This window comes from Silene latifolia, chromosome 9, assembly GCF_048544455.1.
Source record: "Silene latifolia isolate original U9 population chromosome 9, ASM4854445v1, whole genome shotgun sequence".
Taxonomy (NCBI): Eukaryota; Viridiplantae; Streptophyta; class Magnoliopsida; order Caryophyllales; family Caryophyllaceae; genus Silene; species Silene latifolia.
The window spans coordinates 17,238,239-17,309,668 of record NC_133534.1 but is presented as its reverse complement, the minus strand read 5'-3'; the positions used below and the strand labels follow the sequence as shown (position 1 = coordinate 17,309,668).

The 71,430-nt window shown below is 40.5% G+C and overlaps 4 protein-coding genes and 1 pseudogene across 5 annotated transcripts; 1 reads left to right on the top strand and 4 right to left on the bottom strand.

Moving 5' to 3' along the window:
- Window positions 1-45,251: 45,251 nt before the first annotated feature.
- On the top strand, window positions 45,252-51,024 carry LOC141599256 (uncharacterized protein At4g15970-like). The gene is made up of 4 exons (XM_074419225.1): window positions 45,252-45,626; window positions 47,037-47,402; window positions 49,639-50,120; window positions 50,228-51,024. Exons 1-4 carry the CDS (start codon window positions 45,342-45,344, stop codon window positions 50,289-50,291), a joined length of 1,197 nt encoding a protein of 398 aa, XP_074275326.1. The 5' UTR covers window positions 45,252-45,341; the 3' UTR covers window positions 50,292-51,024.
- Window positions 51,025-51,118: 94 nt separating this feature from the next.
- LOC141599254 (protein NRT1/ PTR FAMILY 8.3-like) lies at window positions 51,119-54,106 on the bottom strand. The gene is made up of 5 exons (XM_074419224.1): window positions 53,991-54,106; window positions 53,414-53,519; window positions 53,122-53,339; window positions 52,141-52,664; window positions 51,119-51,975 (listed from the first exon to the last, which is right to left on the bottom strand). Exons 1-5 carry the CDS (start codon window positions 54,039-54,041, stop codon window positions 51,162-51,164), a joined length of 1,713 nt encoding a protein of 570 aa, XP_074275325.1. The 5' UTR covers window positions 54,042-54,106; the 3' UTR covers window positions 51,119-51,161.
- A 516-nt stretch (window positions 54,107-54,622) lies between these two features.
- On the bottom strand, window positions 54,623-58,508 carry LOC141599255 (protein NRT1/ PTR FAMILY 8.3-like; annotated as a pseudogene).
- Window positions 58,509-58,604: 96 nt separating this feature from the next.
- Window positions 58,605-62,258, bottom strand: LOC141599253 (protein NRT1/ PTR FAMILY 8.3-like). Of its 2 annotated transcripts, XM_074419222.1 has the most exons (5): window positions 62,084-62,258; window positions 61,103-61,208; window positions 60,637-60,854; window positions 59,914-60,470; window positions 58,605-59,835 (listed from the first exon to the last, which is right to left on the bottom strand). In XM_074419222.1, the coding sequence occupies exons 1-5, from the start codon at window positions 62,132-62,134 to the stop codon at window positions 59,037-59,039; spliced, it is 1,731 nt and encodes a 576-aa protein (XP_074275323.1). In that variant the 5' UTR covers window positions 62,135-62,258; the 3' UTR covers window positions 58,605-59,036. The 2 variants fall into 2 exon arrangements, with proteins under 2 accessions (XP_074275323.1, XP_074275324.1); XM_074419223.1 differs by lacking the exon at window positions 62,084-62,258 and having other exon boundaries at window positions 58,791-59,835; window positions 60,637-60,868; window positions 61,103-61,185.
- Window positions 62,259-63,284: 1,026 nt separating this feature from the next.
- Window positions 63,285-69,543, bottom strand: LOC141599252 (protein NRT1/ PTR FAMILY 8.3-like). Its single transcript, XM_074419220.1, has 5 exons — window positions 69,279-69,543; window positions 67,642-67,747; window positions 67,336-67,553; window positions 66,275-66,831; window positions 63,285-64,477 (listed from the first exon to the last, which is right to left on the bottom strand). The coding sequence occupies exons 1-5, from the start codon at window positions 69,333-69,335 to the stop codon at window positions 63,649-63,651; spliced, it is 1,767 nt and encodes a 588-aa protein (XP_074275321.1). The 5' UTR covers window positions 69,336-69,543; the 3' UTR covers window positions 63,285-63,648.
- Window positions 69,544-71,430: the final 1,887 nt, after the last annotated feature.

Sequence of the window (71,430 nt, the reverse complement as noted above, 5' to 3'; positions counted from 1 at the left end):
CTCGTATATAGTCGAAGATAGTGGTTAGTTGGCAGATTAGGGTTGGGTATTCAAGGTGCTAATTGCTCATTTTCTAGCTTAAGGTAACTATTTCGAGTTACTCGACGATAAATGTCACATTCCTTGTTTTCTTGTATGATTATGTGATTTTTATTTGAGTAGTTTGTTTCACATGATAATATGGGTTAAATGCATGTCTAATTCATGTCTTTTGTTAGTTTAAGTTAACATATTAGTATAGGAATGATAAATTGATGCTTCAGACGATGTTAAACTGAACAAAAATGGAGAAATGGAGGGTTGGGGGTAGCGGCCGGCAGGCCCAGGCAGGCCCACGGCTGCCTTGGGGTTGGCCCGTTGCTTGTTTCGCGGATTTTCATGCATTACTTGTAGTTTCGGGTTTATTAATGATATGTTAGTAAAAGTAACATGTGGGTAGTCTTAGGAAATGAATTATATTAGTAGTAAAAAAATTATGTTGATGGTAAAAATTATGTTTATATTGGTAGTTGCACATGTTAGGATAGATTATAAAATGAAATTGTAATGAATAGGCTCAAAATGAATTTTATAGCAATAATTGCAATGTTTTGATGATTGTGCCGAAAACTGAGCCTTAGTCCCTTTGACTGATTCGATGTCAGTCAATTGTGTGATTGGTCACCATAATTTAACCCGCACTGTCGCAGATCGGGGTTGCGGGTAAAAATTCGGTTGGATGAAATTTTGTATGAATTGGATAAACGGCCTTTTTCTTGTTTTAGGCCATTTATTATATTTTTATTTCACATGTGTAGTTAATTGATTTGAGTAGCTTCTTATATTGTAGAAACGACCATAGATTCCCTGAAACCTTTAATATTGTTAATATTGCTAGAAATGGAATTTGTATTGAATACTTCTTGCAGGTTGTTGTGGTTGTCATAGATAGGTCTTTATAGTCTTTGACGAGTATATGTTCACTGCTTAATAGCCTTTGTGTTCCTGACTTGGTGGGATTATATCCAAGTTGGGGCATGACCTCGTTACTTGTTTTGATAGTAAGTGGTCAGCTTAAGTACTAGCCAACCCTTTGGTGGACTCCTTAGGGTACTCACTTTGTTTTAGAAAAATTGTGGGTCTTGGGTGTGGTGGTGTGTATCCGCATGTCTAGGTCTGCGCAGATTTTAGGCTAGGGTTGTGTTGTGTCTTGGCCATGTTTTGATAGAACCTCTGAGCCAAGATACCGGTTCGATTACCTTCCCTACCTCGTGGTATAGATTCGAGTTACAGAGTGACTATTGACGGTGCTAAGAACTTATGCCTGTCTTTGATATATTGCCCTTTCTTGTATGGTGATTTTATGAATTGTAATAGGTGAGATGTAAGCCGGTTACAATTGATAAAGTTTGGATTACTGCTTGTTATATGTTTCACATGATAGTTTAATTTGGGTCAGTTTAGTATTCATATGTTAGAATACTTAATAATTAGATTATTTATCATGTTGTTTACATGTTACACTACATGTTACATTAAAAATGACATTTCGTGGCTGGGAGGACTCGAAGTTACTCCCCACTGAATTGTGGCTTTCGTGTTTGTATAAAATGCGATTGACAGGTTGAAGATGATTAGATGGGGTACACGGACGAGCTAGTGAGCAAAAGAACCTTGGACCTAGTTTGGTTATATTATGTAGTAAACCCCTAAACTTTTAGTTGTGTGTATATTTTGAAGGGACATATGTCTCCCTCTTTGATTTTGGTTTGTATCATTATATTTTCTTATCGTTAGCTATGGCATGTAAATTAGTTGTTAGCTTTTGCAGGTTTTGACACTCTTCTTTCGGAATTGTTTGTGAATGGTTTAGGAAAGTTTTAAAAATTACAGGTTTTATCTAGTTGAACCAATTACAAACATATCCTGTCAGTTTTTCTGTAGATTTTACGTGTTTAATTAACGCTATTTTTTTTAAGGGTGTCACAGTTGGTATCAGAGCTTGTTGCTCTCGACGCACGTTTGTGCACCCCACTTAAAATCACTTGACCTTTAAATAATAAACTTGAGAGATGGGTAGGATGGGTAGATTTAGGATTTTATGTGGTAGTCTGTTTGTGATTGCTAATTGTTAGGTACTAATTAATTTTCTCTTTTGCTAAAGATGGCTCCGCCAAGAAGAATTGATGATGCTATTTTACTAGTTCTTACTCAAATTCTCCAAAACCAACAAAATCAACAGAATCAACAGGCTCCTTCTCCTCCCCCGCCTCTTGAGGGTACTCCAGGCACCTATACTTGGGTGGCTAACCAATTAACCCGAATCAACACTCCCACTTATGGTGGAGAGATTGATCCAGTTGCTCTTACGGGGTGGTTTCGGGAGTTAGAGAAAAGCTTTACGTTGTATAATGTTAAGGAGGAACATAAAGTGAAGCTGGCATCTCACTTCTTAGTACGAGAAGCAGATCGATGGTGGTCCATGACTGGGCCTACCGTTTTATCTGAACCGGGATTTGACTGGGAACGTTTCAAGGAATTAGTGGAGGCCCGATTTTATCCGCAAGAACTTAAACAGCAGAAGTTGAAGGGATTCATGGAATTAAAGCAAGGAAGCCTTCCTGTTCAGACCTTCACTGATAAATTCAACGAGTTGGCTTATTATGCTACTAGATTGGTGAAGGATGACAATGAAAAAGCCTTCTTTTATCTTGAAAAGCTCTTTCCTAAAATCATAAGCATGGTCCGCCGAGACTCCACTAGCTTTGTTTCAATTTACAACGATGCTTTGTGGGCTGAGAATTCATTGAAAGAGATTGAAAATGAAGCTCGTGCAACTAGTTCCAGTCTTGGCAAGAGGCCTTTATATCCATCTTCTAGGCCTTATACTCCTTCACCCAGGTTCACCTCATCTCCCTCTGACCCAAACAAGAGGAGATTTGTTTCTAATGTGCAAGTTAACCGGGGTGATCAATCTTCAGCTTTTAACAACATTAAAGGTGCTAAAGACCGAGTGTGCTATAACTGCAAGAAACCAGCACATCCTGGTAAATGCTTTGTTGATCCTATCATATGTTTTTCATGCAACAAACCGGGCCACAAGGCCAATGTTTGCCCGGAGAAGAAAGTGACGGCTCCTACTACTCCTGCCGCCCCAGTGAGGCCAGTGAGACCGAAAGGCCGGATTTTTGTCATGAGCCGAGCAGAAGCTGAGGCACATCCTGATATCATTACTGGTACATTTTCTATTTTTGATGTTCCTTGTTTGGTACTATTTGATACGGGTGCCTCTTTATCTTTTATTTCAACAAAACTCTCCGATAAATTATCACTTGAATCATCACATGGAGAAAGCACATCCATATCCTTACCCTCTGGTGATGTCTTTTCCTGTTCTAAAATCTATCCGGAAATCCCTATTTCTATTGCGGGATCTATATTTCCAGCAAATCTTTTCCAATTTCCGCTTGAAGAATTTGATGTCATTTTGGGCATGGATTGGTTACATACTTATCATGCTCGATTTGAATGTCGGGACCAGAAAATAATTCTTACAAGCCCTTCAGGTTACCGTGTGTCTTATCAAATGGTTAAAAGACAAACCGGTACTAAATTAATTTCTGCTATGAAGTTTGTCAATGCGATGAAAAAGGGTCATCAAGCCTTCTTGTGTATGGTGACTACTTTAGATTCTTCCTCTCTGCCTCCTAAAGAGAACATACCTGTGGTATGTGAATTTCCCGATGTTTTTCCTGATGAGCTACCGGGAATTCCTCCTGAAAGAGAAGTGAAATTTACTATTGATCTTATTCCTGGTACCGGCCCTATTGCTAAAGCTCCTTATAGGCTGGCACCGTCTGAAATGAAAGAGTCAAGGCTCACCGGATGATTTGATTGCCAAAGGTTTTATCCGACCTAGCTCTTCACCTTGGGGTGCTCCTGTTCTCTTTGTAAGAAAGAAGGATGGATCTATGCGATTATGCATAGATTATCGTGAACTTAACCGGGTTACTATTAAGAATAAATATCCTCTTCCTAGAATTGATGATCTTTTCGACCAACTCCGGGGTGCTTCCACTTTTTCTAAAATTGACCTTCGTTCGGGCTATCATCGATTCCAAATCGAGAAGTCCGACATTCCTAAAACCGCTTTCGATCGAGATATGGTCATTTCGAGTTTACGGTGATGCCATTCGGATTGACCAATGCTCCAAAGAGTATTCATGGATCAGATGAACCGTACTTTCAGAGAACACCTTGACAAATGCGTTGTGGTGTTCATTGATGACATCTTGATCTATTCTAAATCTGAAGAAGAACATGCCAAACACCTTCGTGCTATTTTGGAGATTTTGCGCCGTGAAAAATGGTATGCTAAATTCTCTAAATGTGAATTCTGGTTATCTAAAGTGACCTTCCTTGGGCACGTCATTTCGAAAGAGGGCGTTATGGTAGATCCTGCCAAAATCGAAGCCGTTGTTAGTTGGAAAAGTCCGACCAATGTTTCTGAAATCCGTAGTTTCCTTGGCTTGGCGGGTTACTATCGGCGGTTTGTGAAGGATTTCTCAAAGATTGCTAGGCCAATGACTCGATTCTTTGAAGAAAGAGTCTAAATTTGTGTGGTCTGAAGAGTGTGAAAATGCCTTCCAGGAATTGAAAAAGAGGTTGACTACCGCTCCGGTGTTGACCTTACCTGAAGAAGGAGTGGACTTTGATGTTTACTGTGATGCTTCTAAGCATGGTATAGGTTGTGTCTTGATGCAAAAAGGGAAAGTCATTGCGTATGCCTCTCGACAGCTTAGGGTTCATGAAGTTAACTACCCGACTCATGATCTTGAATTAGCTGCGGTGGTGCATGCTTTGAAGATTTGGAGACACTACCTCATTGGAGTCCATTGCAACATCTACACCGACCACAAGAGCCTGAAATATCTCTTTACCCAAAAAGAGCTGAACATGAGACAAAGAAGATGGTTGGAATTGGTGAATGACTATGATGCCGATCTAATTTATCACGAAGGAAAAGCTAATGTGGTGGCTGATGCTCTTAGCAGAAAATCCTGTCGTTCTTTGAATTCTTTTCGGGACTTACCTCCTGAACTTGCTTTAGAACTTCAAAAATTAGGAGTAAGCCTTGTAAAAAGGGGCTCTCATCATCTTGATGCCATGTCAGCCGAACCTGACTTCTACCGTGAGATCCGTGCTTGTCTTCCTGATGATCCTACTTTCAAATCCATTCGAGCTAAAATTCAACTTGGGCAAGCTAAGGATTGTAAGATTGATGATGATGGGTATCTTCGTTATCATGGTAGAATCTATGTTCCGAGTGCAGCTGATTTGAGAAAAAGAGTTATTGATGAAGCACACCTCTCTCCTTACTCCATTCATCCGGGTGGTACCAAAATGTACAAAGATTTGAGATTGCAATTCTGGTGGCCTAGGATGAAGATTGAAGTTATGGAGTATGTCAGTAAATGCCTCACCTGCCAGAAAGTAAAGATGGAGCATCAAAAGCCCGGGGGTTTACTTCAACCCTTGGATGTTCCTCTTTGGAAATGGGAGTCTATATCCATGGATTTTGTGATGGCTTTACCCAGGACTTCCACTGGGAAGAATGCTGTTTGGGTGAATGTTGACCGATTGACTAAGTGTGCTCGGTTTATTTCCATCAAAGAGACCTGGAGTTTAGAAGTTCTAGCTCGTGTCTATGTGGATGAGGTAGTGCGCTATCATGGGGTTCCTAAAGATATAGTTTCAGATCGGGATCCTCGATTTTGTTCTCGTTTACTGACCGCATTACAGAGGCCTTGGGTAGTAAACTATTAATGAGCACTGCTTTTCACGCCGCCACTGATGGTCAAACTGAGAGAACAATTCAAACTTTAGAGGATCTTCTTCGTGCCTGTGCTTTAGATTTCCAAACTTCCTGGGAGAAATGTTTACCTCTGGTTGAGTTCTCTTACAATAACAGCTATCAAGCCTCCATTAAAATGGCACCATATGAAGCTCTGTATGGTAGAAAATGCCGTACTCCAGTTTGTTGGGATCAAACCCAAGATGTTCCTATGCTAGGACCTGATTTGGTGACCGAGTCCATTGAACAAGTTAAGATCATCCGGGAGCGGATGAAGGCCGCTCAGGACCGTCAAAAATCGTATGCTGATGTCCGTCGTCGACCACTTTCTTTTGGGGTTGATGATCAAGTATTCCTTAAAGTGTCACCTATGAAAGGGGTGAAACGGTTTGGCGTAAAAGGGAAGCTGAGCCCTAAATATATTGGACCTTTCCGGGTGATTGAAAAGATTGGTCCTGCTGCTTACCGTTTAGAATTGCCCCCAAATCTGAGCAAGGTTCACAATGTCTTCCATGTTTCTCAATTGAGGAAGTACATTAGTGACCCTAGCCATATCATCCAAGAAGAGATTCTTGAATTGGAGCCTAACTTGGTGGTTGAAGAAAGGTCAATTCGAATTCTTGAAAAAGCCGATAAGCAACTTAGGAGCAAAGTTGTACCTCTAGTCCGTGTTCTTTGGCGTTGTGGAAATGTCGAAGAAGAGACTTGGGAGACTGAAGCTTCTATGTTAGCTAAATATCCTGAATTATTCTCGTAAGGTATTCCTTTTCTTACTCTTTTTCCGAGTTACTAAGCCGTATTTAATCATAATTAGTAAAGATAGTATTCTTACTATAGAACTTTAAACTAAAATTTTGAAAATGCTTTTATGATTTTTAATGGTTTTATCATTAATGAGTGTTGAATCTCGTTGTTGGTGACGTCCCAATAATGGGTTTTCTCATTTATTGGTGTAGAAATATTTTTATATCTTGATATGAATGTGGATGTTCTTGTCTGATCAACAAGAATATCACCGTTTCATTGAAAAGATACCTATATTTTTCTTATGATTATATTATTAAGTTGTTGTATACTATAATTTCTCCTTCTAAGTTTCGAGGACGAAACTTTTTAAAAGGAGGGGTGATTGTAACACCCCGTAATTTTGGACCGCTATTATTTTGTGAAAGTAATTTATTAATCAAAGTAAAATTTGATATTAATGTATTTGAAGTAATAATAATTCAAAGAAATATAATTTTATTATATTTTGAAGTAAAGTATTTATTTTGATAGCTTCGAAATGTTTAAAAATAGTTTAAACCGTGTAAAAACTTTTTATTTCGAAATAAGCGCATATCGGGAAAAATGACAACTCTTCTGAAAATTGGGCAAATGATTTTGGAAATGGGTCATATGAGTACTCAATTTTCTTGTAATCTCGTGTTTAAGAACTTTGGTCTTGTCGGAATTTGCAATTGACAAGCGGTTCTAATTATTATCTAAACGAGCCAAAACCGACTCGTGAAAATCCCGACTTAAACCCGCTCCCTTCCTCCTTTCCTTTCCTTTCCCGCGGCACCTCCCTTCCCCCTTCCTTTTTTCTGATTTTTCTTACCAAACACATCTCCTCTTACATTCTTTATCATTCCCAAATCAAAAACACCATTTTCTTACCTTTCTAAGCCAAATTTCACCATAACTCACTCGTTTCTTGTCGGATTTTCGCAAAATTTATATTTTCGGAATCCTCTCTTCGAGATCAACATCCTAGTATGTTTTAATTTCAGTTTTCTTGATGTTGATTTAAGACGAATTTGGGCATATTTCGGTTTTTGTACTTATTATTGTGTTTTTATTGTTTATTTAGGTGAAGATTTAGAGGACGAGTTTGGAGACTCGTATATAGTCGAAGATAGTGGTTAGTTGGCAGATTAGGGTTGGGTATTCAAGGTGCTAATTGCTCATTTTCTAGCTTAAGGTAACTATTTCGAGTTACTCGACGATAAATGTCACATTCCTTGTTTTCTTGTATGATTATGTGATTTTTATTTGAGTAGTTTGTTTCACATGATAATATGGGTTAAATGCATGTCTAATTCATGTCTTTTGTTAGTTTAAGTTAACATATTAGTATAGGAATGATAAATTGATGCTTCAGACGATGTTAAACTGAACAAAAATGGAGAAATGGAGGGTTGGGGGTGGCGGCCGGCAGGCCCAGGCAGGCCCACGGCTACCTTGGGGTTGGCCCGTTGCTTGTTTCGTGGATTTTCATGCATTACTTGTAGTTTCGGGTTTATTAATGATATGTTAGTAAAAGTAACATGTGGGTAGTCTTAGGAAATGAATTATATTAGTAGTAAAAAAATTATGTTGATGGTAAAAATTATGTTTATATTGGTAGTTGCACATGTTAGGATAGATTATAAAATGAAATTGTAATGAATAGGCTCAAAATGAATTTTATAGCAATAATTGCAATGTTTTGATGATTGTGTCGAAAACTGAGCCTTAGTCCCTTTGACGATTCGATGTCGATCAATTGTGTGATTGGTCGGCCCGCAATTTAACCCGCACTGTCCGCAGATCGGGGTTGCGGGTAAAAATTCGGTTGGATGAAATTTTGTATGAATTGGATAAACGGCCTTTTTCTTGTTTTAGGCCATTTATTATATTTTTATTTCACATGTGTAGTTAATTGATTTGAGTAGCTTCTTATATTGTAGAAACGACCATAGATTCCCTGAAACCTTTAATATTGTTAATATTGCTAGAAATGGAATTTGTATTGAATACTTCTTGCAGGTTGTTGTGGTTGTCATAGATAGGTCTTTATAGTCTTTGACGAGTATATGTTCACTGCTTAATAGCCTTTGTGTTCCTGACTTGGTGGGATTATATCCAAGTTGGGGCATGACCTCGTTACTTGTTTTGATAGTAAGTGGTTAGCTTAAGTACTAGCCAACCCTTTGGTGGACTCCTTAGGGTACTCACTTTGTTTTAGAAAAATTGTGGGTCTTGGGTGCGGTGGTGTGTATCCGCATGTCTAGGTCTGCGCAGATTTTAGGCTAGAGTTGTGTTGTGTCTTGGCCATGTTTTGATAGAACCTCTGAGCCAAGATACCGGTTCGATTACCTTCCCTACCTCGTGGTATAGACTCGAGTTACAGAGTGACTATTGACGGTGCTAAGAACTTATGCCTGTCTTTGATATATTGTCCTTTCTTGTATGCAGGGGCGAAGCTAGAGGGTAGCAAGGGGTAGTCGCTGCTACCCCAAACCCAGAAATACTGAGGAAGAAGACGACCTCTTGCTACCCCAATTCTACTGACTTAAGTAATGAATAAAGAAAACTAACATCACAATATTTACAGCAAGTATGTAGGTGTGCAAGTGGTAAAGTTTTTTGTCCAACTTTCAAGTTGTCCGTGTTCAATTCCTTCTCAAAGCATTTTTTTTACTTCTTTATTTCAAATGATGTGCTAATGTGTACGGATTATTTATTTAGCCCACATGCATTTACTACCTAATAATGGTACTTAGTACTTACCATATACTAATAGACTTATACTCCCTCCGTCTCAACAAATTACTTGCACTTTTCTTCATTTGTGAAAAGTATTTTAATAAAACGTAAAAGAGTTGTTGAGACGGAGGTAGTATATAATTTGCTTGAATGAGGAAGTATTACATAGATATTTTCCTTATAATTACTTGTAGTTCATGTTACAAGTTTTTGTTACGGAGTATAAATTACTGAATATTGTTAACGTTTTCGTTAGTTATGCTTTAATAGAGTTACACAAATTGTTAACATAAATTAAATGTTGGAAGTGTTAACCTTTAAAGATATGAGCATGATCATTAACCACGAACAACAATATCGCTGAAAACGTTTTAGCTTATTCCGAAACTCAAACGTGCGATCGGTAAATAACAAATGAGTCATTAGTTAAAGAAATTCACTCCGTATATATTTTGATATTTGCGCTTATTTTAATAGGTAAAAAATTAAGGAAATTTTTGCTACCCCATATTTTAAATCCTGGCTTCGCCCCTGCTTGTATGGTGATTCTATGAATTGTAATAGGTGAGATGTAAGCCGGTTACAATTGATAAAGTTTGGATTACTGCTTGTTATATGTTTCACATGATAATTTAATTTGGGTCAGTTTAGTATTCATATGTTAGAATACTTAATAATTAGATTATTTATCATGTTGTTTACATGTTACACTACATGTTACATTAAAAATGACATTTCGTGGCTGGGAGGACTCGAAGTTACTCCCCACTGAATTGTGGCTTTCGTGTTTGTATAAAATGCGATTGACAGGTTGAAGATGATTAGATGGGGTACACGGACGAGCTAGTGAGCAAAAGAACCTTGGACCTAGTTTGGTTATATTATGTAGTAAACCCCTAAACTTTTAGTTGTGTATATATTTTGAAGGGACATATGTCTCCCTCTTTGATTTTGGTTTGTATCATTATATTTTCTTATCGTTAGCTATGGCATGTAAATTAGTTGTTAGCTTTTGCAGGTTTTGACACTCTTCTTTCGGAATTGTTTGTGAATGGTTTAGGAAAGTTTTAAAAATTACAGGTTTTATCTAGTTGAACCAATTACAAACATATCCTGTCAGTTTTTCTGTAGATTTTACGTGTTTAATTAACGCTATTTTTTTTAAGGGTGTCACATAGGGTGTCTTGTCAATTTTCTTATGAGGTACACGGTTAAGAATGTGACAAGCAGACAGCAGAACTTAAAAGCATAACATTCATCATTTCTTTCAAAGTTCTATTTTTCCGTTCAACTACACCATTAGACTGAGGTGAGTAAGGTGGACTAGTCTCATGAATCAAACCATTTTTCGCACAAAAATCAACTAAATAATTAGACTTATACTCGCCTCCTCTGTTAGACCTTACCCTTTTGATTTTCCTGTCGAGTTGATTTTCGACTTCAGTTTTGAAATTTATAAACGATTGTTCTGTTTCATCTTTAGTTTTAAGCAAATAAACCTTTGTGTATCGCGAACAATCGTCTATAAAAGTCACATAATAATTTTCCCACCTCTACTTGCAATATTTTTGTAGTCAGCTAGGTCGGTGTGAATGAGTTCAAGAAGACTCGTATTCCTAGTGGTCACTGGTTTACTAGGTTTCTTTGTGAATTTAGCCTCAACGCAGCTAGCACATTTAGAGAATTCTTGACTCGTCAAACTTGGAATTAAACTCATAGATCTAAGTTTTGTAATATAACCAACATTCACATGACCTAATCTACCATGCCAAACATCAAGAGACTCAGCAATATAAGCAGAAGTAGATGCAATATTATTAGAAACTGAATCAGAGTTCAAAACAAACAAACCCTCACAAAGATAACCCTTGCCCACAAATTTCCCGTTACGCGACATTACAACCTTGTCAGCCTCAAAAACAAGTTTCAAACCAGCTATTACAAAAGATCACGATGGCTCTGATACCATGATAGATGAACCATCTCAACCAAAACCTTAAGGTGATGGTTGAGGCCTAACTATTATAATTATTCATATTACGCTCCCTAAGGTTGGGATGGTTCATCTATCATGGTATCAGAACCATCGTGACCAAAGGTCACGGGTTCGAATCCTGGCGACCTCAAAACTCCTCAAAAACTCCCGAAGTGGAATTCCAGCACACGGTACAGGGGAGGCGGTGCACAACTAACCACTCTTCAAGCCCAATGGGAATTTGAGTGAGGGAACGTAATAGGAATAATTATAATAGTTGGACATCAACCATTACATTAAGGTTTTGGTTGAGATGGTTCATCTATCACCCGATTCCTCCCTAACCCGAGTACTCCTCTAGCAGAATAGCCAATCCAGATAACAAAATCGATGGAGCGGAAATACGAGTCAAGTGTTGGTTAGATTAAGGGTGTTTTGTTAGTAGGAGAAAGAGGGGTGGGGAGTTATAAAGAGAGAAGAAGAGGAAGGAGAGGAGAGGAGAAGAAGAAGAGGAAGGGAGAGATGATATGAAAATATTGGCACTTGACGGCAAAAGTGACGGTTTTTGCTACTTTAGTCACGGATGAGAATAACTAATAAAATTCAAGGGCACGGTTACTATTATGCCATACGCAGGAGTACAATTGGGAAAAGTGAAAACTTCAGGGGCACATATGGGAAAAACCTGATAAATAATGTAAAAGAAGCCTATTCAAATGCATATAACAATAGGAGAGAATATTACCAAAAAAAAACAGAATAAAAATATAGATTTGGAACATAAAATATGAGGCCGATGTAGACAACCTTAAAAAAGGAGTAGTGTTTATCGATGGAGAGGAAAAATGCAATGACAATATCATAAAACCACTTTGCAAAATGAGATTTTCAAACTACATACAGTAGATAATTAGATATGCTTCTTTATTTTCTTAGGGTTGAGTAAAATATGAGGCCTTTGTACAAGTGACGGAGGGAATGAAATGTGTGGAAAACAACTTAAATTAGGGTTAGTGTGGAAGAGTGCGTTATATAAGAGCTTGCAAAACAATCAAGTGGCCCGAGGATTGTGTATACTATATTACTATCAGATGAACTATTACAAGTAACATATAAGTGGGTGTGGACAGCGGGCCGCCCACGGGGGCGCTTGGTGCGAGGGGAGCTCGGAAACAACAAGCGTTTGCATTTTGTAAGGAGTCGCCACCAATTTTTATGGGAAATTGGAACCGTTCGAATACCTCATGTCATGTCAAGACATAAAGTAGTGACATGAACACTAAGCAATCGTTACCCTTAGCATTCTATGTCTAGAATGACTCTCGTGGATGCCAATGAACACGGGTGCTCACGGAGATCTGGAGTAAGGGGTGAGGGTACGTATTAGGAAGCTCTTTTGATCGAACACCTAATCCCGCCCGCCTCGATAGCGGCCTCTACTAATGATTAGGGAGTTTATTCGTACTTGATATATCGTCGGTTATATGCATGCAATGCAACATCCATAGATTAATCCTAGCATGTGAGAATTAGGCTAAGTCGGTTGACAATTAATTAGCATACAATTTGATGTCGAAGTAGGATTTAAGGTTGATTTACATGTGGAAACATACAAATAATACGAAAAAATAATAATAAGAAATACAATAAAGAAAATTACATTAATTACATTGGAATAGGCGATTTATGTCGAAAATACCGCTAAAACGGATGATTTGATAAAAAAAGAAATAAAAGAATAAAACAAAGAAATACGAATAAGTCAGAAGGTGATAATATGATTATTAATTGATTAACACGTAAACTAATTAAACTATGTCAAAGCAGAAAAGGAGTTCAGAGACAGAATTCACCCTGGAACAGGCGCAGCAGGCACTGCGCCCTTTGGAAGAGGCGCAGCAGTTGCTGCGTCTGTTCCAAGGGTGAGTTCTGGCTGTGAAGCCGGAACTGCAAACCGTTAATGTTAATTGGTAATTTTATGGATTGATTAAATATAGACTCGGATGGAAGTTATTGATGAATTATTTACATATGATTGAGGTCATAAAAACAATGAAACATGAATGAGACGGAAACAAGACAGATTAATTATGTGAAGGGTCGATGTTAATGAATGATATTAATTAAACTAACATGAATAAAACAAACTAAACAATTAATTAGACTAAACATGATGGATATGACGATGAACATATGAACATAGATGCAAATATATCAATGACGAATCTCAGAAACCCAATATGGACAAATTGAACTTCTAAAACCCAGATTTGAATATTAATGGCGAAAACCCGTAAATATTGATTATTTAGGATTTAAGTCGGGACAATGATGAATTAAACATGTTAATGATGATAAATAATATACATGAATTAATTATGCTATTATGTGAAGAATTAAAGAACAAACAAACGAAATCAAATAAGAACAACGAATTACAGAGGACGAAGAAGAAGAAAAGAAGCAGGGACTGCGGCAGCCTCACGAAGAGGCGCAGCAGGTGCCGCGCTCCTTCGAAGAGGCGCAGCAGTTGCTGCGTCTTTTCTCGACGTCTGTCTACTGGAAATCCGCAAAAAAGGTTTTAAAGACGGTTTTAGAAATCGGTTTTAATGAGGTACTTTCGACATAAACCTTACAATTGTGATACGAAAATTGAATACAATAAATAAAAGAGAGATTAATACACCCTCAGACTTACATGTTGACGGAACGAGAAGAACTAAGAAGATCGATTAGTGATGCTCGACGCGAATGCAATGAAAGAGTGCCCTCGTAAGAGGAAAACGATTTAACAAAGTTGATTAATTAGATTGATTATTGTGTAGTGGGTCATATTGGTCGGTCATGCAACGGAGAGGCTGGTACCCGGAAGGATCCGAGCTTACGTGGTCGAATGTTCAAACACGTAGGCGCCAATTAGTAAGAACGAAGTCTAGAATGCAAAGGGAGAAGAGAAGGGCGGACACTCGCGTGAGAAATATGAGGAACGAAAGCTCCTATTTATACTAATCACACGGAGGAATAGGGTTTCGGAGACTCTTTGGAAGTGAATCTCGGAAAGATATAAAAAAGATACGTAAATCATGCAAAGAAGGGCACTGGGAAGAGGCGCGCGAGCTCTCGCGTCTCTTGGAAGAGGCGCAAAGACTGGCTTGCGTCTATTCCCAGGAGGTTTCCTCCTGTTTAAGAAAGATTTCCGTGTTTAAGTTATGGTAGGACGGATTTAATTCGATTATCTTTTGAATATTACGGGATATTATTTGCCAAAAGATAAAATTTGAGAAATATGGAATAGAAATATCCTAACATTCCGAACATTCGACTCGGGATTTAACAATTATCGAGAAAATGGAGACGGTTTTTGACCCGACTCGAATGTACTCTAATTATTGCCAAAACGACCGTATCGGCACGTAGATGACAACTAAGAGGTTGACATTAATTTTTGAGCAATCACTTGACGATAATCTTACGAACCGTCACTAATCGTTCCGCGAATCAAACATGCGGCCCAATCATCACCGGGTGGTTTGCGAGGGGTGCGAAACGAGGTGTCTCTGAGCCCCCACTTTGACCGAGGCTTGGACAAGGCGAAAGTCAAAGTATAGCCATCAGTCAATCGAAGATTACAACCTGACGACTATGGCGACGCGAGGCGGCTCAAGGGGTCTGAACCAAGGACCTATCGTCGGGAACATTTTAGAGTCCGTCGACTATCGGGAGGGTCGTTTAAAGTCCATTAGACTACGTAAGGAAGCTCGCCAGACCATAAGAAGAGACCATACCCGAGACACCCCCAGGTGAAGCGGGATCAAGACGCTTCGAAAGAAAAAAAAATCATTGGTCCGAAGATAACTCGGTGTCTCAGGCATTAGGAGGTCACAGGGAACTTTGGTCGAACTCATGGGAACAAGAGATATATATAAAAAAATAACAACAGGACGTCGGTAGAAACTGGGGAAGTCTCTAAGCGTCGGTCTCAAGCGAACTTTGGCGAAATTTAGAGGCTGAATTTGCTTGCGTTGGTCTCAAACAAACTCTCGTTGGGGAATATATCGATGATTTTGGCGGGAATCGCTTGTCTCTCGTCCTCAAGCAAACTCTCGTTGGGTGATTATTTTGACGATTAGGGGCATCTTGATCGTCATGGGAGAAACTTCAAGTGAGCAAGATCTTGCAAAATACCACTACAATTTGAAACAAAATGAGCAATACTTTTGCAAAATACTCGCTGCGAGGGATAAAATGAATTTGGACGATCTTTGCAAAATATTGTCGCGCTGGATAAAATGTGGGCCGGAACGAAGAAATCGTCGAAACGGACCAAAATGATACAAATGTCATCGAGGAAGAGGCGCACCAAAGATGGGCCCACAAATAACGAACTCATAACGAATTTTCGAAAATTCGTAAGGAGGGAACAAAAGGAAGAGGCGCAGCAAGAGCTGCGTCTCTTGGAAGAGGCGCAGCGCCTGCTGCGTCCTTTCCCCAATTTGACAATTCTTGCGTAAAAACGCGAAATCAGAGGGTTTTATCTCATTATTTCGAAACACAAATTTTTCAATTTCTCTCTCAAATCTTCACCATTTCCGTCAAGGTTGGATTCAAAAGCTTGCTTGAAATATGACTAATCGAGGTATGTGTTTTAATCTTGCGTTAATCATCCGTATTTGTCGAATTTTGAGCCGCAAACATTAGGGTTTTCGACCCATTTACTCGAAAATTTGGGGCTTTTCCCCCAAATGGATTTGTCTTGCCAAATTGATGCTAGAAATGGATAGTAGGCAATGTTAGGAACATAACCATGTATTCACTTTGAATTTTCATCGAGTTTTGAGCCCTTGAGCGAATTTTGAGACGGTTTCACAGCTAGATCGAAAATAGCTTCGAAAATGGCCTTAGGATTGCCCATTCGTGATGAAATTTGATATTTGAGACCCTTGGGTGATGGGTAAACTTCCTGTCATCTCGGAATTTTGGTTGGTGACAACTTTTGCAGGGCACCTTTCTAGGGCATAACCGCCATTATAGCGAAATGCTGCCGAATTTTCGACTCGAACTCGGAACTAGGCTTTGATTTTGACTTGACTTGACCCAATTTGTCACATGAGTGATTGAGTTGGTGAGAATATGGCCAAGGATGGCCAGAAAGGATAGCTTCCAGGGCTCCGGAGGCTCGAAAACTTCTTAATCAAAGGCTTGCCGTCACGTGACGCGGCCTAAACTTGTTTTAATGTTGCAGGTGATGATGCTTCCACTTCCGGGAGGACTCCCATGGAGGTAGACGCCAGTGCGGTTGAGGGGGCTTTGGAGCAGGCTTTCACCGACGCGGTGATGGCTACCGCAGACGAGGTTCCCGAGGAGGAGGCTGCTGAGGAGGAGGAGATTCCGCGACGGGCCCACCTTGGACGAGGGGGTCGTCAGCTGAGAGGAGCTCCCACGTGGGCTGAGACCTGGGAGAGTAGGCACCTTGTGTGGGCTGCAGAGGGTCACTTGTCCTACCGGACGGTGAAGAGCTTGGTAAATAGGAATTCCCTAACTCATTACTTATCCTCTTTCTGTTTTTTTTTTCAATTTCCTTCAAATTTACTTCAAAATTAAAGATAGCTTTATTTCGAATCATAATAGGAGGCCGGGAATATCCGGTCGTTCTCGGGGTACACGACGGCGATGGAGCACTACGAGCGGCTGTCGGAGGAGGAGAGGGCCATGATTGAGCGTGGAGCGTTCGGTCCTCTGGTTCAGGTCTGGAGGGATATCGTGAAGAGGAAGTTGCGGGCCAACCTTAGCCTGGTCCGCGCTTTCTTGGATCGATTTTGGGATACGACTTCCAAGTTTCACCTGCCTTTTGGTGAGGTGGGAGTCACCTTGGAGGATTACGGCATGATTTACAGTGCCGGTGTGGGATCGAGGAGATGGTGTGGCGGAGACGGCATGAGAGCGGATTCGGCCGAGGCGAGGAGGTTGATCGGTGGAACCCATCGCCGAAGGCTGTTGCGTGCGGGTTTGGTACCCAGTACCTATGTTCGAGATTACTTCGCGGGGAAGACCCCGACATCGGTGGTGATCGACGGGAGGGAGACGGCTCCTCCTCCTTGTACAGTGAAAGAGGGGGCTCGCTTTGTGGCTTTGGTGGTTCTTGTCTTCGATTTACCTCGGAGACAAGGGTGAGAGGTCTGTCGACGAAGCTTCTTCCATTTCTTGCGACTGAGCTCCCTAGGGCGTTGGGATTGGGTCATCTTTGGTTTTGCGGTCCTTATCCGCTTCATGAGGGCCATGGTTCGTCCGGAGTTGATGGAGAAGGGGACTTCTCCTGGGCGCTGTCGGACACAGGGCTATTGTTGGAGGTATGAACCTTCCTTTGGACCAAAATAAATTCCTCTCTTTTATCAAAGATCGAAAGATTGTCATTGACTATTCCGTTTTACAGGCGTGGGTGTACTCTTACTTTTCGGGCCTCGCGCCCAAGAGGACGGAGCCGTTGGAGAGGGCCTATCCCGTGGTGAAGGATTGGGTCATGTGCCGGACGAAGAGCAAGCGTTCTTCTCACAATGTCTACCGGCGGGATGTGAACGCCCTTCACCGAGCGTGAGTATCCCGTTTGTATGCATTTATACTTCTTTCCCTTCATCTGATCATAGGAATGATCTCTGTCTTTATCTTGTTGCAGTGGGTGCCCAGACCTTGGGCGGAGTATGCCGAGGCACCTCCTTTTGTTGCTGAGGTCCTTCGACCTAGGAGCCCGAGTCGGCTGTTGTTGTGGACGTCGATGGGTCCGGTGTGGTACTTAGGCGAGCGTTTGGCTCGTCGGTGCTCTCGGGCGCGTTGACGGTTCTGTTGATCCTCCTAGGACGATGTTCGGGAGCCTTCCGAGGCGAGAGGGAGGCGGACTTGGCGGTGTCGGTGGTGACGACCTCCTTCTCGCTGGTGAGGACTACTCGGCCTTCTTTACGGGAGGTTGGCGTGCGCCGCAGTGGTGAGTATCCTTTTATTTCTCTTTGATTGACTTTGGGAATTTCGATGAAAGATCACCGATTAATGAGAGTCGTTTGTCTTTGCAGGAGGTTGAGGCGGCGGGCATCGAGCCCCCAGTGTATCCCGAGACTCTCGAGTACACCGACGCGACCGGGAGGACGACGATCTCCGAGTTGCGTGATTTTGACGTGGCTGTGACGGATGCTGGCCTCGACGACTGGCAGCATCTGATTCGAAGGGTGAGCCTCTGGCTTATTCACCTTTTGCGTAAGAACACATTGGATTAAACTTGTTCAATTTGCTGAGAATTTCTTTTGAAAACGCAGGTTGCGCCATCTCGGTTCGTGGCACTATGGAGGGTGGCCAACCGGTTGCGAGCTACCGCCATCGAGGCACTCGTCGGTGGTCGAGGTCGTCAGGTATGAACCTTATTTGATCTCTTTTGATTATTTTTTTTTTTATTTTGCTTTTTTTTATTTTGTTTGAATCGATTGACATGAGCCAATTTGTTTCTTTGTTCTCGGGCCGATCGTGAGTCGAGCGAGAGTTAGCCTGATCCGGGAGGAGACGGCTCGTTTGTCGAGGGAGCTCGAGTTTCGGGATGCCGAGATCGCTGCTCTTATGGCGAGGGTTGCCGAGTTGGAGGGTGCTCAGCAGTAGTCTGCGTGGTTTTTGTAGTCTTGATTTTGAACATTTTTGGATTTTGTTTGGGGCGAAGCCCCCAGTTTATTCAGACTTGGATTTGTTTGGGGCGAAGCCCCAGTTGCACATCTGGACTTGTTTGGGCGAAGCCCCCAGTTTGCTTGTACATTTGCTTTTTTGTTGTATATACGACGGCTTGAGTGCCTTTTGCTGCTGGGTTGTGTTGTTTGTACCTGCAGGTTAGCTTTGGACAAGTTTGGTAGACAACGGTGTGTACCGTCATGCTGCCGAAGTTTACATAGGAAAAACACATTCATTTACATTTTTATATACACATAAGGCCTTTAATTAGTGCAAAAAAATGAGACTCGAAAAGAACGCGAAAATGCAAAAATTTTGTCGGAAATGACCGGACGGTAGGGAGGGTTACCCCCGCAAAAAAAGAAAAAAAAGAAATATATAAGTTAGAAGATGAAGAAAATAGAAATGAAATGACTAAATAAAAGTGAAAATGAAAAAAAGCAAGAATTAAAAAAAAGAATTAAAATGAGAACTAAACATAAAAAATGGCCGAAAATGTTGACGTCGCCTCGAAATGCGCGTTCTGGATCAAGGAAACTCAAGCATGGTAAATTTCGCGGATTTACCAAAATAAAATCCCGTAGGAATAGGAAATTATTCGTTTATAGAATTAGGAAAGATCCAAACACGGAAATCACGAAGTGGTGCTAGGGAAGAGGCGCGAGCAAGAAGAGTCAAGTCCCTTTGAAGAGGCGCAGCAGTGCCGCGCTGTTCCTAAGCAGTCGGTTCGACAGATTTTTGGAAACAAAGAATTAGTATAAAATAGAAGCGTCGATGAAGCTTTAAATCATACAATTCTTCCGTCTCTTCTTCCTTGATTCACATATAAAACTCCCCGTAAATTTTCAAGAGAAAATTATCATCATGAATACTCTAGAAATTCGTTTGAAGGAATGGACTAACGAGTTTTCGAATATTGAGAAACATGACATGGGTGCTTGCAACCTTGGGTCTCTGCTGAGTTTGAAGCTCATTAAGGTAGTAAAGCCGTTCTTGGATGCTTGTCTTGATTATTGGGATCCAAATTATCATGTTTTCGCGTTCCCAGGAGGTGATATTTGTCCTTTTCCTGAGGAAATTGCGCTATTGGCGGGTGGGACCACGAACATTTACCCGCCATCCCCTCCACTTCACAAGGGTATAAGAGCAAGTTTAGAGACTTGCTTGGACTTACTAGGCTTGAGGTAGATCGTCTTGTTACTTCGAAAGGCGTGCGGATGCTTTGGACTTTATTGATCGATTCATCAACAGGCCGACCCTACTCTGTCTCTTATGTTGCTAGGAGGAGAGCATTCGGTTTCTGTTTGCTTCACGTTTACGTCTTTCAGGGACATGTTGATGAAGATTTGAGGGGTGATCCCCGCCTATTGGGTCTTGTTGAGCAAATGGAGTCACAGAGCCCACTTGCTTGTGTTTAGGGGAGATTATCTTGGGTTTGGATAACAGGAAATCTAATCGCGATCTTCCATTCTTGGGGAGTCCCGTCATCTTACAGGTAAAAGACACCCTTTTTTTTTTTTTTTTTTTTTTTTTTTTTTTTTTTTTTTTTTTTTTTTTTTTTTTTTTTTTTTTTTTTTTTTTTTTTTTTTTTTTGTGTCTAATACCTGTTTTGGTAGGTTTGGCTTATGGAACGGCTCCGATTGCTCGAGCCCCCAGTTCATGCACTTTCCTATCATGCCCGTATGATTTCGATGAGGACGAGGTTGTACATGGTGGACTTCACCCGGGTCTGTGACTATTGGAAGAACAAGCTGAAGAATGACGATGGCCCTTTGATTAGGTGGATTGTACCGTGGTGGCATCTCAAGTCATCACTTTGGAGTGTCTTCTTTGGATCCTACTAGGTCCGTGCGCATTCCTGGATTGGAGTTTATGGTATGCATCTTTCCCGAGAGGTTGATGAGGCAAGTCGGGTTGAAGCGAGATGATTCCTAGGCTTGACACCGTCCCCAGACAGATCGCCATGGCATTGACTACCGAGAGCCGAAGAGAGTGGGCTATGAAGTGGGCCCAAAGAAACATGTGGTTCTTGAGTTTCTCCTCCAATGCCTTGTGGGTGTCGGATTCTTATCTGAGATGGAGGAAGGCCACAACTTCGGAAGAGCGCGAAAGACTGAGGAAGCGTGAGCCCGTTGACTACAAGGTGCGCGAAGGAGAGAAAGAGAAGGAGAAGCATCTGACTGAAGGGGAAGAAGAAGCCGGCTTTCAAGTCATTCATCCTTCGAAGAAATCGAAGACTACTCCTGTCGCAGAGACGGTGGTTGGCAAGAACGGAAGAGTCAGGCCTCGAGAAAGACCGTTGGTGATTAGGTCTGAAGTGGTGCAAGAGCGCCCGGCTCGAGGTCGTGACCGGAAATATGACAAGAACGACAAGGGCAAGGGAAAAATGGAGGAATAGCCCAAGTCTTATTTATTATTTGATTATTATTATTATTGTTGTAATAAAAGGAGGGATTTTTAGAATCCTAGCCTAGTCTACTTTTATTATTTGCCGTATTATTATTATTAGAAATTGAATGAAATAAAAGGTTAAGTGGTTATGAAACCGTTGTTATTTTCTTTAAATTATTCTTGTCGAATTTCAAATGCAATGCAGATGTCCTTCTATTTACATTTTAAATAAAATGGTGGGTTGAATCCCGTGAAGGATTGCCTACGTATTCACTTAAAAAAGCGAAATCAAACCCTTGCGCGTAGTTCGAGTAAATGTAAAAGAATAATTGTTCGAAGCAAGAGCTTGTAATGAACATAGAAAATAAGCATGAGCTTTTGCTTACTCGGGAGGTGCGAATTTAGTTTGTTAGATGATATGAGGATGACAAGTTTGCCAAGATGCAAGAGCACAGTGACATTCAGATGGGCCAGGGGCCGTTTATTTAGTGCCGCAAGAGCGACACGTAGGTTTACGCGAGGCGCGTTTCTGTTCTATCCTAGGCATAGTACCGTTTCAGTTGGTCGAGATTTGTGGGGTTTGAAAACTCATTCCCATCTAGGTCTGTGACTCTAACCGCACCCCCTGGGAGTATTGATTTGACTAGATATGGTCCGGCCCAGTTAGGTTTGAATTTTCCCCTTGGGTCGACAGGTAAAAGAGCTCTGACCGATTTGAGAACTAAATCTCCTTCTTTGATGTTTCTTGGCCTAACCCTTTTGTTGAAAGCTCGTTTGATACGTGCTTGATATGTTTGGACATTATGTAAGGCACGAAGCCTGCGTTCATCCAGGAGGATGAGTTCTTCATACCTATCCCTCTTCCAATCGGCCGAGATTTGACTTTCGAGTAGAATACGCAAGGATGGTATTTCTAGCTCGACTGGTTGTACGGCTTCCATGCCGTAGGTCAAATAGAAAGGAGTGGCCCCAGTGGGCGTCCTGACGGATGTTCGATACCCCCACAAAGCGAAGGGTATTTTGCTTGGCCAATCTCTGTAATTGTCAGTCATTTTCTTGAGGATTGTGACGACATTCTTGTTAGCCGCTTCTACCGCGCCGTTAGTCTGTGGTCTATAGGGCGATGAGTGATGGTGCTTGATCTTGTACTTGGCTAGCAATTGTTCGGTTTCGGCTTGGAAGTGGGACCCATTATCGCTGATGATCTCATGTGGGCAACCATATCGGCAGATGATGTTATTTTGTATGAATTTGGCTACATTTTTGGCCGTAAGAGCGGTGTAGGAAGCCGCTTCTACCCATTTGGTGAAGTAGTCAATTGCTACTAGGATGAAACAGTGACCTCCTGTTCCTGCTGGGGTTATTTTCCCAATTATGTCGATTCCCCACGCGGAGAATGGCCAAGGAGATGTCATCGTATAGAGCAACGAAGGAGGGACATGCTGTACATTCCCGAAGATTTGGCAATTGTGGCAGTGCCTCACATATTTGATGCAATCGGATTCCATTGTGGTCCAATAGTACCCTAGACGTGTGATTTTCTTTGCCATCATAGGTCCACTCATATGAGGACCGCACTCTCCATCGTGGACTTCTTCCATCACCTTTCGTGCCTGTGAATAATCATGCAACATCCAAGTTTTAATCCTAGCATGTGAGAATTAATACTAAGTCGGTGAACACGTAGTTAGCATACAATTGATGTCGAAGTAGGATTTAAGGTTGATTTACATGTGGAAACATACAAATAATACGAAAAAATAATAATAAAAGAAAATTACATTAATTACATTGGAATAGGCGATTTATGTCGAAAATACCTTTAAAACGGATGATTTGATAAAAAAAGGAATAAAAGAATAAAACAAAGAAATACGAACAAGTCAGAAGGTGATAATACGAGTACTAGTGGATTAATACGTAGACTAAATAACTAAGTCAAGGCAGAAAAGGAGTTCAGGGACAGAAATCACCACGAACAGCGCAAGAGCATCGCGCCCTTTGGAAGAGGCGCAGCGATTCTTGCGCGTCTCTGTTCCCAAGGGTGAGTTCTGGCTGTGAAGCCGGAACTGCAAACCGTTAATGTTGATTGTTAATTTTATGGATTGATTGATAATAATTACTCGGATGAAAGTTATTAGCAGATTATTTACATATGATTAAAGTCATAAAAACAGTAAAACATGGATGAGACGGAAACAAACGGATTAATTATGTGAAGGGTCGATGTTAATGAATAGTTAATTAGTGACATCGGTGAATGAGACAAACTAAACAATTAATTAGACTAAACATGATGAACGAACACGAACATGGATGCAAATATATCAATGACGAATCTCAGAAACTCAACATGAACAAATTGAATCTCTAAAATCCGGGTTTGAATATTAATGGCGAAAACCCGTAAATATTGATTATTTAGGATTTAAGTCGGGACAATGATGAATTAAACATGTTAATGATGATAAATAATATACATGAATTAATTATGCTATTATGTGAAGAATTAAAGAACAAACAAACGAAATCAAATAAGAACAACGAATTACAGAGGACGAAGAAGAAGAAAAGAAGCGAGGGATCATGCGGCCTCACGAAGAGGCGCAAGAGTGCCGCGCTCCTTCGAAGAGGCGCGCAGCGATTCTTTCGTCTTTTTCTCGACGTCTCTCTCCGGAAATCCGCAAAAAGGTTTTAAAGACGGTTTTAGAAATCGGTTTTAATGAGGTACTTTCGACATAAACCTTACAATTGTGATACGAAAATTGAATACAATAAATAAAAGAGAGATTAATACACCCTCAGACTTACATGTTGACGGAACGAGAAGAACTAAGAAGATCGATTAGTGATGCTCGACGCGAATGCAATGAAAGAGTGCCCTCGTAAGAGGAAAACGATTTAACAAAGTTGATTAATTAGATTGATTGAGTGTAGTGGTCAAATTGGTCGGTCATGCAACGGAGAGGCTGGTACCCGGAAGGATCCGAGCTTACGTGGTCGAATGTTCAAGCACGTAGGCGCCAATTAGTAAGAACAAAGTCTAGAATGCAAAGGGAGAAGAGAAGGGCGGACACTCGCGTGAGAAATATGAGGAACGAAAGCTCCTATTTATACTAATCACACGGAGGAATAGGGTTTCGGAGACTCTTTGGAAGTGAATCTCGGAAAGATATAAAAAAGATACGTAAATCATGCAAAGAAGGGCCTGGGAAGAGGCGCAGCAGCCTCTGCGTCTCTTGGAAGAGGCGCAAAGACTGGGCTGCGTCTATTCCCGTGGAGGTTTCCTCTGTTTAAGAAAGATTTCCGTGTTTAAGTTATGGTAGGACGGATTTAATTCGATTATCTTTTGAATATTACGGGATATTATTTGCCAAAAGATAAAATTTGAGAAATATGGAATAGAAATATCCTAACATTCCAAACATTCGACTCGGATTTAACAGCTTATCGAAAAATGGAGACGGTTTTGACCGGACTCGAATGTACTCTAATTATTGCCAAAACGACCGTATCGGCACGTAGATGACAACTAAGAGGTTGACATTAATTTTTGAGCAATCACTTGACGATAATCTTACGAACCGTCACTAATCGTTCCGCGAATCAAACATGCGGCCCAATCATCACCGGGTGGTTTGCGAGGGGTGCGAAACGAGGTGTCTCTGAGCCCCCACTTTGACCGAGGCTTGGACAAGGCGAAAGTCAAAGTATAGCCATCAGTCAATCAAGATTACAACCTCGACGACTATGGCGACGCGAGGCGGCTCAAGGGGTCTGAACCAAGGACCTGTCGTCGGGAACATTTTAGAGTCTGTCGACTATCGGGAGGGTCGTTTAAAGTCCATTAGACTACGTAAGGAAGCTCGCCACCATAAGAAGAGATCATACCGAGATACCCCTGGTGAAGCGGGATCAAGACGCTTCGAAAGAAAAAAAAAAAATTCATTGGTCTGAAGATAACTTGGTGTCTGAAGGCACTAGGAGGTCACAGGGAACTTTGGTCGAACTCTGCGGGAACAAGAGATATATAAAAAAATAACAGGACGTCGGTAGAAACTGGCGGGGAAGTCTGCTTGCGTCGGTCTCAAGCGAACTTTGGCGAAATTTAGAGGCTGAATTTGCTTGCGTTGGTCTCAAACAAACTCTCGTTGGGGAATATACTGATGATTTTGGCGGGAATCTGCTTGTCTCTGTCCTCAAGCAAACTCTCGTTGGGTGATTATTTTGACGATTAGGGGCATCTTGATCGTCATAGGAGAAACTTCAAGTGAGCAAGATCGCAAAAAATACCACTGCAATAAAACAAAATGAGCAATACTGCAAAATACTGCTGCGAGGGATAAAATGAATTTGGACGATCTTTGCAAAATATTGTCGCTACTGGATAAAATGTGGGCCGGAACGAAGAAAATCGTCGAAACGGACCAAAATGATACAAATGTCATCGAGGAAGAGGCGCACCAAAGATGGGCCCACAAATAACGAACTCATAACGAATTTTCGAAAATTCGTAAGGAGGGAACAAAAGGAAGAGGCGCAGAAGAGTGCGTCTCTTGGAAGAGGCGCAGCGCTTTCGTTGCGTCCTTTCCCAATTTGACAATTCTCGCGTAAAAACGCGAAATCAGAAGGGTTTTAATTCATTATTTCGAAACACAAATCTTTCAATTTCTCTCTCAAATCTTCACCATTTCCGTCAAGGTTGGATTCAAAAGCTTGCTTGAAATATGACTAATCGAGGTATGTGTTTTAATCTTGCGTTAATCATCCGTATTTGTCGAATTTTGAGCCGCAAACATTAGGGTTTTCGACCCATTTACTCGAAAATTTGGGGCTTTTCCCCCAAATGGATTTGTCTTGCCAAACTGATGCTAGAAATGGATAGTAGGCAATGTTAGGAACATAACCATGTATTCACTTTGAATTTTCATCGAGTTTTGAGCCCTTGAGCGAATTTTGAGACGGTTTCACAGCTAGATCGAAAATAGCTTCGAAAATGGCCTTAGGATTGCCCATTCGTGATGAAATTTGATATTTGAGACCCTTGGGTGATGGGTAAACTTCCTGTCATCTCGGAATTTTGGTTGGTGACAACTTTTGCAGGGCACCTTTTAGGGCATAACCGCCATTATAGCGAAATGCTGCCGAATTTTCGACTCGAACTCGGAACTAGGCTTTGATTTTGACTTGACTTGACCCAATTTGTCACATGAGTGATTGAGTTGGTGAGAATATGGCCAAGGATGGCCAGAAAGGATAGCTTCCAGGGCTCCGGAGGCTCGAAAACTTCTTAATCAAAGGCTCGCCGTCACGTGACGCGGCCTAAACTTGTTTTAATGTTGCAGGTGATGATGCTTCCACTTCCGGGAGGACTCCCATGGAGGTAGACGCCAGTGCGGTTGAGGAGGCTTTGGAGCAGGCTTTCACCGACGCGGTGATGGCTGCCGCAGACGAGGTTCCTGAGGAGGAGGTTGCTGATGAGGAGGAGATTCCGCGACGGGCCCACCTTGGACGAGGGGGTCGTCAGCTGAGAGGAGCTCCCACGTAGGCTGAGACCTGGGAGAGTAGGCACCTTGTGTGGGCTGCAGAGGGTCACTTGTCCTACAGGACGGTGAAGAGCTTGGTAAATAGGAATTCCCTAACTCATTACTTATCCTCTTTCTGTTTTTTGCTCAGATTTCCTTCAGAACTAAAGATAGCTTTATTTCGAATCGTAATAGGAGGCCGGGAATATCCGGTCGTTCTCGGGGTACACGACGGCGATGGAGCACTACGAGCGGCTGTCGGAGGAGGAGAGGGCCATGATTGAGCGTGGAGCGTTCGGTCCTCTGGTTCAGGTCTGGAGGGATATTGTGAAGAGGAAGTTGCGGGCCAACCTTAGCCTGGTCCGCGCTTTCTTGGATCGATTTTGGGATACGACTTCCACGTTTCACCTGCCTTTTGGTGAGGTGGGAGTCACCTTGGAGGATTACGGCATGATTTCTCGGTCCGCCGTGCGGGATCGAGGAGATGGTGTGGCCGGAGACTGGCATGAGAGCGGATTCGGCCGAGGCGAGGAGGTTGATCGGCTGGAACCTGTCGCCGAAGGCTGTTGCGGTGCCGGGTTTGGTACCCAGTACCTATGTTCGAGATTACTTCGCGGGGAAGACCCCGGCATCGGTGGTGATCGACGGGAGGGAGACGGCTCCTCCTCCTTGTACACGGAGCGAGAGGGCTCGCTTTGTGGCTTTGGTGGTTCTTGTCTTCGATTTACCTCGGAGACAAGGGTGAGAGGTCACGTCGACGAAGCTTCTTCCCTTTCTTGCCGACCCGAGCTCCCTAGGGCGTTGGGATTGGGTCACCGCTTGGTTTTGCGGTCCTTATCCGCTTCATGAGGGCCATGGTTCGTCCGGAGTTGATGGAGAAGGGGACTTCTCCTGGCGCGTCGGACACGGGCTATCGTTGGAGGTATGAACCTTCCCTTTGATAGCAAAATAAATTCCTTTCTTTCATCAAGATCGAAAGATCGTCATTGACTATTCCGTTTTACAGGCGTGGGTGTACTCTTACTTCCCGGGCCTCGCGCCCAAGAGGACGGAGCCGTTGGAGAGGGCCTATCCCGTGGTGAGGGATTGGGTCATGTGCCGGACGAAGAGCAAGCGTTCTTCTCACAATGTCTACCGGCGGGATGTGAACGCCCTTCACCGAGCAAAGCGTGAGTATCCCGTTTGTATGCATTTATACTTCTTGTACCTTCATCGATCACAGAATGATCTCTGTCTTTATCTTGTCACAAAGGGGTGCCCAGGACCTTGGGCGGAGTATGCCGAGGCACCTCCTTTTGTTCTTTGAGGTCCTTCGACCTAGGAGCCCGAGCCTCATTGTTGTTGTGGACGTCGATGGGTCCGGTGTGGTACTTAGGCGAGCGTTTGGCTCGTCAGTGCTCTCGGGGCGCGTTGACGGTTCCCGTTGATCCTCCTAGGACGATGTTCAGGGAGCCTTCCGAGGCTGAGAGGGAGGCGGACTTGGCCGGTGCCAGTGGTGACGACCTCCTTCGCTCGGTGAGGACTACTCGGCCTTCCTTTACGGGAGGTTGGCGTACTGGCCAGTAGTGGTGAGTATCCTTTTATTTCTCTTTGATTGACTTTGGGAATTTCGATGAAAGATCACCGATTAATGAGAGTCGTTTGTCTTTGCAGGAGGTTGAGGCGGCGGGCATCGAGCCCCCAGTGTATCCCGAGACTCTCGAGTACACCGACGCGACCGGGAGGACGACGATCTCCGAGTTGCGTGATTTTGACGTGGCCGTGACGGATCTTGCCGCCTCGACGACCGGCAAGATCTCGATTCGAAGGGTGAGCCTCGGCTTATTCACCTTTGCGTAAGAACACATTGGATTAAACTTGTTCAATTTGCTGAGAATTTCTTTTGAAAACGCAGGTCGCGCCATCTCGGTTCGTGGCACTATGGAGGGTGGCCAACCGGTTGCGAGCTACCGCCATCGAGGCACTCGTCGGTGGTCGAGGTCGTCAGGTATGAACCTTATTTGATCTCTTTTGATTGATTTTTTTTATTTTGTTCTTTTGTTATTTTGTTTGAATCGATTGACATGAGCCAATTTGTCTTGTTCTCGGCCGATCGTGATCGTGAGCGAGCGAGAGTTAGCCCGATCCGGGAGGAGACGGCTCGTTTGTCGAGGGAGCTCGAGTTTCGGGATGCCGAGATCGCCGCTCTTATGGCGAGGGTTGCCGAGTTGGAGGGTGCTCAGCAGTAGTCTGCGTGGTTTTTGTAGTCTTGATTTTGAACATTTTTGGATTTTGTTTGGGGCGAAGCCCCCAGTTTATTTAGACTTGGATTTGTTTGGGGCGAAGCCCCAGTTGCACATCTGGACTTGTTTGGGGCGAAGCCCCCAGTTTGCTTGTACATTTGCTTTCTTGTTGTATATACGACGGCCTGAGTGCCTTTTGCTGCTGGGTTGTGTTGTTTGTACCTGCAGGTTAGCTTTGGACAAGTTTGGTAGACAACGGTGTGTACCGTCATGCTGCCGAAGTTTACATAGGAAAAACACATTCATTTACATTTTTATATACACATAAGGCCTTTAATTAGTGCAAAAAAATGAGACTCGAAAAGAACGCGAAAATGCAAAAATTTTGTCGGAAATGACCGGACGGTAGGGAGGGTTACCCCCGCAAAAAAAGAAAAAAAAGAAATATATAAGTTAGAAGATGAAGAAAATAGAAATGAAATGACTAAATAAAAGTGAAAATGAAAAAAAGCAAGAATTAAAAAAAAGAATTAAAATGAGAACTAAACATAAAAAATGGCCGAAAATGTTGACGTCGCCTCGAAATGCGCGTTCCTGGATCAAGGAAACCTGAAGCATGGTAAATTTCGCGGATTTACCAAAATAAAATCCCGTAGGAATAGGAAATTATTCGTTTATAGAATTAGGAAAGATCCAAACACGGAAATCACAGAAGTGGTGCTAGGGAAGAGGCGCAAAGAAGAGTCGCGTCCTTTGAAGAGGCGCAAGCCAGTGCCGCGCTGTTCCTAAGCGTCGGTTCGACATTTTTGGAAACAAAGAATTAGTATAAATAGAAGCGTCGATGAAGCTTTAAATCATACAATTCTTCCGTCTCTTCTTCGTTGATTCACATATAAAACTCCCCGTAAATTTTCAAGAGAAAATTATCATCATGAATACTCTAGAAATTCGTTTGAAGGAATGGACTAACGAGTTTTCGAATATTGAGAAACATGACATGGGTGCTTACAACCTTGGGTCTCTGCTGAGTTTGAAGCTCATTAAGGTAGTAAAGCCGTTCTTGGATGCTTGTCTTGATTATTGGGATCCAAATTATCATGTTTTCGCGTTCCCAGGAGGTGATATTTGTCCTTTTCCGGAGGAAATTGCTGCTATTGGCGGGTGGGACCCTGAACATTTACCTGCCATCCCCTCCACTTCACAAGGGTATAAGAGCAAGTTTAGAGACTTGCTTGGACTTACTAGGCTTGAGGTAGATCGTCTTGTTACTTCGAAAGGCGTGCGGATGCTGGACTTTATTGATCGATTCATCAACAGGGCCGACCCTACTGTCTCTTATGTTGCTAGGAGGAGAGCATTCGGTTTCTGTTTGCTTCACGTTTACGTCTTTCAGGGACATGTTGATGAAGATTTGAGGGGTGATCCCCGCCTATTGGGTCTTGTTGAGCAAATGGAGTCGCGCAGAGCCCGCTTGCTTGTGTTTAGGGGAGATTATCTTGGGTTTGGATAACAGGAAATCTAATCGCGATCTTCCATTCTTGGGGAGTCCCGTCATCTTACAGGTAAAAGACACCCTTTTTTTTTTTTTTTTTGTTTTTTCGTTTTTTTTTTTTTTTTTTTCGTTTTTTTTTTTTTTTTTCGTTTTTTTTTTTTTTTTTTTTTTTTTTCGGGTGTCTAATACCTGTTTTTTGGTAGGTTTGGCTTATGGAACGGCTCCGATTGCTCGAGCCCCCGGTTCATGCACTTTCCTATCATGCCCGTATGATTTCGATGAGGACGAGGTTGTACATGGTGGACTTCACCCGGTCCGTGACTATTGGAAGAACAAGTCAAGAATGACGATGGCCCTTTGATTAGGTGGATTGTACCGTGGTGGCATCTCAAGTCTGTCACTGGAGTGTCTTCTTTGGATCCTACTAGGTCCGTGCGCATCCCTGGATTGAAGTTTATGGTATGCATCTTTCCTGAGAGGTTGATGAGGCAAGTCGGGTTGAAGCAGATGATTCCTAGGCTTGACACCGTCCCGCAGACTGCCATGGCATTGACTACCGAGAGCCGAAGAGAGTGGGCTATGAAGTGGGCCCAAAAAAACATGTGGTTCTTGAGTTTATCCTCCAATGCCTTGTGGGTGTCGGATTCTTATCTGAGATGGAGGAAGGCCGCAACTTCGGAAGAGCGCGAAAGACTGAGGAAGCGTGAGCCCGTTGACTACAAGGTGCGCGAAGGAGAGAAAGAGAAGGAGAAGCATCTCGATCAAGGGGAAGAAGAAGCCGGCTTTCAAGTCATTCATCCTTCAAGAAATCGAAGACTACTCCCGTCGCAGACGGTGGTTGGCAAGAACGGAAGAGTCAGGCCTCGAGAAAGACCGTTGGTGATTAGGTCTGAAGTGGTGCAAGAGCGCCCGGCTCGAGGTCGCGACCAGAAATATGACAAGAACGACAAGGGCAAGGGAAAGATGGAGGAATAGCCCAAGTCTTATTTATTATTTGATTATTATTATTATTGTTGTAATAAAAGGAGGGATTTTTAGAATCCTAGCCTAGTCTACTTTTATTATTTGCCGTATTATTATTATTAGAAATTGAATGAAATAAAAGGTTAAGTGGTTATGAAACCGTTGTTATTTTCTTTTAATTATTCTTGTCGAATTTCAAATGCAATGCAAATGTCCTTCTATTTACATTTTAAATAAAATGGTGGGTTGAATCCCGTGAAGGATTGCCTACGTATTCGCTTAAAAAAAGCGAAATCAAACCCTTGCGCGTAGTTCGAGTAAATGTAAAAGAAATAATTGTTCGAAGCAAGAGCTTGTAATGAACATAGAAAATAAGCATGAGCTTTTGCTTACTCGGGAGGTGCGAATTTAGTTTGTTTGATGATATGAGGATGACAAGGTGTCCAAGATGCAAGAGCACAGTGACATTCAGATGGGCCAGGGGCCGTTTATTTAGTGCCGCAAGAGCGACACGTGGGTTTACGCGAGGCGCGTTTCTGTTCTATCCTAGGCATAGTACCGTTTCAGTTGGTCGAGATTTGTGGGGTTTGAAAACTCATCCCCATCTAGGTCTGTGATTCTAACCGCACCCCCTGGGAGTATTGATTTGACTAGATATGGTCCGGCCCAGTTAGGTTTGAATTTTCCCCTTGGGTCGACAGGTAAAAGAGCTCTGACCGATTTGAGAACTAAATCTCCTTCTTTGATGTTTCTTGGCCTAACCCTTTTGTTGAAAGCTCGTTTGATACGTGCTTGATATGTTTGGACATTATGTAAGGCACGAAGCCTGCGTTCATCCAGGAGGATGAGTTCTTCATACCTATCCCTCTTCCAATCGGCTTCAGGGATTTGACTTTCGAGTAGAATACGCAAGGATGGTATTTCTAGCTCGACTGGTTGTACGGCTTCCATGCCGTAGGTCAAATAGAAAGGAGTGGCCCCAGTGGGCGTCCTGACGGATGTTCGATACCCCCACAAAGCGAAGGGTATTTTGCTTGGCCAATCTCTGTAATTGTCAGTCATTTTCTTGAGGATTGTGACGACATTCTTGTTAGCCGCTTCTACCGCGCCGTTAGTCTGTGGTCTATAGGGCGATGAGTGATGGTGCTTGATCTTGTACTTGGCTAGCAATTGTTCGGTTTCGGCTTGGAAGTGGGACCCATTATCGCTGATGATCTCATGTGGGCAACCATATCGGCAGATGATGTTATTTTGTATGAATTTGGCTACATTTTTGGCCGTAAGAGCGGTGTAGGAAGCCGCTTCTACCCATTTGGTGAAGTAGTCAATTGCTACTAGGATGAAACAGTGACCTCCTGTTCCTGCTGGGGTTATTTTCCCAATTATGTCGATTCCCCACGCGGAGAATGGCCAAGGAGATGTCATCGTATAGAGCAACGAAGGAGGGACATGCTGTACATTCCCGAAGATTTGGCAATTGTGGCAGTGCCTCACATATTTGATGCAATCGGATTCCATTGTGGTCCAATAGTACCCTAGACGTGTGATTTTCTTTGCCATCATAGGTCCACTCATATGAGGACCGCACTCTCCATCGTGGACTTCTTCCATCACCTTTCGTGCCTGTGAATGATCAAGGCAACGCAGGACTACACCAAGAGGTGTTCTTTTGTATAATTCTCCTTGCATGAGGACGTATTGTGAAGCTAGTAGGCGTATAGCTCGTTGTCCCCTCTTATCCATATCCGGTGGATAGGTACCATTGAGCTTGAAGTTCAGGATTGCTTGGAACCAGGGTTCCTGTGCGATTTCTTCTTCGTTAGTAATTTGATGGACATAAGCCGGCTCTGACCGTCGTTCGATACACAAAGGCATTTCCATCATGTAATCTGGTATACTTATCAAAGATGCAAGTTTCGCAAGAGCGTCTGCAAATTGATTTTCCTCTCGAGGTAGGTGCAAGTAGGTTACGTGATCAAAGAATTGAGCGACTTGGTCAATCCTAGCTTGATAGGGTGCTAGGCTTTCGCTTCGGATTTTCCAGGATCCTGTAACTTGGTTGATGATTAGTGACGAATCTCCATGTACTCGGAGGTTTTTGATGCCTAAGCTTACTGCCGCTTGTAGTCCAATTAAACAAGCCTCATACTCTGCGGCGTTGTTTGTCACCTCGAAGTCGAGTTTGACAGCGATCGGTGTATGCTCACCTTCAGGAGAAATGAGCAACACTCCTATCCCAAATCCTCTTAGGTTTAATGCTCCATCAAAGTATAGGTCCCAAGAGTCTACATCTGTTTGAAGTATATCCTCGTCGGGAAATGACCAAGTATCTATGGCTTGTGCGTCGTTGATGGGATTTTCTGCGAAGAATTCGGCGACGGCGCGACCCTTTATTACTTTTAGTGGCACGTATTTGAGGTCAAATTCTGAGAGCATCATGGTCCATCTTGCTAGGCGTCCATTGAGGACAGGTTTCTCGAAGAGGTATTTGACTGGATCCATCTTGGAGAATATTTTGACGGAGTAGCTAAGCATGTAGTGGCGTAGCTTCTTTGTTGCCCACACAAGAGCGAGGCATGTCTTTTCGAGTTGTGAGTATTTGCACTCGTATTCCAAGAACTTCTTACTTAGGTAGTAAATAGCTCTTTCTTCACTTCCTACGGTTTGAGCTAGCATAGCACCCATGGCGCTTTCGATTCTTCGAGATACAAACCAAGAGGTTGATCTTGTTGTGGTGGCATGAGCACCGGTGGTTTAGCCAATATCTCCTTGATTAGGTCGAACGCCTTTTGACAATCATCATCCCACATGGTGTGGTCTGTCTTCTTGAGTTTCTTGAAGATAGGCTCGCAAATCATCGTAAGTTTCGATATGAATCGACTTATGTATTGAACTTTTCCCAGAATCCTCGACTTCTTTCTCTGTTTGAGGTTGTGGCATTTCAATCAGAGCTTTGATTTTCGAGGGATCTATTTCTATACCTCGTTGGCTAACGACGTATCCTAGGAGTTTGCCAGACGTTACCCCAAATGTGCATTTCTGAGGATTGAGTCTCATGTTGTACTTTCGTAGCCTTGCGAAGAACTTGCGAAGGTTCGCAATATGTCCCTCTCTCTCTTTGGATTTGACGATCATGTCATCTACATATACCTCAACTTCTTTGTGCATCATGTCATGTAAGAGTGTAGTTGCGGTGCGTTGGTATGTAGCTCCAGCGTTGATCAATCCGAATGGCATTATCAGATAGCAATAGGTTCCCCATTGGGTGACGAACGCGGTCTTGTGCATGTCTTCCATGGCCATTTTGATTTGGTTATAACCCGCATATCCATCCATGAAGGATAGTAATGCGTGGTCTGCAGTGTTGTCCACCAATATGTCGATGTGAGGTAGAGGAAAGTTGTCTTTCGGACTTGCTTTGTTCAAATCTCTAAAGTCAACACAAACTCGGATTCTCCCATCCTTTTTGGGTACGGGTACTATGTTAGCCACCCAATGTCAAATACTCGGAAACTTTGATGAACCCGGCTTTGAATTGCTTATCAACTTCTTCCTTGATCTTTAGGGCCCATTCTGTTCTCATCCGTCGAAGCTTCGCTTTTACGTGCTTGAAACCCGGCTTAATCGGAATTCTATGCTCGGCGATGTCCCCGTCGATCCCTGGCATGTCTTTGTAGGACCAAGCGAAAACGTCTTTGAATTCATTTAGGAGGTCTATGAAGTCGGCCCGTTCGGTAGAGCTCAAGGTAGTCCCTATCCTAAGTTCTTGGGGTTCTAGTTCGGTTCCTACATTGATGGGTTCGGTGTCCTCACCATCGGTCCCCCTTCCCTTTCCCGTAGTATTTCTTTGGCTACGTAGGAGGTATTTCGGTCAAGTCCGGGTTTTGGTCATCCTCGCATCATCATCAAAACAGAATTGCACTCAAGATAACGCAAAGAGTAAGCAGAACCCGATTTATTCATATTAAGATTTGAGTAAAGTTGAAACAAAGAAGCCAACCGATCCATGGTCGGTGGCGGCAAAGGAATGAGTTGGGGCATTTCCCGAACTGCTGTGACTACTTGAAAGTAAGCTAGGAGAAACGAAAGGAGTGGGGATGACGACAGAGTAGACTCTCTAATGACTTCTCTAGACTCTGACTCTGACTCCGACTCCGACTCTGATTCGAATTCGTCGTCTTCTCGGCTCTTCTTTGAACATCTCTCCTTCTCAAGTGGTGAGCTTGAAGAGTCTTCCTTGATTGTTGGTCCATTTGATTGATTTTCTCCATCCTTTCTCCGCTTTGTATCGATTTACGTGATTAATGCGGTGGGGTTGAAGCGATCGTCTTGAAGTATTGTAGTAATGATCTCATCCTGCGCGGCCCTAACAAATCGGTCCTCTCCAAATAGGAGGCTAACAGCTTGTTCGTCTAAGCAAGGTGCTTGACGGGTTTTGACGGTAGGAACCGTTTCTGGAGGGATAAAGTAGCAATCGTGAAAGATCTCGATTCCGGCTAACTTCCTCTCGAGGTAATGCCAAGGTTCGGGAAACCCGTGATAGAGTTCCGAACTTCCTTCTTGAACGAAGTATCCATTTAAGGTGGGGAGATATGGCCTCATTTGGACTCCTACATACTTGCGATTTTGGACTTGAGCAAGCATTTCGAGAACTTCTTCAGCTGTGGGTTTGTACCCTAGTCCAAGTGGTATTCTTGATGAGTTGCCTTTCTTGTATGGCGCGAAGGTGTTCTTCCGAATTGGGTTCAAAGGCATTCCAGGGAAGTATCCCTGATTTTTGAGTATGTGATTGACCACCAAGTTAGAGTAGGGATTGTAGTACAAGGGTGCCAACTCGCTTTCTATGACACTTACACTTTGGAAGCCCCCAAGTTCGTATATGGGATCCGCCAGACTTGATTGCTTGATCAAGTTTCTCGATTATTGCCTTGATAGGCGACGAAGTGATTGTCACAACTTTGCCATTGAGTGGGATCTTGATCTTTTGGTGAAGGGTGGATGTTACTGCTTTGGAAGCATGAATCCAAGGCCTTCCCAGAAGTATGTTGAATGAAGCTTCGATGTCCACTATTTGGAAGTTGACCTTTCGCTCGATCGGTCCCGTAGCTATGGTTAGGCTAGCAAGTCCAACCACTTTTCGTCGTGTACCGTCATATGCGCGTACACCTTGACTTGTAGGGGTCCAATCCGACTCTTTCATGCCTAGTTTATATGCCGTTTTGAGGGGTATGACGTTGACCGCGGAGCCATCATCTACCAAGGTCATTGGCACATTCTTCTTTAGACGATGATGATGATGTATAGAGCAAGGTTGTGACTAGCGCCAAAAGGTGGCAAGTCTTCGTCCGAGAAAGTAATAGGATTACTTAACTTCGGTGATTCTTGGAAGACCAAGTTGACTACATCTTCGGGAGTAGAGTTATGTGCCACATTCAATTTGGCCAAAGCTTGCGGTAGAAAGCTTGGCGGTGTGGAAATGAGCTTGCCACTAGTTGCCGAGACCGAAAGATCAGCCTTGGTTCTTTGTAATCGCTGAGCAAATGATCGGTGGGGTCGTCTTCGTTGTCATTTGGTGTGATGACATTGGTTGGACTGTTTTGAGTAGTATTTTGGTATGGACGGCCCGAGCGAGTTAGGTGATCCACATCTTGGTCTTCGCCATTTTGGACTATCTCTTTTACTAAGGAGTTTTCGATGAGATACTCGTCCTCATCGTCATCGGCCCAAACCCCATTAACTGCAGCTAGTTCCTTCATCCTCATGATGTCACTTTCTAGTTGTATGATTTGATCGACTAGCTTATCGACCACGGCGACTACTTCTTGCATAGTGGCATTTTGAGAGAAGGTCAATGGTACGCGTTCTTTAGGCGTTGCCTTGGGATCGCGTAAGGTCATTACCATGTTTTCTAGTTCCCACACTTGTCTATCTACACTCCTTGCCCATGCGATGAAGTCGGAAATGGTAGGGGAGATGGTAGAGTAGAGTCTTTCTTTCTCAATTGCATGAATTTCATTTTCGGTGGGAGAAATGAGATGTGAGCAATCTAAGGTAGATTCGTCACTTGTAATCACTAGAACTCCAAGAGGATTCTGAGTGTTGTTGGGCTTACCTCCTGGTGGAATTGGAAGCCGACCATCTTCAATCATATCTTGAAGCACATGTTTCAACTTGTAGCATTTTTCTGTGTCGTGCCCCTTGCCCCTATGGTATTCACAGTAGGAATTTTCATCCCAAAACTTGGACTTCCTTTCGGGTTCGGGAGTAGGTCCAATGGGTTGGAGTTTGCCTTGCTTCATTAGCCTTTTCAGAGCATTGGAGTATGTGTCCCCAAGGTTTGTGAACTTCCTTGGTGGGCTAGTTTTCTTGGATGGCTCGAGAAGGTTAACTTCGTCGGTCTTGCTAGTAGAGCCGTATGAACGACTTGTGGACCCTTGATATCCTCGACCTACCGTTTTGGACAAGAGCCCTTTGCGGATGTCATCTTCAATTCGTGTCCCCAACACGGTTAAATCTTTGAAAGTCTTGATGTTTTGATATCTCAAATGGTTGGCATATATGGGCTTGAGATTGTCCACGAACTTCTCCACAAGAGTGGCCTCATCTGGGCGTTCTACTAGTTGAGTACTAGTCTTCCTCCACCTACTTAGGAAGTCGGTGAATCCTTCTTTGTCATTTTGGGTAAGAACCTCTAGAGTGCGCATGTTGACTTGGATCTCGGCATTATCCGCGTATTGTTTCGAGAACTCAATGGCGGCGTCCTCCCAAGTAGCGACCTTTTTGTGATCTAAAGTGTAGAACCATTGCTTTGGGATGGTGTCAAGAGATGAAGGAAAGATCCTTAAGAACATCTCGGGTTTGATGCCTTTGATAGACATGTAGTCCTTGAAGGCGCGGATGTGGTTCAAAGGGTTCTCATGTCCTTTAAACTTAGGGATATCCGTCATGCTAAAGTTAGTGGGCAATTTGGAATTGACGGCTTCATACTTACGATTGTTCTCCCGGTAAATGTCATCCCCCTTAAGGTACATCAATTGCTCCTCTAGGTATTGGAGTCTTTTCTCACCGCAGTTGTCCCCATGAGAGGATTCTCATCTTTGGACTCGTCATCGGAAAAACCTAGTACTTCACTTTTAATGGGAGGTAGCTTTCCCTCTACATCAAAGATGCGGCCTTCGATAAGCTCAAGGCGGTCATAGGTTTGTTCTTGAGTGAGTTGCATTTGGGTTATCGCGGCCAGGATTCGATCATTACTCTCTTGAATTTGCTGGAGGTTCGTATCATCACTTGACCTGCATCTTGAAACTGGATAAGAGACCGGCGACGAATCAAAACACGATCGACCATTCTATCACATTTGCTAAAAGAGGAAAAGTTTTGACTCGTGAAGTGGGTGTGTGCCACTTGTGTTGAGTGAGTTTTTGAAGAAAGACAAGGTCTTTGAAAATGTGCGTCCTAGCCAACTGTAGTGTAGTTGTAGGAGTGGACTCGAAGTGAGGTTTGAAATGGGCTTGTGGCCCGAATTTTGACTTGACAAACGGACAAAGTTTTGACCGGACTTTGTACTAATTAAAGGCCCTATTTTCGAAATTCTTGATTGAAAACGGGTTTTGATTTTTTGAAAATTCGTCATGATTTGTTTTTGAAATGGTGATCACATAAGGTTTTGCATATTTATACAAGCATTATAACGGGATGCTGAGTGCGTTTAGAAGGGTTTTGGTTTAAAGGGTGGGTTGCCATACCGAACCATCAAACCCGAAGTCTGTGGAGAGGCTCGTGCCAAACAAGAGTAAGGCCGATTCCTAGTCCATTTCCTCAAGTAGTGAAAGTCCTTGATACAAACAAGAGTAAGCATCATGGTATGGATGACGTCAATCGCTATCCATCCTTAGGCCCAAATAAGAATTAGGACCGTTTAGACGGGACGATTGGTCGAATGGGTTGGGTTGGGCCAAGGAAGGCCGCTTAAAACGGTCTAGGAAGACCGAGTTATGAAAACCGACAATTGTCTTGTACAAACTTATTCCCTAACCTTGTTCAAGTTTCACCCTAGCTACACGTAAGTGTATGTTCCCCAGTGGAGTCGCCAAACTGTGGACAGCGGGCCGCCCACGGGGGCGCTTGGTGCGAGGGGAGCTCGGAAACAACAAGCGTTTGCATTTTGTAAGGAGTCGCCACCAATTTTTATGGGAAATTGGAACCGTTCGAATACCTCATGTCATGTCAAGACATAAAGTAGTGACATGAACACTAAGCAATCGTTACCCTTAGCATTCTATGTCTAGAATGACTCTCGTGGATGCCAATGAACACGGGTGCTCACGGAGATCTGGAGTAAGGGGTGAGGGTACGTATTAGGAAGCTCTTTTGATCGAACACCTAATCCCGCCCGCCTCGATAGCGGCCTCTACTAATGATTAGGGAGTTTATTCGTACTTGATATATCGTCGGTTATATGCATGCAATGCAACATCCATATATTAATCCTAGCATGTGAGAATTAGGCTAAGTCGGTTGACAATTAATTAGCATACAATTTGATGTCGAAGTAGGATTTAAGGTTGATTTACATGTGGAAACATACAAATAATACGAAAAAATAATAATAAGAAATACAATAAAGAAAATTACATTAATTACATTGGAATAGGCGATTTATGTCGAAAATACCGCTAAAACGGATGATTTGATAAAAAAAGAAATAAAAGAATAAAACAAAGAAATACGAATAAGTCAGAAGGTGATAATATGATTATTAATTGATTAACACGTAAACTAATTAAACTATGTCAAAGCAGAAAAGGAGTTCGAGAAGACCACCCTGAACAGCGCAAAGAGCACTCGCGCCCTTTGGAAGAGGCGCGGCGATTCTTTGCGTCTGTTCCAAGGGTGAGTTCTGGCAATGAAGAGCTAATCGCAAACCGTTAATGTTAATTGGTAATTTTATGGATTGATTAAATATAGACTCGGATGGAAGTTATTGATGAATTATTTACATATGATTGAGGTCATAAAAACAATGAAACATGAATGAGACGGAAACAAGACAGATTAATTATGTGAAGGGTCGATGTTAATGAATGATATTAATTAAACTAACATGAATAAAACAAACTAAACAATTAATTAGACTAAACATGATGGATATGACGATGAACATATGAACATAGATGCAAATATATCAATGACGAATCTCAGAAACCCAATATGGACAAATTGAACTTCTAAAACCCAGATTTGAATATTAATGGCGAAAACCCGTAAATATTGATTATTTAGGATTTAAGTCGGGACAATGATGAATTAAACATGTTAATGATGATAAATAATATACATGAATTAATTATGCTATTATGTGAAGAATTAAAGAACAAACAAACGAAATCAAATAAGAACAACGAATTACAGAGGACGAAGAAGAAGAAAAGAAGCGAGGATCATGCAGCGGCCTCACGAAGAGGCGCAAAGAGTGCCGCGCTCCTTCGAAGAGGCGCAGCGATTCTTTGCGTCTTTTCTCGACGTCTGTCTACTGGAAATCCGCAAAAAAGGTTTTAAAGACGGTTTTAGAAATCGGTTTTAATGAGGTACTTTCGACATAAACCTTACAATTGTGATACGAAAATTGAATACAATAAATAAAAGAGAGATTAATACACCCTCAGACTTACATGTTGACGGAACGAGAAGAACTAAGAAGATCGATTAGTGATGCTCGACGCGAATGCAATGAAAGAGTGCCCTCGTAAGAGGAAAACGATTTAACAAAGTTGATTAATTAGATTGATTATTGTGTAGTGGGTCAAATTGGTCGGTCATGCAACGGAGAGGCTGGTACCCGGAAGGATCCGAGCTTACGTGGTCGAATGTTCAAACACGTAGGCGCCAATTAGTAAGAACGAAGTCTAGAATGCAAAGGGAGAAGAGAAGGGCGGACACTCGCGTGAGAAATATGAGGAACGAAAGCTCCTATTTATACTAATCACACGGAGGAATAGGGTTTCGGAGACTCTTTGGAAGTGAATCTCGGAAAGATATAAAAAAGATACGTAAATCATGCAAAGAAGGGCACGGGAAGAGGCGCAGCGACTCTGCGTCTCTTGGAAGAGGCGCAAAGACTGGCCGTTGCGTCTATTCCCGAGAGGTTTCCTCCTGCTTTAAGAAAGATTTCCGTGTTTAAGTTATGGTAGGACGGATTTAATTCGATTATCTTTTGAATATTACGGGATATTATTTGCCAAAAGATAAAATTTGAGAAATATGGAATAGAAATATCCGGACATTCCGAACATTCGACTCGGGATTTAACATTATCGAAAAATGGAGACGGTTTTTGACCCGGACTCCGAATGTACTCTAATTACTGCCAAAACGACCGTATCGGCACGTAGATGACAACTAAGAGGTTGACATTAATTTTTGAGCAATCACTTGACGATAATCTTACGAACTGTCACTAATCGTTCCGCGAATCAAACATGCGGCCCAATCATCACCGGGTGGTTTGCGAGGGGTGCAGAAACGAGGTGTCTACAGTGGGCCCATAAACTAGGGTATTTAATTGGGCCGATATATATAATTAATTACACAAATTGTTTTATAGGACCAATTTATCAATATAAGATTAGCCCAACAACCCAAAACCTAACTAAATTAGTTAATATAGTTGTACAATTTTTTATTTTATTTTAATAACATAATATTATAATTTGATAACCTACACATTTAAATATGTCTGTATTTATCCTAAGATGTCGAGTTATCAAAATAAAATTAAGTGTTATATGATATTCTTTATACGTAGTTTATTTTCACAGTACGATTTTTACTCATTTTAGTACTTTTTGTGCGTAACTTTCCATTTACTACCCTTTTGAAAAAAAAACAACTAGACCTGATTCTCTAAACTACTAACAATACACACAACTTCCGAGATTAATCAATTTCTAGTATGAATGGTAATTTGAATCCAATAAGACAATAATATGTATCCAATACATCAATTGTAAATTATAAATCAAATTAATGGGTTTTCATAGGGTTTATGATTGAATTCAAACAATTTATCTAAGAAATGTGATTGTAGAGTCGCGGCGGGCTGTTATTGTGGATGGAGATCGGTAGGGGGATTGCGGCGCATAAGTGGCGGTGATGGTGGCGGTGACTGGCTTGAAGATAGCCATCGCCGATAAGGAGGGTTCGGCAGCGGAGAGGGGATGTCGGAGATTAATAGGAGTTACTGGTGGTTAAAAGGAGTACGGGTATGGCTCGCCGAAAGGAGATGTAGCCTGTGCCTAGTAGAGGTGGCAATCGGGTCAGTCGGGTCGGGTTTGGGTCGGGTCACGTCGGGTCGGGTCATATCGGATTCGGGTCATATCGGGTCAGCATACCCTTTCGGGTCGAGTCGGGTCGGGTTCGGGTCGTTATCGGGTCGGGTCATTTCGGGTCAAATGATGTATCGGGTCGGGTCGGGTTTGGGTCGGGTCATTATCGGTCCTAGAACTTAATCGCATTACTATAATTTTTTACCATTAAATTTAGTTTTTAACCTATTATTTGGTTTAATTAATTCACTACTAAGTCAAACATATCCATCTTAACACAAAATCACTTTCATTTTGATCAAAATTAAGCTTAATAATTGTCGGATCATCAATTTAATCGGGTCAATATCGGGTCGGGTCAATATCGGGTCGGGTCTGGGTCGGGTTCGGGTCACTGATAATCGGGTCGTGTCGGGTTACGGGTCGTCATCGGGTCGGGTCGGGTCGGTTTCGGGTCGCAGCATTTTCGGGTTCGGGCCGGGTCGGGTTTGCTCGGGTTCGGGTCGGGTCACTCTGGTCGGGTCAGACTTGCCAGCTCTAGTGCCTAGGGAGAGGAATGCCTGACGGCTGACACACGCCGGCCGGCAAGGACATTGGCAGGGGAGGGTGAGGGTAGTGGTGGGCTGGTGGGCAGTGTTGGTGATTAAATGCAGTACAATTGACGTTTCCCTTTTTCTTTTTCTTTGTTCAATGTAGTACGCAATCTAAGTTGCACGGACACTCCTCCTAATCGGCGTTCCCGTGTCGGACACCGTTTCGGACACGACACTCGTCGATCACACGTCAAAACGTGTCGAACACTTGTAAAGCTGTGTCTAACTTTCATCTTTTATTTCGGCACGTGTCCGACACGTGTCCATGGTATTTTGAGCCGTGTCCTTGGTATTTGGACACACCTGACCTCGAAACGGAATCAAGTTGAATTTAAGTTAAATGGCGAGAATTGTTATATGGTTAAATTTGGTGGGGAAATAAGTTGAATTGGAGACAAATGATGTTATTTAGACTAGTAATGAGATGTCGAAATAGATTGAATATAAGTTGGTTTTAGTTTTGGAAATGAGAATGAGTTATAATTAACGTAAGTTTTACTTTCACTTATTTAAATTTAATATTCAATACTTTTACAAAAATAAAATCACACATATATAACTATAGAATATATGTTTTATTAAATTTAAATGCCGTGTCCCGTGTCCTAAATTTCATGGGATGCCGTGTCACGTGTCCGTGTCGTGTCCGTGTTCGTTTTGATGCAACCTAGTACGCAATACATAAAAATGAGAGGGGTAATATCGTCAAGAGTGTACTAGGATAAGTAAAATGTGTACTAGGTAAATCAACACCCTTTTTATATCGTCACAGCATTGGAATATAATTGTTGAGGTCTTTTTCCATATGTGTGTGAGGGGAATTGAGTAGACCTGGCAAAACGGGTCAACGGATCGGGTTTGGGTCGGGCCAATTCGGGTCGGGTAATTTCGGGTTTCTCAATTTTTCGGGTTGGTTCGGGTCACCTAATTCTATAAACCCGCTGCGAAGGACTCGACAATAATTATGCTCATTTACATGCTTCTATGTCAATGATAATGCCTATTATTATAGCCCGTGTATTTTTTTGCACGGGTTTAAAACTAGTAAAGGAAGTGTAAAGCACTCACAGGGACATAGGGTGTAGAAAAGAAAAGAAAAGTGTTAACTATTGACTGATATACCTTAAATAAAAAAGTGTAAACTATTGACCGGGCACGGAGGGACTACAATTCACCCTTAGTCCCACAAGTAGACCTGGAAAATTGACCCGACCCGAACTTGACCCGACCACTATAACCTAACCCGAATGTTTATTGTTACAAACTGATTATTATCAACAAATAACTTGACAATAGTTGGCTGAAACTCGAAATGGACCGCCCAACCCGACCCGAAGTCTGCAAACCTAAAATAAACGACTCGAAATTAACCTGAGCCGAACTCGGTCGTTGACCCGTTTACCAGGGCTACCCAAGAGTCACAACTCACAACTTAGGTAGCACGGACATTCCTCCTAACCAGCCGTCTCATGTCCGACACCGACATTCCACCGACATTCGTCGGACACACGCCTAAATATATTGAATACTTATAAACGAGGAATGAGATGTCGAGAGACTAAAAGAGATTGATTAGACTAAAATCGTAAGTTATTTATAACTATAATATATATATTTTATTAATTTTATTTTACGTGTTGTCCGTCGTAAATTTCATAGAATGCCGAGGCACGTGCCCGTCAGTGCGTGTCCCTTTTCCTTGGTGTGTTTTTTTTTTTTTTGGTTCCGTCGGTCCAAGAATGTAAACAATTCACATCCTTATTTCCCAACTACGGAGTATAATCTTAATTCTCAAGTCTGAACCCCCACTGTTAAATGCCACTCCCACCATACCACACTCATCATTCTTCAATTTTCCGGCAAAGAAGATCTCCCATCATGTTCCGCTCACTTTTTCCCGTCACCGATCAATCCGCTTCCACATTATCGTCGGAAAACACCGTCTTTCTTCGTCGTTCTTTCGCCGCTCTTATCTCCGTCATCGCTCTTTTTTTCCTTTATTATTCCGCCGCTTTCCTTCTCTTTCCCTCCGATACTTCTTCCACCTCCTCTCATGATTTACGCTTCGTCTTTCCCCAAAACGACGTCGTTTCGTCTCAGGTCTGTTCCTGCTTCTGTTTAATAATATTCCGTACTTTCGAATTATATCGCATTGTATCGTGTAGTATTTGTTTTAGCACAAATTATAAAATAAGACCGTCTTACACAATAATTATTGTGTTTTAAGTGTAGTTTTCGGCGATCTGTGTTATTTCAGTATTTCTTGTGTGAGACCGTCTTGTTCTATAATTTGTGGTGTTATTTTATGTACTCCCCTGGCATTGATTTGTGAAATTTGATTACTTTGACAGCGAATTTTACCCTCTGTAAAATAAGTAACAGCGGGGTTATCGTCTATCTTTGTTGGGCAAATGTATGGGCCTGGACTTTGCCAATCGATAGTAGATAGAGTTCACTCTGTAAGCTTAGGATTCATACTAAAACCGTTGATGTGCGACACTCACACGTGACATCTCTTTTATGGGTTGGAGTCATCTTCACATTCTTACTTGATTCGTCGTTAGTCTGTGTTTCGGAAATGGATTCTCTCCATTTCCGAAAAAGAAATGGAGGTCTTTTTCCTCATCCTAGGGTGCACATCTAACCATAGGAGTAAATCTAAGGGTTTTAGATTAATGGTCATTGGTCAATGATGAATCAAAATCGACAATATACTTAGGGTGAAGATACTATCCTTTGAATGATAGTGCAATGGACAATTATTATTACTCCCTCTGTCCCGGTCATTTGTTGTCCTATTTTATTTTTGGGTGTCTCAGTCAATTGTTGTCCTTTCTATTTTAAGATTAAGAATGAACTTGATGAGCAATTTGACCATGCACACTCAATTTGATCCATTTGTCATTTAGTAATTGGCCCCCTTCTTTTTCCTTGGTTTTTCTGCCAAAACAAAAGGACAACAATTGATCAGAACGAGGGAGTGTTTTTTTTGTTTGGTTTGAGCTCATATCAGATCTGTACAATACTTCTATCTTTTAATTTAAGTTGGAATGCTATGTCCTAAGTAACTAGGAAGTTAGGAGTAAGATGCAGTTTTCTAATTATTTCGATATTCTGAAGGCTAATTGCCTAATTCATGCCAATTTGGTGTGTTCAGTTCTGAGGAAGAGGAACAACACAAGCTATGAAGAGTTACAAAAATATGTCTTCTGTTTTTTTTAAAAAAAAAAGGTTCTTTTGTTATTACGAACAAATAAGTTTTATGAGAGTTAATATGTGAGCTAATTCTTCATTGAGAATGAAAGTGATGTTAATGGCCTTGAGCTTAACAGTATCATTATCTTTCTTTCTAGTTTGTGGATCTGATATGTTTCCGTTTGACCGATCAACAAGTTTGTAACTTTAAAAACTGGTTAAAAAGATTATTAAGGCATTAGTGCATCTAATCATGAATGAATTAGTTTATCAGTTAGACAGTTGTACTTAATTCTCTTCTATAATCATATACAGGATAGTGAGGAGTACAGTCTGGAACGAGTATTGAATCGTGCGGCTACCAAGGAAAAAACCGTTATAGTTACCACTCTGAATGAAGCTTGGGCTGCACCAAATTCGATTATTGACCTTTTTCTTGAAAGCTTTAGAATCGGGGACCATACCCGGGGATATCTGAATCATTTAGTGATTGTTGCCTTGGATGACAAAGCATTTAGACGGTGTTTAAGTATACACCTGCATTGTGTAGCTCTTGTGACTGAAGGTGTAGATTTCTCTAAAGAGGCATACTTCATGCAGCCTGACTACCTGAAGATGATGTGGCGGAGGATTGAATTCTTGCAGAGTGTACTTGAAATGGGGTACAATTTTGTTTTCACGGTAAGCTAAACCTCTCTTCTCCATTTATTTGACTTTGTCTGAATGCTAATATATTTCATGAAGACGGCCCGCTTAAAGTAGTGTTTCATTTAATGATTCGAGTTTTCTACCATGGATTGGAAAAGAAGTGAAAAAGATGACAAGTTATAGTCTAAGGTTGCAGTTTGTTTTTAAGCTTCAAGAAATGTAGGAATAATTGTCTTTCTCAATCTTTTTATGCGCACTCTTTTGTCATCACAAATTCATACTCTAACAAACAAACACCGTTAACTAGCCTGATTTTTGCATTTTCCCACGATCTCTGTAGAAATCGTCGTCAGCCTCGATAGCTTCCTGTCCCTACCCTCTGAAAAATACCTTCAGCTTAGCTCCTTACGTCAGTACCAAGTGGTCACTACATTCTGTCACCACCTCAATTTTTTTTTCGCTAAAGTTGATCTTGCCGACCCTCCAACGTAGATGAGGCGTGAAACTTAACAGGTTCAGCTACTTATAAGGACATAATTATTGGACATCCATCACAGTCGGAGAAGTTCCATTTGTGCTCACGTAGATAGAAGTAGGCGTCAATTGAATGATCTGCTGTTTTTGCTGATGGAAAACTGACTTTTGGTGGTGGACAGAAATTCAATGGCGGGAGCCAGGGTGTGGTTGGCTAAAACGGTAAGAGCGACGATGGTGGTTGTGGGTAAGGTTAGATTTGTCAAACGAGTTGAGCATTTCAGGTCACATGTGTTGTGTCTGAATATGGGTTACAAGACGAGTCATGACCAAAATGCGGATTGGAAATATTTTATATTTTTATCATCCCTTTTTTGAGCATGTAGCAAATTCCCCTTTGACTTCATCACGTGCTATTCCACTCCTTAAGTTTCACACTTTCACTTGTAGCAAACTAGTCCCATAAGTTTCCAAAAATGTGCAATTGAGCACAAAGTAAATGTTCTACCCATTTTTTTTTTTTTTGCCAAGATATGTTCTACTCCATTCTAAAAGCCATTTTAATTATGTCTATTAAAAATCATATACAATATATATTTCTACATATTCAACGAAAAATGTGCTTTAATTTATTTTAATTAAAAATTTGGTATTGTAGTTTCTCATTATAACTTTATTTAAACGTCTCATAAGCTATGTGTATATTTTATCACCAAAATAAATAAATAATATTTAAAAAATATTAGGGATGCATTCTAATAGTCAGGAATCTTAGTATTTATATTTGATCAATAATTTGATTTTAAATAATAGTAACAAATTTAATTAAATAAATTTCATTCTTAAAAATAAGATATGTGGTTCAGGAACTTATGGGGTCAATTTTCTACATTTATAAGTTGAAGGGCCTAATTGCACATAATATCAAACTTATGGGGGTGTTTTGCACCTTTGCTATATTTCCCCATTACTGCCTTCCAATTTTTAATAAAATATTATCTTCCATCAAAATTATTTCATATTAAATACTTATATTATTTTGTTTTAATTATTTATGGGTTTTAAATCGAACAAGTATTGAAATGAAGATATTTTAATAGCATATTATTTATAATTACTCCTTGTGTGTCAAATTCTAAAAATTTGATATCTTAATCATATTCGTTATTCAGAGGCATTGAATACCACATTGTTAGCATTATTATATGATCTTTAATATTTTATTATCACGGGCCAAGATTTACGGGTTCATAACCGTAAAAAATGGGTTGGGTCGGGATTGGTTCGTCGGTCAGGTCAATTTTTGACGGTTTATGTAGGATGCAAATGGCGATTTGGTTGAGGTTACTGACTTGCTTTCGAGTTTGTACTGTCTAGGGGTCCTTGTGGTGATTTTGAAAGGGATGGGTGTTACTTATTCCTAGTGCAAAAAGTTGCAAGGAGGTTAAAGTGAGATGGAGGGAGTACTGGCTAATTTTTGAGATGCATTAAAATATTTTCATGAAATAATGGGCGTCTAATTACTCTGCCTACTATGGTTAGTTGTGCCGCTAAGTGCGTCGTCACTGTTATGTCTGATGCATCTTCTTCATGATTGTTCAAATACAGTAATGGTCTAGAAAGTAGAAACTGGCACTTAACAACTAAATATTGCCTTGTGATAAAGAACAATTGAAGGACCACTGTATTCTTGTTTATGCCATCTAGTGCAATGCACTCTTCTCATCAAATTTTGAATCATTTTTGGGGTAGGAGTGGGAGGCTGATGCTTAAGAACACCTCTGTTAATTTGCAGGATGCTGATGTCATGTGGTTCAGAGACCCATTTACACACTTTGATTTGGATGCTGATTTTCAGATTGCTTGCGACCATTTCTCTGGTGACCCATTTGATGTTGACAATAGGCCAAATGGAGGCTTTAATTATGTGAAATCAAACAACCGGTCCATTGAGTTTTACAAATTCTGGCACTCCGCACGAAAATATTTCCCTGGCTACCATGACCAAGATGTCCTTAATTTCATAAAACACAATCCTTATATTGCCGAGATTGGGCTGAAGATGAAATTTCTAGATACTGCTTACTTTGGTGGCTTTTGTGAGCCTAGTAAAGATTTGAATCAAGTTTGTACTATGCATGCCAATTGTTGTGTTGGAATGGCTAACAAGGTATTTGACCTAAAGATTTTGCTTCAAGATTGGAAACTTTTTATGTCGTTGCCCCCAAGTTTGAAACGAGCACAAAGGTATTCGTGGAGGGCGCCGAAAAACTGCAGGTAATACATCATTACATGCTGATTGCTGATCTTCATGTTAAAATTGAGCTTGTTCTCTGACAATTTCCTTTCTCTAAATGTTTTAACAATTGTTTGGTTACTTCCAGCCTTCAGGTGTTTCATGCTGCCAACGCGCCAAATGAGAGTGAAAAATCAGAACATGCAATCTGAATTCCATGCAACATTTTAATATAACTCCAGAATATTTATGACGAACATATTTGTTTGTACTATCATATATACGGGCCGGGTTCGTGAATCAATTGTGGAATTTGATCGACAAGTATGTGACCAAGCTTGGACATGGTCGGAAATTTGTAAGTGTAGTGCCGAACTATCATTCCAGTAGAGGCACTACGATGAAGTAGTTTTGTAAGGAGATGCAGCTAATCAATGTTCGTGCCGATTATCTGAGGTCTTGTGGGATCGATACTGAATGTTTGTCAAGATATTTCAGGCGGATCCGTCTTCCAGAAGTCGGTGAAACGACAATTTTTGTGCAGATAATTAATTAGCTGACATGGGAGTTCCTTGATTCGTAACTCCACGTACCAGGGCTTCGGCGTTCAGATTGTGGAAGCGTATGAAGGGAGGTTTAACTGGCCAATAAGAGCTCTTGGACAAATAATTAGAGCTGAAATCGGTGGGATTACTTAGTCCTGTTAAGGAAAATGCCCTTGCCTGGACTTCATAAGTTCCAGTAGCAGTTGGTAACTAATGATTTACTTTAGGTCGCGATGATGGTGGCAGGCAGTGAATACTGAATACTAATAGGGATAATGTGGAAGAGGATGGGAAATTGAAATTGCAAAACTCGAATGTATACAAATGAGTGGAAAGATCATGTAGACGAGTTCTGACCCGATCTATGAATGAACTAAAGTGTTCAGCTCTTTTGTTTCGGTACACAATTTCATTAGTTAACATCATAATTCATACACTTAATTTACATTTTACATTGAAAATTTTACCATGGAAAATACATCTTCTAATGGTATTTATACACATGAACAGAATAATGATCGAGTTTACGCTCATTCGTCATCTCATAATCTTCAACACCTTGTGTTTATACCTCATGGCACATAAAACATACACCAACAGGTTTAATAAACAGAACCCGGCCCAAAATCCGAAATAATTATCCAATTTACCCTTATTTAGGTCATTTGGTACCCACCCGGGTTTTCCCTTAGCTGTAGTAATGCTGGTCACTATAAACAGCACAAAAGAGCTCAAATAACACCCGAATGCAATGATCAGAAGCCCGAATGCAGTACACAAACTTCTCATGCTGTCAGGTGACTGATCATATAGAAACTGCAGCCGCCCGACATACGTAAATACATCTGAAATCCCCAAAATTACATACTGTGGAACTTGCCACAGAATACTAAGAGGGACCCTACCTGGTTCTTTGGCTACCTGCAATCGTCTTGTCTCCACCAAGGTAGCAAAAACCATGGCTATGACGGTTAGGAATAGGCCGATGCCCATCCTCTGCAGGTCGGAGAAACCCCTTTCTTTTCTTGTCAGCTTCCTAGCTAAGGGCACAATTGTCTTTTCATAGATCGGTACCCAAACAAAAGAGCTGAACACTGCACAGGTTGCTAAGGAAGCTGCCGGGATGGTGAAGGATCCGATTTTCCTGTCCATGACTGTTCCTTGCTCAATGAATGTTGTAGATCTTTGAGCATGTGCTGCAAAATCGACTATTCCTGTCACCCATATAGGAAATAATCGGATCAAGATCTTTAGTTCTTCGACCTGTGTTATCGTACATAATTTCCAAGGGGCGGAGATGTCCTCGGTTTTCATTTCAGTGTTTGTCATAACTGCAGCTTTATCCAAGAACCTGCAATGTGATAGCTATGGTTGAATCTCTTTTTCGATAAATAGTTATTTTCTCGGAAGAAAATCTGATTTCTTTGGGAAAAAAAACTTTTCTTAAAGTAAATAGATATAAACCAGTCAAAATGTCCTGGAAGTTAAGCCTGAAGAGATGAGGTTAGAGACTTACTCAAGGCCTTCAGTGTGCTCCAGCTTACGATTTCCTACGTCTGAAGTTTCGTGTAGAAGGCTGGTATCCTGTGGACTGTCCAGTTTGCACTTCCTAAATGATGCAACTATAACCTGGCAAATTCTGGTTAAAGGGCTTCCTCCAGGCCTTTGATATCTATAGTAACGAGTTCCAGAAAAGAAACTCATGAGAGCGACTCCCATACAGACTGCAGGAATCCCGTAGCCAATGCTCCATCCTACATTTTCTTGTATCCAAACAAGAAGACTGTTTGATATAAGGGAACCAAGGCTGATCGAGAAGTAAAACCAGTTGAAAAATGATCCCTTTTTTATCCGTTCATTAGTGTCAGTATCGTCAAATTGATCAGCTCCAAACGATGGAACACAAGGCTTGATTCCCCCTGTTCCAACTGCGATTAAGTAAAGTCCAACAAAGAATAGAGCGTATTGTGGAAATATTGATACACTGTCAGCAGGTTGAAATGCAGGAAATGTTGCTGATAGAGCAAAAGCGCACAACCCCTGCGAAACACTAAATGTTATTGACATCTAACATATTAATCAAATAACTCCAGAAAAACACATTAAATCAACTGCTTCAACAATTTTAAGAATTGTTTCAGCAAGATTCACCTTATAAAAGCTATGAAGCAACAAGGCTTAATATAGAGGTGGCAATCGGGTTAGTCATGTCCGAGATAAGACTAGCTCATACTGAAAAGTCGTATAATGGTAGTTATATACACTTGTATCTCTTACAAGTGAAATTAATTTCAGGATGGTCACATCGGGTCACGTTTTGAAGGGTCAACACTCTCCGGTTCAGGTCGTTAACAGTGTTGTTGATTTTGTCAGCTCTAACAAAAATGCCAGAAACTCAGAAGGTAAATAATCTTTAGGTAAAATCCATTTATGTTAAGTCTAAAAGAGGGATGCAGATGAACAACCAATTTAAAACAGCACGGTTGAGAGAACTTACAATGATATAAATGCTGGAGAACACAAAAATTGTCTGATATCTTCCCCAATAAGAATCGGCCAAGAAAGCTCCAATAAGAGGTGAAACGTAACATGTTCCAGACCAAGTGCTAGCAATTCTCGCAGCAGATGCATTTCCCTGGCGCATTTGCTGAGTAAGATATGTTACTAGGTTTGCATCTATACCACTGAATGCAAGACGTTCACAACATTCAGTACCTGCACATAAAGTATACTAAATAATGTGTTTCTGATCTATGGAATTACTGAATACATTTAAGAGATGATATTACCGAGTACGAACAGGCATGCTTTCCAATTTCCTGTTTTGCTTTTCAGGACAGGCTTCCCATTGACATCAACAGACCCATCTCCAGTATATAATTCACTGTCCTTAATCTTAAATCATGAAACAACATATTTGTATTAGTATGACATCAAGAGTAATACAGACATTTACCATAGTATTAAATCTCAGTTTTAGTCATTGTTGAATGTTGTGGCCAAATATCGTGAATAGTGGCCAGTATCGCCACAAAATACATCAAAACGCGGGCATGTTTAGGTGTTGCGGGCCTCGCGTCCTTGATTTAATACTCTGGGGTATTTTTACAGGAAGTATAGATATACATAAAAAGCAATGAATTGATACATGATCAAATTACAGTTAATTGTTAACAGAATTGGTTCCAAGCGAAACGTATGAAATCATTGTCAACTACTCCGCTCATCTCTCAGTCACTTGTTTACCTTCGATTAAAATACCCCTCATAAAGAATAAAAAAGGTAAACAAATGATTGAGACGGAAGTATCTTAAATACGACTAAAAAATGCATGAGCATAAAACCGAAAGGATACATATGACATACCTGCAGAAGTTCATCATGCAAATTGAACAAGTGATCATCAGAAGTACTCATTTCTGATGCCTTCTGATATCCTTCAGTAGTCAATACACCAATGCCAAGTCCTTACACTAATTATTGTTAATTGAATATCTAGTTGACACACTTGACAGTGAATAAATAAACAAATCTTCCAATTACATTATTAATAAATTAAAACGTTGCTGTCAAAAAGATTATTCCCAAAAGTGTAAGAGAACAAAAGTCCAACCTTTTTCCATTTTTAATTTGCATTTGCACAAGGAGTGGTTGTGGTTACAGCATCATGGGATTGTTTATAATTACATGAAGTGTTAATTGCTGACAAAAGGGAATATCAGAATCAAGGAAATGGACTTAGACAACTTAGTCGGAAACAATAAAAACGTGTAAATTTTTGTAATAATAATGAACAAAGGGGAATCGGACTATTTTGAACAGACTCAAACTTGGATTACTGTGGGCAGATGAGCCGATGGAAATTGTGGCCGTGTAAGCGGAGTGCAAGTGTAATATCACCCGGTGAATCAAGTCTCGAGATGACTTGATTTATAAAAAATTTCTGTCCAAAACCAACACTTGGCTAAGAAGATAATGGCACTTGACTGCATAGAAGAGGCATCTGAGAAACTAACAGTGACAGTTCAGTGCAAAAACTGCGCATTGCATCAGGTGACTCATCACAGAAGAACTCCATCTTTGCAACATAAAAGTATTTTTCAGCAGAATTGCGTGCGGGATGATAAATCACTTGTTGAATATACAAGAACAAAAAATTGTCGATTTTTACCAAAGGATATACATCTTGTAATGAAGAACAAAATATTGACTGATTTTTTTTATTTTTATTTTTTTTTGCTTACACCAGAATCTTAAACACCTTGTGTTTATACCTCATGGCACATAAGACATACACCAACAGGTTTAGAAAACTAAACATGGCCCAAAACCCGAAATAATTATCCAAATGGCCTATGTTCAGGTCATCTGGTATCCACCCTGGTTTTCCCCCAGCAGTAGTAATGCTGGTCACAATAAACAGCACAAAAGAGCTCAAATAAAACCCCAATGCGAGGATCAGAAGCGCAAATGCAGTACACATACTTTTCATGCTGTCAGGAGACTGATCATATAGAAACTCTAGCCGCCCAACGTATGTAAGTGCATCTGAAATCCCCAAAATGACATATTGTGGAACTTGCCACAGAATGCTAGGTGGGTTCTGACCTGGTTCTTTGGCTAGCTGCAACCGTCTTGTCTCCACCAAGGTAGCAGAACCCATGGCTATGACGGTTAGGCATAGGCCGAGGCCCAATCTTTGCAGCTCCGAGAAGCCTCTATCTTTGCCTGTTAACCTCCTCGCTAAGGGCATGATGGTCTTTTCGTAGATCGGCACCCAAATAAATGAGCTGAATACTGCACAAGTTGCTAAGGAAGCCGCTGGGATGGTGAAGGATCCGATTTTTCTGTCCATGACTGTTCCTTGCTCGATGAATGTTGTCGATCTTTGAGCATGTGCTGCAAAATCGACTATCCCTGTCACCCATATAGGAAATAGTCGGATCAATATCTTTAGTTCTTCGACTTGTGTTATGGTGCACAATCTCCAAGCGTTGGAGAAGTCCCCTGTTTCTATTTCCATGGTTGTCATAACTGCAGCTTTATCCAAGAACCTGCAAATGATAACAATGGTTTATTCTCTTTTTTCGATAAATATTTTTGTTTAGACAAAACGCCAAGGGACGGCAAATAAGCATCACAAGAAGATTTTGATTTCAACTTCTCCGAGCAATGCCATTTTTACTCCGACCTTATTTGATTTTGATTTCACTTCTTACAAATGCCTTCAAAATTCTGATGGCTTTTTTACTCGGTTTATCCTTTCCATCGTCTTAATCGTCTTAAACATGCAACTTCTTTACCTTGGTTCTGTTGAACCTTGATTTATCAAAAAAAAAAAAAAAAATTCTTCTAACCTTTTTTGCAATTATCTGAACTTTTCTTAAGATTTTTTAGTTAAAATCTGAAGTTTTCTAGAAAAATACGAAGTTTTCCTGAAATAAATGGATATAAACTAGTCCAACTGTCATGGAAATTAAGCCTGAAGATGGGTCAGAGAGTTACTCAAGGCCTTCAGTGTGCTCCAGCTTACGACTTCCTACGTCTGATGTTTCGTATAGAAGGCTGTCGAATGTTCAATTTGCACTTCCTGATTGATGCAACTATAACCTGGCAAATTCCGGTTAAAGGGCTTCCTCCTGGTCTTTGAAACCTATAGAAACGAGTTTCTGAGAAGAAACTCGCAAGAGCGACTCCCATACACAACACAGGAATCCCATAGCCAATCGCCCACCCAACATTTTCTTGTATCCAAACAAGAAGACTGCTTGATATAATGGAACCAAGGCTGATCGAGAAGAAATACCAGTTGAAAAAAGATCCTTTTTTTATCCGTTCATTAGTGTCTGTATCGTCAAATTGATCAGCTCCAAAAGATGGAACACAAGGCTTGATTGCCCCTGTTCCTACTGCGATCAAGTAAAGTCCAACAAAGAATAGGGCATATTGTGGAAAGGTTGATATACTGTCTGCAGGTTGATATGCAGGAAATGATGCTGATAGAGCAAAAGCGCACAACCCCTACGAAAGATTAAACAAAATTATTTAACAGACTAATCAATCACATCTGACAAAGGCATTAAATCAATTTGTTCAGCAAATTTGAGAATTGTTTCAGCAAGATTCACTTAAATTGAGAACCTTATCAGGGCAAAATGTAGAGGTGGTACTCAGGTTAGTCAGGTTAGTTTCTGGTTGGTCACATTGGATTCGAGTTCTGCAGGCTCTAATGGAAAATGCCAGAAACTCAGAAGTTAAATAAACTATGGGAAAATCTTTTATGTTAGTCTAAAAGAAGGATGCATAGAGGTGAGTAACCGAAGCATGAAGGCACGGTTGAGGGAACTTACGATGATATAAATAAACGAGAACACAGAAATCGTCCGATATCTTCCCCAATAAGAATCAGCCAAGAAAGCTCCAACAAGAGGTGCAAGGTAACATGTTCCAGACCAAGTGCTGGCAATTCTTGCAGCAGATGCATTTCCTTGGTGCATCTGCTGAGTGAGATATATTACAAGGTTTGCATCTATACCACTGAATGCAAGACGTTCACAACACTCGGTACCTGCACATAAAATATACTAAACAATGTGTTTCAGAACTATGAAATTGCTGAATTCGTGTAAGAGATGATATTACCAAGTATGAACAGGCATGCTTTCCAATTTCCTGTTTTGCTTTTCAGGACAGGCTTTCCATTAACATCAACAGACCCATCTCCAGTATAATAGTCACTGTCCTTAATCTTAAATCATGAAACAAAATATTTAAATTACTGTGTAATCAAGAGCAATGCAGATCGCAGACAGTTAAAAATCTCAGTTTAGGTCATTGCAGCAGTATGAAACCGTAAATTACAGCCAATATCAAACCTTTACATAACGGTCATGTTTTGCTGTCGCGACTTTAATTTAATACCCTGATGTATACCATTATCAAGACCAAGAAATCCACACTTATTTTTCGTAGTACAAATCTCCAACAAAGCAATGAATTTATACATTATCATATTACAGTTACTTGATAAAGATCTGAGACCAAGTGAAATATATGAATCCCCCTACTACTAAGAGAATAAAACTCGTAGTAGTTTTCCCGCCTAAATTACATAATCCTCATATGGGCCTATTAATGAGAATGAGAATGGATAACAGCCCACTAAATTGTAGTTAAACATACATCCCACTATATTAGGGATAATCTAGGGTATTATTATACAATCTCCATAATTACGACTAAAATTATTATGCAATAATCTCCATAATTATCATTTTTCATCAGTTATTACATATTTGATCCGATGGTATAAATCTCACTAGATTTATGCCTTTAGTGAATATAATAATATAATATTTATTTTCTGAATAAAGTTGACAAAATAATTCAAGTAAAATTTATTAATTTATTCGGATTAAAAGTGTCGACTTTCCTATTGTATTTATTTTAATAGTAAAATTTTATCAATATGATCCCCAAAAAACTGAAAATGACTTGAAACTAATACTCTAAATGCAAACATATCTAACAATTGCATCTAAAAATTACCGTGCTTTAGCACGGGGTCTATACTAGTTCATTGTCAATCAACTTATTACAACAAAAACTGCATGAACGTAAAACCGAAAGGATACATATGACATACCTGCAGAAGTTCATCATGCAAATTCAACAATTGATCATCAGAAGTACTCATTTTCTGCTGCCTTGTGATATCCTTCAGTATGTTTGTTCACAGTTGCCAAGTCTTTATTACACTGATTATTTCTTTCACAAGTTGTTGTTTAAGACGGACATATCCGTCTTAAACTTAAATTGGGTTAAATCTTCCAAATCTTCCAGCTTTGGGTTTATCAATAAATTAAAAATGTGTCTGTCAAAAAGCTTATTCACAGATCTCAAAAAATAAGAGACCATAAGTCAATGCATTTATTAACTGCCATGAGTGATTGTGGTTGCTGCATCATGGGATTGTTTATAATAAATTACATGAAGACATGAGGTGTTAATATGCTGACAAAATTAGAAGCAAGGAAATGGAATCAGACAACTTCATCAAAACAGGGGAAAAAAACAATTTAAAAGAGATGCAAATTTTCGTAATCAATGAAACAGGGGGAATCGGACACAATCATTAATGAATTTACTATGAATATCAAATGGATGTTTTTGAAGAAACTCGAATTTGGGTTGCTTTGGGAAGATGAGCCGAGCTTCAAATTGTGGCATATACGGAGTACATTTATACGTGTAAATGTAAGCGCAAGTGTAAAATCACCCGGTGAGCCAGGTTTCAAGAGGACTTGATTTTACAAGAAACCGATTAAAAAAAAGAACTTTTCTGGTTAACTAACACTTAGCTAAGGAGCTTATGGCACTTAACAGCATAGAAGAGGTATCTGAGAAGCAATTTTACGTGGTTTTCTTTTGCTTATACTTCATGGCACAGTAAATAAACACCAACAGATTGACAAAGCTGAGCCCCGCCCAGAGCCAGAAATAATTATAAAGCTGACCCTCGTTCAGATTATCCGGTATCCATCCTGGCTTCCCTCCAGAAGTTGTCACGATTGATACAAGAGTTAACATCAGAGAATTCAAGTAGTTTCCCAATGCTGTCGTCAACAGTGACAGTGCAGTGCAGAAACTGCGCATTGCGTCAGGTGACTCGTCATAGAAGAATTCCATCTTTGCAACATAAAAGAATATTTCAGCAGGTCCCACTAAGAAATACTGCGGAATTTGCCAGAAGATGCTCAGTGAACCCTGTTGTTTTGCGATTTGGAGACGTTTGATCTCTAACAACGCAGCAGACACCATGGGAAACATGGAGAGGAAGAGGCCAATTCCCATTCTCTGTAAATTTGTAAACCCGGTTTCTTTTGCAGTAAACTTCTTAGCTATAGGCATGATGGCCTTCTCATAGAGTACTATCCAAAGAAGAATGCTTATGGTTTCAGATGTTGATAAGGAGGCAGCTGGGATAGTGTAGGACCCGATTTTTCTGTCCATGACCATTCCCTGTTCGACAAACATCGTTGACATCTGAGCATAAACAGACGAAAAAATGATAGAAGTTGCCCATATCGGGAACATGCGGATCAAGATCTTCAATTCTTCGACTTGTGTTACAGTACACAATCTCCAGCTGTTGGAGAAGTCTCCGGTATTCTTCTCAGAATCTGACATGACAGCTGCTTTATCCAAGAACCTGTTGTGTATAACGGACAAAATTAATTTACGGGTTACATTATTAAAGCTAGAAGATACAAAAGTGAGCAGGACTTACTTGAATTCTTCAGTGTGCTCCAGTTTTCGACTTCCTGTAATTGCCGAAGTATTGTCGAAATTTTCATACAAAAGCTTAACATCTTGCGGAACTTCTAGCTTGCATTTCTGAAGTGAAGCAATGACAACCTGACATATTCTTACCAATGGGCTTCCACCAGGTTTCTGAAACCTAAAATTTCGAGTCCCGCAAAAGAAAATTGCTATTGAAACTCCCATGAAAAATGCAGGGATACCAAACCCAAGGCCCCATCCAACATTCTCTTGTATCCAGACAATAAAAATACTTGATAGAAGACATCCAATGCTAATAGAGAAGTAAAACCAATTAAAGAACGATGCCTTCCCCGTCTTCTCATGAGGATCGGTATCATCAAATTGATCAGCACCAAATGAGGAGACACATGGTTTAATTCCTCCAGCCCCCAGTGCAACAAGGTAAAGTCCCACAAATAATATTGCATACTGTGATGAAGTAGCGGGCGGGCATATCAAGCCAATACATTCAGCTGGCTTAAGTGCAGGCACTGATGCGGATAGAGTCAAAGTAGACATCCCCTACCGTAGATAAGGATAATCAGAAAATGAGAGGGAATCAGAATAGGGTGTTAATATGTCTACCATTTGATCGAAATGCTAAAATAAATCAATGTCAGGAATATGTTTTTCGGAAATAGTAAATGATAAGTAAACAATGAAGGGAAGAGAGGAAACTCAAAGTTACAGTGAAATGGATGATGGAGAAGACGGCAATTGTCCAATATTTTCCCCAGTAAGCATCAGCTAAGAAGGCTCCGATAAGAGGCATAAGGTAACAAGTGCCAGACCATGTGGTGACAGTTCTTGCAGCAGAGACATTTCCTTGATGCAATTTGCTTCTGAGATAATTGACTAGGTTTGTATCAACACTATGAAAGGCAATGCGCTCACAGAACTCGTTACCTGTGGAGAAGGGACTGAGAGGGTCAGTGCAGCAAAATCCTGAGGAAAATTAGAGCTAAAGGCTAGAGCAACTACTGCTTCCGTCCCAAATTTATTGTCCCCTAATGTTAAATTTGACGATTAATTTCTCCAGTATTTGTACAGATGGGTATAATGTAAAATTTGTCATATATAAAAACAACTATTCCTCTTAAGAACAGATGGGGACAATACAGATGGGATGGAAGGTGTAAAACATTGAACCGTACCAAGAATGAAACGGCAGGAACGCCAATTTCCACTATTCCTCTTAAGAACAGGATTCCCTTGAAAATCAACAGAGCCATCACCAGTACAACAAGGTTCACTGTCCACCTGAAAATCTTCCAAGTAAATCAGAAACATCAACGGCAAATATATAACTATATAAGTACTCTTGATCAAGTCAGAATCACAGCCAAAAGGCTAGTTTCATAGCTTTACATATTGGCCTTCCTTTTCTTTCCACAAAACATCTGCAACTTATACATGTTCCGTAGAAAAAAAAAATGAGGGGGCCAAAAATTCAAGGCATCATACATCACATTCGCTTTTTAACAAGTACTTCCAACATCATCACAATCATATGGAAAAACTTATAGAGCAGCACTGTATTGGGGAAACTTCATCAAAGTCACATAATCATTCTACAATCAACATGGATATTGCATGCACTTTCACCAGAATATCTATGTATATGCTGTAATGAAATAAATACTCCCTCCATCCCAATCATTTTGTTACCATTGATTAAAATACCTCTCTGAAAGAATAAAAAGGTAAACAAATGAATGAGACAGGGGAGTATATTCAAATATCTCCAAGGTACACTAAATCACAAATTATTTTAAAGTTGGCAGTTGGTTTGATACTAGAATATGACAATAACTTCATGCAAATTTGCTTAGGATTCTCACTGATGCACAAGGGTACCGGGTTCAAACCCATACCCATGTGTTCCAAAAAAGGAGAATCAAAAGGGTCACACACTCACACATGAGTATGGGTTCACACTTCAAAGTTCAAACCCATGTGTTTGATAAAAAGGAACTGCAAGGGTTACACAAGGGTACGGTATTTGATACGAGTAGTAATAAACGAGTATTTAATCAATTACCGTCTGGTCTTATTCTATAATTTGTGTTCGATTGAACATGTAAATAACCATCACAAATATTCACAGTAAAAAAAAAGGAGACAAAGAGAGAGACCTGTAAAAGGGAATCATGTGAAAGCAAGAGCTGATCAACTGATGCATCCATGAATGCAACTTAAATTAGATTAACTTGAGGAATTATGCATCATTTTTATGGTTATCATCAATTATTGAATAATTCCCTTTTATGTTAGTGTCCTAACAGAATATAATAATACATTGATTGTGACATTTAGCTTTACTTGTTTAATTTCTCCATCAATTTGTTGAGTACTTGAGTGCATGCATGTGTTTTTAGTCATTAGTCACACTCCACCTATCTGGATACGTAATTTATTCGTCTTTTTCTTGTATGAATTTTAATGCATGCTTCCTTTTCTTAGGTAATACTCCATTATTTAAATAAATATACCTCACTTACTCCGTATTTGACGCCTCGCTTATGAAAAGAATCTCAAATTTATTTTATATACGGAATATTTATTTATTTTGATAGGGGGCGAAAACTTTTCTACGAAATCAAGCTCCGTCAAATCCAAGCATAACTTGCCGAAAATTGGCAACCGATGTGGTTTACAAACCCGCGTCAGTAGGGAACTTAACAACAGAATGAGCATGTTTCAGTCCTGTTTTACACAACAGTCATAAAAATGAAAGCTATAAAGTATTCAACCAGCAATCGGCTAACATTGCTAGCCTCCGTACCATTGTGTATAGCATGAATCATACCGAGCTAACCTTGCCTTCTCGCATAGCATGAAACTTGATGGCTTAATTTTGCCATCAAGAAAAGTTGAACTTTGCATGCTTCGTCATGGAAGTAGTCTTAACCATGATATTAACCGCGGGTATGACGGGTTACTAAATTTGACTTATCAATATGCTATTTTAGCTTTTGGTAATCAAACACTCCCTCCAACTTTTTTTCTTTTAGTTGCCATTTCCCTCTCCCTATTTCTGAGGAAATGGGTGGAAATCTAATTTCCAAACCCCTAACTCAAACGGGTGCACTTGAGCCTTAATCTACTGTTTTACAATGGGGAATGGAGAGGATCTTAACTCCTTTCCCGTGTTTAATCTACACATAATCAACCCCCGTTAATTACAATATCATACTTCAAGATCAACTTGAGAGTAACACAAGTACAGCTTTCATGGAAGGCTGTGTAACTTTGTGAGTAGGGTACCTAATTTATTGTGTTTATAAATCATGGAATTCATGGCAAAGAAATATTAACACAGTTACAAAATACACATTTTAAAGGAATTCTATAGGAAATTGATATACAATTTGAATATGAATAATCACAGTTTCGCAGACTCAGGCAGCTGTTTATATAACATGACTTACATCAGAAAATTTTAGAGCTAAACAAACATGGCTAATTAAATTACAAACGAGACATGTTACTCCGACACTTCACTTAGCTGTCGTATCGCGTATCCGATACATATCTTGTCAGATACGACACGACACTTAGTCACTTCATTTTAGACCAAAAAACTGAAAACTTCGCAGAAAATAGTCGCATCCGATACTCTGACACTGTCGTGTCTGTTACTTGCAGACGAGTAAGAGTAACATTTGAAATGACCCAGACTCAACACGAAATATTGAGATTATTTCACATTAGTTTTCTTGGGTTTATACTTAATAGCACAAAAGACATACCCTAATAGGTTCACGAAGCTGAGACCAGCCAAGAGCCAGAAAAAGTTATATAATTGACCTTGGTTGAGATTATCAGGTATCCACCCTGGTCTACCGCCAGCAGTCGTCAGGGCAGTCACGATGGTAAGAATCAGAGAACTCAGGTAATTGGCCATAGCAGTCGTCAGGAGAGCAAGTGCACTATACAAACTTCTCATGCTATCGGGTGATTGGTCATAGAAGAACTCGATCAGCCCAACAAAGGCAAATACCTCTGCGGCCCCCACCAAACAAAACTGAGGGATTTGCCACAAGATACTTAGTGATACTGCAACGTTTTCATCGACTAAACCCAGTTTCCTTGCATCCTCCAAACGCTTGATCTCTAGCAAGGCAGCGTATACCATAGCTAGAATGGAGATGAGGAGGCCAATTCCAATTCTCTGTAGATCAGAGATCCCTTTTTCCTTTCCCGTAAATTTTTTAGTTACAGGAATCAGAATTCTATCATACACAGGAACCCAAAAGATTACACTGATAACACCGAAAATAGAAAGAGATGCTGCTGGAATTGTGAAGGATCCGATTGTTCTGTCCATGACCATTCCCTGCTCAACAAACATGGTTGCCATCTGGGAATGGACAGCAGAAAAGAAAATTACAGTTGCCCATATTGGGAGAATCCGAATCAAGATCTTCAATTCTTCCACCTGAGTTATAGAGCATAATTTCCAAGGGTCATGAATTTCACCATTTTTCTCATCGGTTACTGATAATACAGCTGCTTTATCCAGGCATCTGCATCAGAAAAAATGTTGCGCATTTTAAGTCATTATACCTCGCATGAAATAAGTAAAAGTTGATAGCAAGTTTTTCTCTCCAACACCATGCTTTCTCGATTTAAGTAATACGGATTACAACTTATAAAAAGAAACATACAGAGTAATAATTTACAGAAGAAAAAAATACCCTTCATAATATTAATACTAATATTAATAAAGTAAAAGAAAAATCACACACTCCATCATCTACCCTGATCATTTTCATCCACATTGCCTCTCCAACGCCATATCCTTTTTGGATCCCCATAAAGCTCATCATCATCAACCATTTTTATCCATGTTTTCTCAAGTCTCCCCTACCCCTCGGCCCTCTCAACCTTATCTTTTACCCATTTTTCGAGCCTCATAATCGGGGTCTCACTTTGTCTCTGTCTGACACAACCAAAGCACCTTACGGTTTTTCCATTTATAGAAAACCACAATAGAGCAATATTGATGTACACGTGTTGAGAACCCTGGTCATGGGTCCACACTATGCAGTAACACCCCCAGATCTAAGGACCTCACAAATATGACCTGGCTGGTGACCCAAATCCAAAAAAGACCCGAATTGCCTGATTGATTCCATACTTGGGGCAAGCTAAACAACCCAACCAGAGAATGACCCAGAGATGAATCATTTGAAACTGCACATAGCTATATCCCTTATTCCCTTACCAGCTTACCTTATAAAAAAGCGGATTGATGGTCAACGTAGGGCAGACACATAACATTATAGTCCAATTTTATCCTTCAGCTTTGCGTAAATTTAGTTCTTTTTTTACCCTTTATTATGTAGGTTGACAATTATCCTACCTCCATCCATATCGAATGTGGACTAAGCCTTTTTTTTTCCCTGGCCATATTTTTCACCAAGACATTTGTCCTATTCTCGTCACATATTGACAATTGTTATAGTGCCTTTACCTTGATTAAGTTCTTCTCTTGATTGAGACTCTTAATGCATGTCAGAGACAGATAGATTTTCACTATGTACCACAATTTTCATCATCCAAAACTCGATTGCTTTTCTAATCACCGACGAAGATAGTCAAGACTAAAAACGCACTTAATAATACTAGTCTACATAAAACTAGCGAAAGTGTAGGAAAAAAAATTAGCACACACACATAACCCCAAATGACCCGATTTGTTACCACGATTGTCTAATTCATAATGAATATGCCACATCCAATACACAATACTCTATAGAGTATCACTTGTACACATTTTAACTAAGTGCCGTGATAGCACGCACACGACCCTAAATGACCCGATTTATAACCAAGATTGTCTAACTCATTATAAAAATGCATCTAATACGCGATACACTCCTATAGTGTCACTTATACACATTCTAATTAGATGCCATGATAGAATATGCTCAAACCGATCAATGATTCGCTGGTGGTTGAGTGAAACCGGTAACTGAGCTTTGATATCATTGACCAGATTATGGCCCAACCGTAACTGACGCATAATAGGACATTCAAAACAGACCCGTACCTGAAATGACTCGACGAGACTCGAAAAGCATAGAATACTCAAAATGACCGAACCCAAGCTAAACCAACATTTACCCAACCTAGATGACCCGTTTGTCAAGTCCAAACCAGTTTGTATATTCAAGATGGTTATTTATCTCACACATGTTCAGAACATAGGAGCAAAGAATAGCAAAAACAGATTTACTCTCTTTCCAGTTAAGTAAAATCATAAATGGAAAATTTTAGCTAAGGTTAGAAAAGGACTCAGCTAAAGATCAGAAAATTACTTCATTCCTTCTGTGTGTTCAAGCTTTCGATTTCCTGCAATATTTGAATGTTTGTCTTGACTTTCAAATAAGTGACTAATATCTTGTGGAAACTCCAACTTGCGTTTCTGGTACGAAGCGACTATAACCTGGCAAATTCTTGTCAGTGGACTTCCTGCAGGACGTTGAAACCTATAGAGAGGAGTTCCCAAGAAAAAAGATGCGATAGCAACTCCCATGAATAAAGCAGGAATTCCAAAGCCTATGCCCCATCCGACATTTTCTTGTATCCATATGATAAGACTACTAGCCACAAGGGAGCCAAGGGTGATAGAGAAATAAAACCAATTGAAAAAAGACCCCTTCTTTACCCTCTCGTCGGCGTCAGTATCGTCAAACTGATCAGCCCCAAAGGACGAAACACAAGGCTTGATCCCTCCAGTTCCCAGTGCCATTAGATATAAGCCCCCGAAAAAAATTGCATTTTGAGCTGGAGTAGCCTTGGGGCAAATTGAACCCACGCATTCAGCAGGTTTAAAAGCTGGGACTAATGCAGATATACTCAAAGTACAAATTCCCTACAATAGATAGCAAGTTAACAACCAATATGCCATCAGGAGCCACTTCTTATAAGCATCTATAGTTGGACTTAATTCGAACATATATGTGAATATAAAGTTTTCAGGCTAAGACGAACTCGAAAGTCGAAACAAATGACACTTTTTAAATCCAAAGAGTAATTCAGAAGGACAAAGACAGCATGTAATGGAAACCAATAAGAGAGATGCAGTGTTGAAATATTAAACGGAAAAGTATCTTATGGACAGAAAAGACCATTTAGTGGATATACTTCTAAGAGTTGGATCAAGATTCAAGAAGAGAGTAACTGCTAAAGAACTTTCCAAGTGAAAGATGCAATTATAGGCAGGATAACAATCACTGAGCATAGTATCAAAGACACAGTAGAATATCTACTGCGGTGAATTTTTAAGGTAGTTCTTCACAGTTGTCTTTCATAATTACTTTAAGAAAACAAATCAGCAATGACAGAACAAAAAAGAAAAAAAAGGTCGAGGAATTACGATGAAGTAAAAAGCGGAAAAGACGGCAATTGTCCAATATCTTCCCCAATATGAATCAGCTAAGTAAGCCCCAATAAGAGGTGTAAGGTAACATGTGCCTGCCCAAGCATTAACATTCCTTGCTGCAGAAACATTGCCTTCGTGCAAGTTCGTTCTGAGGTAATTAACAAGATTTTTTGCAATACTATAATAGGCAAGACGCTCACAGCACTCATTACCTGTAAAGTGAGCTGTGAGTGAGAAGGGTTCCAAATCAAACCTAACAAATTCTCAATGACACTGCATCAAACTAGCATTGTTATTTACCAAGAATGAAAGGGCAGGCTCTCCAGTTTCCTGTTTTGCTCTTCAGAACAGGCTGTCCGTGGTAATCAACAGACCCATCGCCAGCATACAGTTCACTGCTTTCCCTCTAACAAGTAAGCACCAAAATCAGATTGAAAAAAAAAAAAAAAAACATTATACCCTCTGTACATACAAATCTCGATACGATGTAAAGTCACTTAATCCAATCCAGCCATACAGGAACATTTGAGATAGTTCTTGGTGCTGTGCTGAAAATTGGATTAATTTATCATGGATGGCTTTTTCTCACTAACCCCTCAATTAGCCTCTCTATTATCATAGGGAAAAAACAATTTTCATCTCGGCAAGAGTTGCAAAACACAACCCAGTAACATGATAAGCTCAACAAAAAATTAACGGGGCTTTGGTCAACGTATCATGACCTATCCAGTATCCACATATACAAACTGAATGATCAGTTTTATCATTCACATGTATTGCATTCATCATTTTGTCCCTGCAAAATGCACTTTTTTTTTTTCAAAAACATTCTCTCCTTTACCTTACTTGTCTAGCTTGATACCACTTTCAAGGTGCTAAAGATTCATTGTTCTTACAGCTTTGTGATGTAAAAGCGTACAACTGTACAAGTGATAAAATCCTTAATGCTATCGTCAAACCCGACCCCCCGTTACCACTCATATATATGCAAGACAATATATCTTTCGGGGCCCTGACCGGCACCCTCACCAAGAACTATCCTCATAACCCAACCTCGTTCAAAGGCGGCTTGGGATATACTTGCCACTATTTATCCACAACCCTCCCGACTCCGGAGGCCACATTAAACAATTAAAAATTCAAACTAAAATATCTAACCAAAGGCAACCACTTGATTTCCAATTATATGCAGAAAATAATGGATCTTAACCCACTATGCTTGTTTGTTTCATGAAATAGGAGATGTTTCTCACATTTCAACCGATGGCCAATAACAAACAAATTATGTTAAAAGGTTGAGAACCTTCACCCTTTACCTCATAAAGAGAGTTAGCAAAGGGAACTTAAATGATCTCTAGCTAAACTAATTTAATCCCAATTGACAGCAGCAACGTACACCGACCAAGTCACACTCGGGTCGTCAATTGTCGGTTTGACATTCAAATGATAGTTCGTGTTTAAACTTTTGGTTAAGATATCTTCTCACATGGTATCAAACCAAATTTCCTCGGAATTAACACTTGAATGTCATGAATATGGTAAGCATGACATTCAATTTCCAATCTACCCTCCTAAAATATTAGGTCTTGTCAAGACAATCAATTGTGAAACTGAGTACGCCTTAACTTAAGACCGTCTGAAACAAGAATTTGTCTCGGTCATTTGTCTGCCTTTTTATGTTCATTATGAGGGTTATTTTAATCAAACCTGAGACGGAGGGAGTATACAAATTCCAGGTAAGTAGAACTTACTAAACAGATTATCAATGCACTATAATACCAACCGGACAATGATAGGGCGTCACTGGGTCTCGGACTCTCGGTACCAGCCGCTCATATAATACATCAAAAGTGGGGCTGTGTGAGGGTGGTAGCGAGATTCAGTACTCGTTTTGTATACCATATTCATGAAGAATAATAATAAAATCGAAAATAAACCTGTAAAAGAGCATCTTCCAAGTGAGAGAGCTGATCACCTGCAACTGCAATGCCCATGTTCAATTAATTGCTGGAGTTTTCCTTCACTTTTTGGTCTTTGAAGAGTACTGATTTCAGTGAATTGTGATTCATGTCACTGAATATTATTATCATGATAAATTTGGTCAAATAAACAACACTTGACTAGTTGACTCTTCTTCATCTTATTCTCTCCAGATGTGGGTCAATCCATTTGTTAGCTTTGACTTGAATAATCTATTATTCTATGCAATTAGTCTTACTTACGTCTCATATTATCCGTTTTATTAATAAGATGGGTTATTTTAATACCATATTGTACATATGGGCTAAGTAATTGTCAAATGAGTTGACGGTTGGCATTTAATGTACACTAACTATAGGTATGCGGTTGTGTGGGGGAGTAGGCATGCAAAGCTATGAAGTGACAAACAATTCATTTTCAAAATTTTGTAATGCTCTCATCCTCCAACTAGTCTTGCTTGTGACGGGATAATCCCGTCACAAGCTTGTGACCTCTCACAAAAAGGGAGAGGGGATAAGGTGGGGCACCCCCATGTGCTTCCCACTCACCTCTCAATTGATATTTTGTGAGAGAAAACGGTATACATCACAAGCTTGTGACGAATATTGCCCGTCTTCAATGAGATTTGTTGCTCATCTTCCCATTGTTTTACATACAAACCACCTCACTCTTTCAAAAATAATACATTATTTTAGATTTCCCAAAATCATCGCTCTCTCTATCTCTCTTTATCATCTCAGACCCCATAACCCTTTCAATTTCATCTTCATCCACAAGCAATCTCATCCATCTTTATACGAGTACAAAAAATTCGTCTCAACATTAAAAGAAGAAGATCAAAAAGAAGTTTTGTTTAATTTTGCTTGTTAACCTTTAAATTTTACTCCCTCCAATTCACCATATTCTTCCCTATTTCCTAAAACGGTTATTCAGGTTTTCTTCCCCTTTCTATTTTTGGTAACTTTTTACTCTTATTTTATTCATACCTCTCTCATATTACCCCACCCACCCAACTCTTTTAATCCTATTTTATTCCTTACTTTAATATTTGTGGCCCACAATTCATTATTTAACTCTTAATTATCCATCCCTCTCTCCTATCACCAAACCCACCCTACTTTTTATCAATATAATACTCTATTTCTTAATTCTTGTGCCCATAGTAAAGAGGAAGAAAATAGAGGATTGGAGGGAGTATTATTTATTTTGTTTATCATCGTTCTCAATATTCCTTTTTCTGGGTTTTCATTTTAATAAATTTCATTTATATGAATTTTATTTATTGATAACAACCAAAAAAGGTGAAAAGAATCGGTCTTAAGTAAATCGCCATTGAAGAAGAAGGCTACACAACCATATTTTAATGGTCATTATTTGTAAAACTTTCACAATGTGTTGATTTTAATTATTATAGGGTTTGGTGTCTTCAATTTGATTGAAATACAAAAAATCTGAGTTTTCTAACACAAATTCTCATAAATAAAAATGGGTAGTGCAAGTGGGTGGGAAATGGATAATCCCACTGGCCAATTATCTCCCACTTTAATTTTGTGAGAGGGTCACTATCCGTCTATAGTTATAGACGGATAGTGGCCGTCTATAATGAGACGGACTGTTTCTATAAATGTGTTTCTTGCTTTTGAATAAACTTCCAAAAATATGGTTTTTTTTTTTTTAATATATTACTTTCTTTGTGCACTATGTCACCATTTACGATTTAAATATACTCATGTAATATGAATAATCCTGTATATAGACACATAGTAAAAATGTTACCATTTTATTTAGGTAAATTGATTATTACTCCCTTATATAATTCATTTTTTGATACTTACTCCCTAATATAATTTTTTTTGAAACTTACTCCCACCAAATTTATATATGTTCAAAAATTGCTCCCACTTTATGATTCCGGCCAAAAAAAAAGAGAATATGACCGATTTACCCCTAACTTATGTTACCTGACCTATTTGTAAAACAATACAATTTGAAACACAAATTAGAAACACACACTCAGAGCATCCTCAACAATGAGGAATAGACTCCTCAACAAATCAAGAAAGAGGATAATGGAGGAATAAAAGTGCTCCAACCATGAGTTTAGTTCAG

Excerpts from the sequence above, each read along its gene's own strand:
- LOC141599253 (XM_074419222.1), bottom strand. The coding sequence starts at position 62,134 with ATGGATGCATCAGTTGATCAGCTCTTGCTTTCACATGATTCCCTTTTA. Across the intron at positions 61,209-62,083 it reads CACATGATTCCCTTTTACAG|GTGGACAGTGAACCTTGTTG; the intron begins GTCTCTCTCTTT and ends GAAGATTTTCAG. Across the intron at positions 60,855-61,102 it reads TTCCTGCCGTTTCATTCTTG|GTAACGAGTTCTGTGAGCGC; the intron begins GTACGGTTCAAT and ends CCTTCTCCACAG.
- LOC141599252 (XM_074419220.1), bottom strand. The coding sequence starts at position 69,335 with ATGGGCATTGCAGTTGCAGGTGATCAGCTCTCTCACTTGGAAGATGCT. Across the intron at positions 67,748-69,278 it reads TGGAAGATGCTCTTTTACAG|AGGGAAAGCAGTGAACTGTA; the intron begins GTTTATTTTCGA and ends CTTACTTGTTAG. Across the intron at positions 67,554-67,641 it reads AGCCTGCCCTTTCATTCTTG|GTAATGAGTGCTGTGAGCGT; the intron begins GTAAATAACAAT and ends CTCACTTTACAG.
- LOC141599256 (XM_074419225.1), top strand. The coding sequence starts at position 45,342 with ATGCCACTCCCACCATACCACACTCATCATTCTTCAATTTTCCGGCAA. Across the intron at positions 47,403-49,638 it reads GGTACAATTTTGTTTTCACG|GATGCTGATGTCATGTGGTT; the intron begins GTAAGCTAAACC and ends GTTAATTTGCAG. Across the intron at positions 50,121-50,227 it reads AGGGCGCCGAAAAACTGCAG|CCTTCAGGTGTTTCATGCTG; the intron begins GTAATACATCAT and ends GGTTACTTCCAG.
- LOC141599254 (XM_074419224.1), bottom strand. The coding sequence starts at position 54,041 with ATGAGTACTTCTGATGATCACTTGTTCAATTTGCATGATGAACTTCTG. Across the intron at positions 53,520-53,990 it reads TGCATGATGAACTTCTGCAG|ATTAAGGACAGTGAATTATA; the intron begins GTATGTCATATG and ends TCATGATTTAAG. Across the intron at positions 53,340-53,413 it reads AGCATGCCTGTTCGTACTCG|GTACTGAATGTTGTGAACGT; the intron begins GTAATATCATCT and ends CTTTATGTGCAG.